The sequence below is a fragment of the Salvelinus sp. IW2-2015 genome, linkage group LG16, assembly GCF_002910315.2.
Source record: "Salvelinus sp. IW2-2015 linkage group LG16, ASM291031v2, whole genome shotgun sequence".
In the NCBI taxonomy this organism is placed as follows: domain Eukaryota; kingdom Metazoa; phylum Chordata; class Actinopteri; order Salmoniformes; family Salmonidae; genus Salvelinus; species Salvelinus sp. IW2-2015.
Window position 1 is genome coordinate 11,934,276 of NC_036856.1, and position 72,089 is coordinate 12,006,364.

At 42.6% G+C, this 72,089-nt stretch overlaps 3 protein-coding genes across 4 annotated transcripts; 2 read left to right on the forward strand and 1 right to left on the reverse strand.

Moving 5' to 3' along the window:
- The first annotated feature begins 1,884 nt into the window (after window positions 1-1,884).
- Window positions 1,885-3,449, forward strand: LOC111976070 (vimentin-type intermediate filament-associated coiled-coil protein). Its single transcript, XM_024004804.2, has 2 exons — window positions 1,885-2,357; window positions 2,522-3,449. The coding sequence occupies exons 1-2, from the start codon at window positions 2,167-2,169 to the stop codon at window positions 2,865-2,867; spliced, it is 537 nt and encodes a 178-aa protein (XP_023860572.1). The 5' UTR covers window positions 1,885-2,166; the 3' UTR covers window positions 2,868-3,449.
- Window positions 3,450-4,963: 1,514 nt separating this feature from the next.
- Window positions 4,964-7,199, forward strand: LOC111976051 (mitochondrial import inner membrane translocase subunit Tim13). 2 transcript variants are annotated; one of them, XM_070447525.1, is made up of 4 exons: window positions 4,964-5,288; window positions 5,668-5,756; window positions 6,041-6,109; window positions 6,256-7,199. In XM_070447525.1, the coding sequence occupies exons 1-4, from the start codon at window positions 5,282-5,284 to the stop codon at window positions 6,352-6,354; spliced, it is 264 nt and encodes an 87-aa protein (XP_070303626.1). In that variant the 5' UTR covers window positions 4,964-5,281; the 3' UTR covers window positions 6,355-7,199. The 2 variants fall into 2 exon arrangements, with proteins under 2 accessions (XP_070303626.1, XP_023860540.1); XM_024004772.2 differs by lacking the exon at window positions 4,964-5,288 and having other exon boundaries at window positions 5,502-5,756.
- A 10,264-nt stretch (window positions 7,200-17,463) lies between these two features.
- On the reverse strand, window positions 17,464-48,460 carry cers4a (ceramide synthase 4a). Its single transcript, XM_024003695.2, has 11 exons — window positions 48,302-48,460; window positions 40,181-40,351; window positions 35,960-36,077; window positions 32,829-32,947; window positions 32,658-32,715; window positions 32,483-32,533; window positions 30,722-30,814; window positions 29,894-30,022; window positions 28,746-28,852; window positions 28,267-28,423; window positions 17,464-24,231 (listed from the first exon to the last, which is right to left on the reverse strand). Exons 2-11 carry the CDS (start codon window positions 40,348-40,350, stop codon window positions 24,037-24,039), a joined length of 1,197 nt encoding a protein of 398 aa, XP_023859463.1. The 5' UTR covers window position 40,351; window positions 48,302-48,460; the 3' UTR covers window positions 17,464-24,036.
- Between the last annotated feature and the right edge of the window lie 23,629 nt (window positions 48,461-72,089).

Consider the following 72,089-nt stretch of genomic DNA (forward strand, 5'->3'; position numbering starts at 1 on the left):
ATGGATGTGTTGGATGAGGTGGCGTCGATGAGAATAACAAAAAGGTGGCCTTATTTCGTTTTTTTGTGTGTTGGAACAGAAGGAGTGTGCTCTGTGCCTCAAGAAGATGGTGAGTTGAAATGTGTCCTGTGTGGATCTTCAAAGCAGGGCGCCTATCAAGGGTGTTATCTCTGGGGTTGCGCTAGAAGTAAATGTGCAAAGGATATTTGTATAGAATTGTATCAAGTGGTTGGTGCACAATGACTGCCCCGCATGATAGATGGAGTGCAGAAGCCCATTCCATCCATTCTCTTCCTTCTCACGTGTATGCCCAAACCCATACAGTGTGAGAAATGTAAATTATTTGGTCATGTCAGGTGTATGTAGATGGGAGGAGTATTATATGCTCCTCCAGGCACTTGTCCTCTCCCGTCTGGACTACTGCAACTCACTGTTGGCTAAGCTTCTCGTTTGTTTCACAAAACCCCGGCAACTTATCCAGAACGCAGTAGCCCGCCTGGTTTTCAACCTTCCCAAATTCTCTCATGTCACCCCGCTTTTCCCCACATTCCACTGGCTTCCAGTTGAAGCTCGTATCCACTACAAGGCCATGATGCTTACCTACGGAACAGCAAGAGGAACTGTCCCTCCCTACCTTCAGGCTATGCTCAAAACCTACACCCCAACCCGAGCACTCCGTTCTGCTACCTCAGGTCTCTTGGCCCTCCCACCCCTACGGGAGGGCAGCTCCCACTCAGCCCAGTACAAGCTCTTCTCTGTCCTGGCACCCCAAATGTGGAACCAGCTTTCCCCTGAAGCTAGGACAGCAGAGTCCCTGTCCATCTTCCGAAAACATCTGAAACCCTACCTCTTCAAACAGTATCTTAAATAATCCTACCCATCACCCCCCCCCCCCCCCCCCCCCCCCAAAATATAAATAAAACAGCATTTGCACTTTGCCCCCCCCCCCTTCTAGCTCTAACTTTCCTGATAGCTACGTTATTGAGGAAAAATGTACTTTCTATGCCTGTGATATGTGGTTGTCCCACCTAGCTATCTTAAGATGAATGCACTAACTGTACGTCGCTTTGGATAAGAGCGTATGCTAAATGACAAAAATTTCAAATGTAAAAATATGCCAGCTGAGCTTAAATGCTGCAATTGTGGTTGCGAACATGCACCCGTTTCGGAAGTGTGCTGTTAAGGTGAAGGAGACAAAGGTGGCAAGAATAATCCAGAGGTGTTGAGAACAGTGGAAGGAAGGTGTGAAGTTGAAGAAGTAATGGTTGTAGGAGTAGAGGCAGAAAATGATATTCATTGTCAACAGAGGGATCCTGACATGTTGCATGTTAAGAAGGTGGGCATTGTAGCATTTATTTACTCTGGTTATCAACTGCACAGTGCAAACGGAGAGGAAATATGAGAAAATAGGCATCATTGTGAGTGTGGTTTTAGCGTTTTAAGGGGGGCTCAAGGATTTTTCTGCAGAGGCATTACAGGGAATCCTGTCAATGAATGCTCTGTCCTTACAGGTACCTGAGCCTGTGTAGGGATGTGACTGCGATGGCTGTTAGATTTTTTTTGTTGTTGTATTTTTTGTTTCAATACCCCATACAGTAGATGGCGGCAATACACCAAGATATGTAGTCTGCCATAAAACTTAAAAGAAGAAGAAAAAATAACTAGTGACTCTTTCCGGGGCGAAGTTTAAGCCACAGGTTACAAAACTGTTGCGAAGTTCATTGAAATTATCCAGCCTTTTATATCAAAACAGTGCAGACAACGAACTATTAGATTGCACGAGTCATGTTGTTCGTAATTATTACATGGAATTATATGTATTGTTACGTTTCTCATGGGTTTCAGATATTAGATATATCGTAGGATGACGTATCGGTACTGTAGCTGGTTAACTAGTTAGCTTGCTGTTTTGGTTTCTAGCATAGCATCATCAAGCAGTTTTTTCTGGACACGGAACAATGTTTTTTGGTGCAATTGTACAGTTGTTTACCGAACTAGGAGGACCTATACCAAACGCTGAAGAAAGTGCAGCCATGGCAGGAAGAGTAAACACCAGCCCTCCGGTGAAATGCTTGTTCACGAGCAATGAGTCAATAGTCACGATCAGTCTTCTACGGTGAGCTAGTGTAAATTTACTTTTAGGTCGTGTCATATTCCTCATGTGACATGTCCTCGCCGTCACCGGTACAAATTCGGGAGGCGAACGCACACCTGGCCGCGGTGCACAGGCGGGTAGCAGAACTGGAGCAGCGGCTCGAGGCAGCAGAGAACACCGTGAGGGAGCAAGCGGAGAGTCTCATCAGGAAGGACGAGCAACTGAGGGCTGCTACCCAGGAGATCACCGAGGCCAAGAATAAGTAAGTGATGGAGGTGTTGTCTCTTCAGGCATTGCCAAAGCTCCCCTTTCATTTACCAACTATTGTTGTTTCATATTTGGATTGTGTGGCCGAGACTGCAGAAAGATTTGCTGATAGTTTATCATCGAATCATCGATTTCCCTTTTTATCTAACTTTTCTCTAGAGAGATTTACTACCTCCACGAGAAGCTGTGCAAGTCAGAGGACACCATCCAGAGGTTTCAGAACATGGTCAAGGAGAAGGATGCTATGATAGGCCAGTTGCAACATCGCTGCCAGCTCCTGGACAACATCTGTAAGAGCAGGCCTTTACTAGACAGTATGCTGTTCCATATGGCTGAGGCAGAAAGACTTGGGCCAGTGATGGGGATGGGTGAACCCACTGTCAAAACATCCCTCACAGACGGGGAGTCAAACTGCAGTCCCAACCGCATCTCTAACCACAAAGACTTCTCTCTCAGTGAGGATGACCAGGAGCTGGATGATATAGTGTTTGGAACAACTGTATAGTACAAGGCCCCTGAGAAGAGTTGGGTTAGTGAAGAGGTTCTAGAAGAGGGTGGTACTTGAAGTAGAGGCATGAGTCATTTCAAAACATCTGCATGTTGTTATTGAATTTAAAAAAAATCTCAAATAGAACATTTGTGCTCTAAGTAGTTCTTTATACTCTGCAGATAACTTACAAGTTAATATGATGTCACATGGGGGAACTGCTTGACACGTTATGAAGCCTTTGGTTTAACCAAATAAAGGGAAACTAATCTGCCTTGATTACACATCTTAACCAGACAATAACCAGGTGTCCATTTGACATCAGTTTCTGTTGTTTTAACTGCTGTATTTTTGTACTGTAATATTTGGAAWTGGTGTAAAAATGACCTCATGTTCAGCTCAAAGTGTTCAAATGTCAAAAAGTGTTGAGAAGGTCAGAGTTCAGAAAGTACATCTGTCGCACATGCAAGGCTAGGTTCTACTGCATCCCATGCATTTGACTATATAGTATACACGTTTCAGTCATTCTGCACTAACAAAGTTTTTTTTTAAGTGACAATTAAATTTAAAGTGCTTGAGGTTATTTTCGGGGAGTGTACTTACTCTACACGTATCCCATGTAAGCATGACATTTTAATGGTTAATCTAAGACYTACATTAGCCTCTTGTTGGCGTCAATATTTGCTTCAGAGAAGCAAAGTCTATGCAACATTGAAGTTTGCGTCACTCTTACAGTACACTCACTCTTGCATTATAGAAGATGSTACATAGATGTGACATTCCAGTAGGGTCAAAAGCAGGGGAAATCATGCCTTGTGCTCTCATAATAATAGTGTACTGTTTTGCTTAGTCATTATATATTGTGTTGGCTTAAATCATCAGGTGGCTAAAAGTATTGTGTTATGTCTGCTGTGTCTTTCAGTACAACTGCATGATTGTGCAGCTTAAACTGTTCCTCTTGTGATCATTGTACCTGTGCTTTAACACGGGAACAGTTGTGCCTCTGAACTGTCACGTGTGTTGCTCTGTTCATTTAAGAAAATATTTTCTGAGAAGTGGTATTTTGATTCAATGAGGGAAGTTTTTTTTTTTAGCAACAGACCAGTCTGTCTGCTACATTAATAAATTATTTATTTATACAATATTTACTTCATTTATTTGGAAAAAGACAAAGTTAATAGCTTGGCAGTGTCACTAGCTACTTTTCCTACTTCAGGGATAATGTGACTGAAAAACAATACTTAAATCTTTGTAAAACATTCCCRGTGCCTGTGTCTTCACTAGAGGGGWATGGTGCTTGACACAAAGGCTATGGTGGCAATGTTATTTTGACAACGCTATCCCTATGGAGATGCATACGTTAGAAGTTATGCGAGGAAAGTTCAGATAACTGCTCAAGACACCTATAGGCAGGAATGCAACCCAATTGTTTTTACCCCAGAATATTAATGTACTGAGATTTCATTGTATATTCTGGGAAGGATTTTAGAAAAGTTCATAGTGGGCATATCAAGGGAAAGAAGAACAACATTTAACACTATTGAAAGTACATAGTAATATTTATTAATTTCAATATAAAACATTTTCATAGCAGGATTGACCAATGTGACTTGTTTCCCCCCCCATTCATTTAGATAAACATTGAGACAATAAAAAGTCARTTTGCACAATATATGGTTTGTTATTTAAGATTCCAATCACTCTGCTTTGGGCAATAGTGATAATTTTGGCCAGGCTTTATCATTGCTGCAGTACCAGCTTCCACCTGCCAATGCAGTTGTAGAAGCCTTAAGCACAATCAGGGCCAAGTGGCTGGCGCAGCACCTCCACCCTGCCCAGTGGCCTCTTAAGCAGGCCAGGCAAGAAGGGCCCACCTCTGTCAGGAAAGAAGGAATGGGCAGCAGTCTTCCGGCGGTGGACCCTGGAGCTCCCCATTAATCCCACACTATTCTGGGAYTAGTCCCCAGAGCACGTGCTCCTGACAAAGGACCTGTTGCCACTGGTCAAGGAACACTGGAACAGCCAGCGGGGAGAGGGTGTGGCTACTGGGGACCAGTTTTGTGAGGCAGGAMGGGGCTCCCCACAGGGCTACTCACTGGGTTCCTGTAATGATCTGAGCGGAAGGAAGACACCCAGGGGAAGGCCAGGTGGCTGCCGTACAGATCCTGAATCCGGGTGACTGCTGTTGGTGCTTTACTCAAAATGCCYCTTACAATCTGCTGCCTAGTGAACAGGCTACACCTGAACAAGAAAAGAAAAAAAAAACAGTAAATAATGACCTAACTGGCCCTAGCCAGAATAGATTTTGACCCAACGCTTGKTTACAACTGCCTAGGCTTTGCTTACAGTAGCACTGGAGTCAGACACGCTTGACACTACGGAGCCGGTGCAAAATATGGCTCGGAAACCTTACCTCAATCCCATGATGAGAAATGCGTGGTACGTATCGTCCCATTATCCCAATTGTGTTGGAATATAACACACCCATGTGTCTCAAACTTTTAGATGGGCCAAAACACATTTCAGACATATTAAATTTATGTTTTTATTTAAATAAGTGAATCAAGATAAAATGATCACGCTTCGTGTAGACTACAATTTTGTATGGACTGAACTGTCCAGGGAACTGAAAACTACATTCCCCACGTTGGAATCACAATTACAGGAAGTCACGTGGTTGAACAATATCGTTTCAAGGGCAATTTTTCCGAAGTGTTTACATTAGCTAACACGTGTAATTACTAGCTACAGTGTAATTTCTTAAAGATAATATTATAGCAATTAGATATGGACGGATTTGGTTCCGATTTTTCATCAGGTGCTGGGTCCGGTAAAATGGATACCGGCACAATCATGGAGCAAGTAAAGGTACAGATTGCGGTGGCTAATGCGCAAGAGCTCTTGCAGGTAACGTTTAATTGTTTTAAGCTAGCTAGGTAGTAGAAATATTAACATTGTTTGTATCCAGGTATATAGCTAACTAATGCAAAAGCAACAGTTAGTTAGCTAGCTAGTTGGCTCAATAGACCATATCCAAACTGGGCATATCCAGATTGTAATTGTCGGCCTTCAACTTGCTATCTTCTTAAACTCCCTGTCAGAGGTCGTTGAGCCTGAACTATGAGGTGAGAATTACTTTCTAGCTCACTGAAATGAAGGTGGGTTTAACTTTTCATTTTTCTTTGTTCTAGAGAATGACAGACAAATGTTTCAAGAAATGCATAGGCAAACCTGGAGGCACGTTGGACAACTCTGAACAGGTATGCCAGTGGATTTTATTTGCAGATTGATGGGATGGTATATGAAGTGTAATTTCAAACCTCAGATAAGGTGCATTTTTGAAAATGCTAATATTATGCTGTGGGACTGGGTAATGCTCACTGATATATTTGTCTGTTTATTGCAGAAATGCATCGCTATGTGCATGGATCGATATATGGATGCATGGAATACTGTGTCCCGTGCCTACAACTCCAGACTACAGAGGGAAAGAGCTCGTATATGAACATTGTCCTATTCTGCCAGCCACACCTTTGCAAAGCCAAAACATATGTCAGGGAAGGTGTTAGTGGCTGAGGCTGCAAGAGCGTATGTGGCATGATGACACACAAACTTCTGTGAGAACACCTAACGGACAGGTTTGGAGACCCTGTGAATGGCAGCAATAATGATAGTGGACATTTTCCTTTCACTAAAAGGATATTTTAACAAATGGATATCTTCTATTGTTTTTTATTATTATTATTATTAAAAGTGTCATGAATTAATAATGTTAAAAAGGAAATATTATCTGCAATTATAATGTAAAACTCTCTGTAACTGTCCCCTAAAAGTTCAGTGTCAGGTACCTATTCTTCAGTTGGCTACTGCCTGTGAGTGTGGGTGAAACACCAGTTCCCTGATGGGATTAGGCAAGGCTTCTTTTACGACCTTGCTAAACCTGGTTTCTTCCCTGTGGAAGAACTGAGGAACAATTGTTTGTTTGTTTTCATAATTGTGAACCAGGCACTCGGACCAGCTAAACAATCCTATATCATAATACGTGTCGAGAACAAAACAGTATTGTCAGACTTGCGTTCCAGTTGTCACTATCTGCCTTAGTGGATCTGTTTAACAGGGTCTGCTGTGGTGCAGACTTTGTATTGAACCTGTTTTGAACCTGGCTGGCTTTGTTTGTCAGATTACTGGGAACAGCCCTCCTTCATTCATCCCTTTGATTTGTGTAAGGAAGTAAAAAATAAATGGCCTGTGAGTGCTTAAAGATGGGTGCCGCTGCTCAGAAGTGTGTTTGTGACTGACTGGAATGGCCTTTTTCACTTGTGAGACGTAAATAAATACATTCCGGTCAAGCATTTGTGCCCTGTTTCTTTATTATTTTTATTTTTAATACTTATTCCTTGCATATTTCATATACATTCTCCCATGCTGGGGGAAACAGTGTCGTTGGTTCATATTTCTTGTAGCACCTGAACTGCTTCCAGAAGTGTAGATCTAGCTACACTACATAAAGATGCTTTCATGCAAGGCTCAGTTCCTGAGCATCTGCTATAAAAATGTATKTTTTCCAACTTTTAGATGGTTGGCCCACAGAATTTACATTAAAAAGCTGGTTGGCCACATATGAAAAATTACAGTAATGTAAATGTCAATAAATAAACATTTTGAACCCACAGAAATCAAAATGCTTACACCATATAGATATTTTCTCAAATARGATAAAATAAATACACAACTTCTACATGTTTATATGCATATTTTAGTAAAATGTCCACAGACCCCCATTTTACTAGTACAAAAGTTCACCTGGATCTCCTGATATCTCCAGGTAGTTTCATGATGTTGATGGTGGAGTGCATACATCATCCTTGGCCAGTAGCGCACAAGAAATACCAGTGGTGGCTGCAAAGTAGAAAACCCATTGTGTCCTCAAGTATTGTATGATGTCTCAATTCCTCCTTTTTTCCATAGCCTCAAAAGGGCAGATAGTTAGATATCCATTCCCTGATGGCAGTGACCTGCATGTAGACTCCTGGGAAACCAGTCCATCCACAGTCATGTCCCCACCTGGTCACCCCGGCAACAAACCACTGGCCAGAGGATTCACAACGCGTGAGGGGGCCACCAAAATCTCCCTGAATCTCCCAAAATGTGCATTGGTCCTGGGAAGGTCGATAAGAGCATAWGAACAAAAATAAATCACCTGATTTTAAATGTTTGTCACCATACAGACTGTAAATGTACATTTGGGAACAGTAGCTAGGTTTCCATCGAATTGACGTGTAAAAACAAAATCTGCATAAGAACGATGTGTGCATTTTCCCACCAGAGGTGTATTCCCATCAAACATACTCGTTGCAGATTTWAAAAAACTGTGTGATGACTGCACATTTTTCGTTGTTGTTGCAGTTAAGTTATCATGTACCGAAAAGGGAAAAAAAACTAGTTAAATGGGTTTCCATCACATTTTTAACTCTTATGGATGTTTTTGTTACAAAAACTGTTGCGATTAATGGCAAACTTGACCAATCTGGTTTTGGCGCATGCTTTCTAGACAACAGTTAGCTGATAAAGTGGACAGGGGGTTAATGATGAGATATGGATAAGATCATTTTATTTAATAATTAGCAGCCAATTACCACTCATCATGTCACCGGCATTCAAATAATAGCAACAACCATTTCCAGTAGTCATCTGTCATACAGCTTTCACCGATCCTGTCATTTCAGTACAGTGGAAGGGGCTTTAGGAATGGTCTCCAAGCCATCCTGTGGGCAGATGAGCACCACAGAGGTCCCTCTGCACACTGCTAAGCCCAGTTGTCTCTGTCAGCTTGAACTGGTCATCTGAGACTGGGGAGGGAGAAGAAAAGTATAAGTCAGCCACTCTCTTGGAGGAAAATGTAAGTTCGACAGCATGCATTTCCCATAAACTGGTATTTTGTTAGTAGTCCTCGTCAGGGTGCTGAGGGATGTGTTTCATTAGTAAAAATAACATCCCTCAGCATCCTGACAAGGACTATTGTCAGAGGAGTTTGTATCCCTTACCACACATGCATTCAGTTGTTCCATCCAACACCAGGTACACAGATGATCGAAACCTTTCAGGACACCACTGGCTGTGAAAATTGTTAGTGAATAAAATGTGTTTGCAATTGAGGTGCATTGACTGTCAACATGAATGACCAGTCCTAGTTCAAAATAGCTGCTTAGTTGTTAGCTAGACAATTAGGCTACCTTCTCGTCCTCCCTGAAATGTCACTCAGACTGGTTTGTAAATATATTTTGACACATCAAATATACTTTCTTTATCCTGCAGAGGAAATAAATAATGAATCAATGTGTCATGTGGGGATTGGAAAAATGCTAGCTCTCGTCCAGGGCGTTGCGTACGGCTTGAGACTTAACTTCAACACCCTGCGTCTTTCCATTCTTCCCTCAATAGAGGATTTTAATGTTGTTTAGTCACTGGCTTCAGTATACTTTCGTTACGCACCAACGTAAAGGTGTTGCAGGAGTGACAAACTTGTATCTATTTGCGCAAGCTGTCATCATGGCCGTAACTAGGCTGCATATGGCATTGAAATCCAGACCTCGGTAATCCTTTCTAATTTGAAAAAATGAATATATATTTTGTACACAAAAGAAAGTCAATTACGGGTCAACATCTAAATATTTCTTCCAGCGTTGATCAAAGCTCAGACAGATCTAACTGAGTTCTGGGCGGCAGGTAGTGGTTAGAGCGTAGGGCCAGTAACCGAAAGGTTGCTGGATCGAATCCCCGAGCTGACATGGTAAAAATCTGTCGTTCTGCCCCTGAACAAGGCAGTTAACCCACTGTTAACCGGGAGGCCGTCAATAAGAATTTGTTCTTAACTGACTTGCCTAGTTAAATAAAGGTTCCATTTTTTTTAAATCATGCCTGCCTCTTTGCGAACGAATGGCAGATTCATGAACAGTGAAAGTTCTCCTGCGTCCCCCGAAATTTGCCTTCCAGATTTTGAACTTTTTCAGCACATTCACCAGTCTCAAACGGCTAACTCCACCCTCTAGCGGTACAGGCAGAGGGCCGATGTGAAACGAACTACCACAGCTCGCGGTCTGCTCAAGTAGGCAACTAGAAACGCTGCTGACAGTGTTTGAGAGATGCCGGACAAAAGGGTATTTTACAACCGTCCCGTGACGCCTGCCTTGTGCACAGACATCCCCCAAACAAACAAAAACTGACTGTCGGAGAATGAGTCCACAACTAGTAAATAGTCGCTTATAGTTACATTGCCTTCAGAAAGTATTCACACCCCTTGATGTTTTCCACATTTTGTTGTGTTACAGCCTGAATTTAAAATGGATTAAATTGCGATTTTTTTTAAAATCACTGGCCTACACACAATATGTGCTTCTGCGGTGGAGGAGATCTTCATGGGCTATACTCAGCCTTGTCTCAGGGTAGTAAGTTGGTGGTCTGTTGATATCCCTCTAGTGGTGTGGGGGCTGTGCTTTGGCAAAGTGGGTGGGGTTATATCCTGCCTGGTTGGCCCTGTCCGGGAGTATCGTCGGACGGGGCCACAGTGTCCTCCAACCCCCCCTGTCTCAGTCTCCAGTATCTATGCTGCAATAGTCTATGTGCCGGAGGGCTAGGGTCTGTCTGTTATATCTGGTGTAATTCTCCTGTCTTATCTGGTGTCTTGTGTGAATTTAAATATGCTCCCTCTAATTATCTCTCTCTCCCTCATCTCCCAGAGGACCTGAGCCCTAGGATCATGCCTCAGGACTACCTGGCCTGATGACTCCTGGCTGTCCCCAGTCCTCCTGGTTGTGCTCCTGCTCCAGTTTCAACTGTTCTGCCTGCGGCTAGGGAACCCTGACCTGTTCACCAGACATGCTACCTTGTCCCAGACCTGCTGTTTTCAACTCTCTCTCTGTCTCTCTCTGCTGTCTCGACCTCTGAATGCTTAGCTATGAAAAGCCAACTGACATTTACTCCTGAGGTACTGACCTGTTGCACCCTCTACAACCACTGATTATTATTTGACCCTGCTGGTCAACTATTAACGTTTGAACATCTTGAAGAATAATCTGGCCTTAAATGGCCATGTACTCTTATAATCTCCACCCGGCACAGCCAGAAGAGGACTGGCCACCCCTCAGAGCCTGTTTTCCGGAGAGGTTTCTTCCTAGGTTCCTGCCTTTCTAGGGAGTTTTTCCTAGCCACCGTGCTTCTACATCTGCATGGCTTGCTGTTTGGGGATTTAGGCTGGGTTTATGTATAGCACTTTGTGACATCAGCTGATTTTAAAAAGGGCTTTATAAATACATTTGATTGATTGATTGAATACCCCATAATTTCGAAGTGGAATGATGTTTATCGAAATTTTTCAAAATTWATAAAAAATGAAAAGCTAAAATGTCTTGAGTCAATAAGTATTCAACCCCTTTGTTATGGCACGCCTAAATAAGTTCAGGAGTAAAAATTTGCTTAACAAGTCACATAATAAGTTGCATGAACTCTCTCTGTGTGCATTAATAGTGATTAACATTATTTTTGAATGACTACCTCTTCTCTGTACCCCACACATACAATTATCTGTAAGGTTCCTCACTCAACAGTGAATTTCAACCACAGACTCAACCACAAAGACCAGAGAGGTTTTCTAATGTCTCGCAAAGAAGGGCACCTATTGGTAGTTGGGTAAAAAAAAGCATACAATGAATATCCCTTTGACCATGGTGAAGTAATTAATTACACTTTGGATGGTGTACAGAATAAAAACATTCTCAAACATGCATCCTGTTTGCAATAAGGCACTAAAGTAATACTAATACTGCAAAAAATGTGGCAAAGCAATTCACTTTTGTCCTATATTATGATTGGGGAAAATCCTAAACAACACATTACTGAATACCACTCTCCATATTTTCAAGCATAGTGGTGGCTGCATCATGTTATGGGTATATGTTGTAATCATTAAGGACTGGGGAGTATTTCAGTATAAAAAATAAACAGAATGGAGCTAAGCACAAGCAAAATTGTAAAGGAAAACCTGGTTCAGTCTGCTTTCCACCAGACACTGGGAGATTAATTCACCTTTAGGCAGGACAATAACTTAATACACAAGGCCAAATCTACAGTGGAGTTGCTTACCATGAAAACAGTGAATGTTCCTGAGTGGCCTAGTTACAGTTTTGACTTAAATCTGCTTGAAAATCTATGGCAAGACCTGAAAATGTTTGTCTAACAATGATCACCAACCAATTTGACAGAACTTGAAGAATTTTGAAAAGAATAATGGGCAAATGTTGCACAATCCAGGTTTGGAAAGCTCTTAGAGACTTACCCAGAAAGACTCACTGCTATAATCGCTGCCAAAGGTGATTCTAACATGTATTGACTCAGGGGGTTGAATACTTACCTAATCAAGATATATTAGTGTTTTATTTTTCATGAATGTTTTACAGATGTTAGAATTTTTTCTTCCACTTTGACATTACATTTTTGTGTAGATCGTTGACAAAAAAATGACAATTCAATCAAATGTGGAAAAAGTCAAGGGGTGTGAATACTTTCTGAAGGCACTGTACAGTATGTCAGTCAGTCAGGTGGCTAGCTGCCGGCAAGACTTCTATTGCAGTAATGTTAAAGGGCTCTGGCTAGTATTACTTAGCCAGCTAGAAGGATGAAGTAAGAAGCTAATGTTAAACGGAGCCTACCTCTGCAGGAGCAAAATATACCCTACTAAGTTCTTATAATAACTTTGCTTTACAGAGAGTAGGCTACTGAGACAGACAGTGATGTGGCGCTCAGTGGTGAGGCTGAGGCAGGCTGCACTGCATGCAGAAGGAAGCAGAGGAGACAGAGATAGAAAGGAAGCAAGCAGAGAGAGAGTTTAGTACAGTGGTTCCCAAACTTGAGGTCGGGCCCCATGTTGGATCTCTTGAGAAAATCTGTACTAATCTTATCAAACAAGTTAGGAACTTACAAAAAATGAGATATACTCCAATATGAACATCTCCATATCACATGGACTATCTTCCCTATAGGCCTACATTAAAATGGCATCAAAATATAGTTCAAAAAATGTCATAGGTTTTTGTTCCGTTCAACAACGTGTAGCTAATATGCTATGTGTTTGTAGATTGACTGTGGTGGATGAACCTACAGCAGCCAATGTGATAATGGCTGGGGTCATTTTTGAAATTGTTTTTGCTGTTCTCCAAATAGCATTTAAAGTGTCTCATTGTACAGAAAATCACTCCCACCCCTTCCGGACCTCAATAAAACTCAAACACTGTTCAAACCCTGGCTGTGATTTGTAAAATAAACGAAATAAATGACTTTTGAGCACTTCAGTTAGCATCAGACTAGCTGTCGCCCATGCGCATGGACCAGAGATAGCCTGCAGCTTGCGCATAGCAGAGCAAATTTCATCAGCACTCAACGTCTTTACTTTGGTGAGTAACGAAAGTATATTAAAGCCAGTCACAAAATGTAAAGATGTAGGGGAGATTCTCATTTGGACAAAATGAAATTCCCTAAAAACACACCACTTCGATACAGCTACAACTGGAAGTAACTTTTTCGTAGCAGGTTAGGATAATTCACATAATAGGTTAGGAGAAAGATTAAGGTTAGGAAAAGGGTTAGGGTTAGTGAAAATGTTCTCCTAACCTGCTACGAGAAGTCACTTCTGATTGTAGTTATATCCAAGTGGTGTGTTTTTTGGGAGTCCCGAAAAAAACAGCAAGTGGGGTGTCTCGCTTCCTCTTTCTTCTCTGACAAACTCACCGCCATTTTTGCTCTTCCGGTCAGTTCAATAACAGTTAACCTTTGACCTGGGGTGTATTCTGTTGCAAAGCGTTTCGTTTGTTGCAACAGAAACTGCTTACTCCAAACGCTGTTCAAAGTGACGTAAAAGCTGCTGAGGTTCTAAACAGAAGTTGTAGTTAAGTAAAATGTTATGGTTTCATGCATTACCATTCCAATCTGAATAGTCTGCAAAGTATTTGGCACAATCTGCACATCTATAAATTATTGATTCTTCTGTACTCTAAAGTCTGTAAAGTAAAGTCTGCAGAGTTCCTTCCATCTTTTTCCAGTCATTAAAGTCGGGCATTTATGGTGCCTTCAAGACAACTGGGAACTCTGAAAAAAACAAGTTGGAATCATGACATCAGTGATCTTCAGGTCGGAGCTCTAGAAAGAGGCCTGAGTTCCCGACTTGGAATTCTGAGTTGGATGACTTTCCAAACCCCTCATTGTTGAATTTGCGATTTCCAAGTTGTTGTGTAATGTTTATGTGTCACGACTTCTGCCGAAGTCTCTGGACATCGAGGGGGCTCCGGCGTACTCTGTTCGATCCATCCTGGATTCGAGACGTCGGGCGAGGGGCCTTCAGTACCTCGTGGACTGGGAGGGGTACGGTCCGGAGGAAAGATGCTGGGTTCCAGTGGAGGACGTGTTAGATCCTTCCCTGCTGCGAGAATTCCACCGTCTCCATCCGGATCGCCCTGCGCCTCGTCCTCCGGGTCGTCCCCGAGGCCGGTGTCGACGCGCTGCTGGGGCCGACTTCTACCGAAGTCGATGCCTRTCCTTGTTCGGGCAGTGCTCGGCGGTRGACGTCACAGGTCTTCTAGCCATCATTGATCCATTTTTCATTTTCCATTGGTTTTGTCTTGTCTTCCTACACACCTGGTTCCAATCCCATTCATTACCTGTTGTGTATTTAACCCTCTGTTTCCCCTCATGTCCTTGTCAGAGATTGTTTGTTGTGCATTTATTGTGTTGTTTGTATTGGTGTGCGACGGGTCCTTGTACCCACTTTGTTTTGATTATTGTCATGGTTTTGGAGCTATGTTTTTTAAGTTATTATACTATTCCATTTTACCAAGTTCGATTCTCCTGCGCCTGACTTCCCTGCCACCTATACACACGTCTATGACATTATGTCCAACAGCCGATAAGCACCGATACGTTTTATCTATAATTTCTCTTGATATGAAAAGGATTGAAAAGGATTTGCCAGTAGATTGTCAACTTAATTCATGACGATGACTGCTTGTGTAGCTTGCTAGCTATGATTTTGAAAGTATGATGTCAAAGCTATTGTAGATATAACCTGATTTGACTTAATTGTATCTGTGGCCACTGACCTTGAGCCTTCTTGGATGTGCACTTCTAATGTAACTCTATGGCAGCACCCAAGGGTCTTGAATTTTCGAGCTCTCCCTGTAGATTTTGCGGTAACGTAGTGTCCTCATAAGTGACAGAACACTGAGCCAATCACGGCGCAACTAGAGAACATTAAAAAACTCCTACGCACCGTATTTTCCGCTGGCTGACCCACCAACCACAGAAAGCACTGAGCTAGGTTGAAACACCTGCATTTTGGAGCTGCCTTAGTCAAGATATATATATATATATATATGTATTTATTTTATAGCTAAACGGGTGGGGCTCAAAACAGGTGGGGCTCTGCCCTGAATGATGGGTAGCCACTGCTTTAAACATGTTGTCAGGAGTATGTATCAGTGGAAGCTCCTCAGAGGAGGAAGGGGAGGACCATCCTCCTCAGTGAATTTCATAAAAATATCAATTGTAAAACATTGAAAAAGTTATCATTTTTAGACAAAACTACACTAAATATATTCACGTCACCAAATAATTGATTAAAACACACTGTTTTGCAATGAAGGTCAACAGTAGCCTCAACAGCACTCTGTAGGGTAGCACCATGGTGTAGTCAGAGGACACAGTAATTATGACAACTTCCGGAGGATGTCCTCCAACCTATCAGCTCTTGCAGCATGAACTGACATGTTGTCCACCCAATCAAAGGATCAGAGAAGGATCAGAGAATGAATCCAGTACTGAAAGCATAAGCTATAGCTGGATAGCACTGCAGTGCATAAAATGTGGTAGTAGTTGACTCAAAGAGAGAGAAAGACAAATMAATTTCTTAAAAAATGAAGGAGAAGCAAGAGGTTTCATCACTTATTTTTTCACTTTCAGTTTCACTTACTTYACTCGCAAATGCAGCTGGCTAGTACAGTTACTCGAACACCCAGCTCAAACAGAGGGATGCTATGTTAGCTAGCTGGCTATGACTTTCCAAGACAACATTGGAACTCTTCCAAGTCAAGGTAAGCTTTTGGTTTTATTAATTTATTGCCACCGGGACTATACACTGTAACGTTCTGCATGATTGTAGTGGGTTTACTAACGCATTAGTTCTATTAGCTATGTTGACTAGGATGTTACTTTAGCTAATATGGGGACAACGATGTAGGCTGTGTGTAGCGGTTATGATCTGGTTCGGCTTGGAAAGGTTTTTTCGCCTGGTCACATACAGGGGTTAGGGTTAAATGTGTTGGATCCTTGTGTTCAATGTGTTGTTCATTGAAGTCCACAAACAAAGGGAGAAGGTGAGAGGAGGAGAGTGCATAGAGGCGAGAAGGAATACAACATGGCTGCTATGAAAGTGAACTGTGTTCATGCTTGATCAAGGGTGTATTCATTCCTCCGATTCTGTTGAAAAACGATTCTTAAACGGAAGCAAACGAAACAGGGATAAAAATAATACCTGCATTTGTCCAATAGAAACTCTTGTTTGCAACTGTTGGACTAATGATTACACCCTAGATAAGCTAGATGCAGGCAAGAGTGTACAAGGCGGTATTGAATGTGTCAATCTCTGTCATCTCAAGTGTTTCTCTCAACCTGTGTGCACATACGTTGTAACCTTTCATTCATGGGCTAGGTTGTAGAAACCTCATGATGGGTATAGGGCAAATTGTAGCATCATGTTGTAGCCTAAACCTATCGACGTTACATTGAACAAGGGGAATGTAATCTGAATGACAGTCATCCAATATGCTGTAATATAAATAAGTCCAAGCTCACGTGAAGAAGTGGTTGCTGGGAGCAGAGGGCTGGGAGGAGGTCAGCCCCATGGTGCGGGCTGTGGAGAGGGCTGCCACCGTCACTCTGGGTTTGTGTATTTATGTGGCTTGTGGACTGGATGGAAATGGGGAGGTGTACAGCGGCATTCAGAGATACCTGGTGAAGGAGGACCAATGGGACCTGGTCAGGTAAGTGAACTCAGAATTTGCACCAACAAACTTTTGTCTGGGACAGGTTCCTTATAAAATAGATTTGTATGTCCCGTAGGTATGACCTTTTCGCAACAGAGCTCAACGGGGCCCTCTATCTCCTGATAGGCCAGGCGCTAAGGCTGGATGTGGAGACAGACGAATGGACAGTTCTAGAAGAAGAYTGTCTGGACAGAAAGTTCTTTGGTGGATGCACCACAATCAATGGCCAGATCTACCTGCTGAGCGAGCGAAAGATGAACAAAGCATTCCCCAACATGGTACTGATGGATCCTTATATCGACACCTGCATGGGAATAGACAATGCCATACCCTGTCCTGGGCCTCTCCYTGGCTGTGTCACCATGCGCTCGGTCACAAGACACTGGTGAGTTGCCCGTAAACTAGTTTGAAGTTCACATTCTTCTCACCAACTCCCTCTCACCAACATAAGATATATTTATATATTGAAATGGTTAAGCACTTTTCAGCTATTGATTTTTCTTTCGAATGAAAAGGTACAAACAAATGTATCAATAGTTCAATAAAAGTCATTTATTGATTGTGTTGAACTGGCCACAGAGTGAACAAACTTATGGGGTGTGTGCATTCATGATACGCAGAACAAAAAGACCAGTCATATGTTATTGACATGATGACCCTGGCATTTCTCTTGTTGCAATAGTTGAACTTTTAATAAAAGAAACATCCAATAATCATGATTAAAGTGAGTAATTGAGTGTATCAGCCCTTTTGGTGCTCTAGAAACAGACCACAGATAAAAATCCACAGACACTCAGTGTGAACGTGCCATACTGGAGACAATAGTACAGAGAGTGAGGCACACGGACCCTGGTAACAAAGAAGTGTGTTCCTACCGTGGTCCATATGTGCTTTAGTCAACTCATCTGATCCTCATTGTCATTTGCCTGATACACATCAAGCACATACAGATGTGGCACCGTGCTAGTTAGTGTATTTCAGTGTGAGACAGATAGAGATGGTTGTGATTGACATCTCTGGGCGAAAGAAAATTACAGGTAATTTCAAGCCCCCATCTTGCACAGTAATATCATGCTTTCAGTGCAAGAACGATTTGCCATATTTCAAACTAGACATATTTTTTGCAAAAGTGCATGTCAGTTATATGAATAGTAAATTTGTATTGATCCAGACATTATTCCATACGTATAGATTTAGACAGAACCAAAAACATTCTCACATTTTGAGGGTACCCATCAGCATGGTTACATTACATGGCTCTCCTAAAGATGTAAGATCTTAAAGACATGCTCCGCTACTTTGACGACTAAAAAATAATTGTTTAAACCTCCTGCTTTGGGCTGGATGTGTCAATGTGTAGTTCATACATGCATAATGGATGAGCAGAATTACCTCAATTAGCAATGAAATCCCWAAAATGACTGTTTTCTTGAAGCTGTGCTGCGCCCCATTTGAGTGACAGCTAGCAAGAGGCCTGCTCAGCGTTATCCAATGAGTTTGCAGGGCAAGCCCAACAGCTCAGTGGACACAGCGGAGGCCCGAAAAATGTATGAAGACTCTAGCTATAGTCTGTTCACCCTGTTACCGTCCGTCAAACGGTACCGGAGCATCGGCTCTCGGACCAACAGTTTCCGAGACAGACAGACCATAAGACTGCTAAATAGTTAGTCCGGGGAACCCTTAATTATCTGCACTGACCCTATCTTGCACTGACTCTATGCACACTCACAAGACTATGCACTGAGTGTACAAAACATTAGGAACACCTGCTCTTTCCATGACATAGACAGACCAGGTGAATCCAGGTGAAAGCTATGATCCCTTATTGATGTCAACTGTTAATTCCTCTTATCAGTGTAGATCAGTGTAGATGAAGGGGAGGAGACAGGTTAAAGAAGGATGTTTAAGCCTTGAGGCAATTGAGACATGGATTGTGTATGTGTGCCATTCAGAGGGTGAATGGGCAGACAAAATATTTAAGGGCCTTTGAACGGGATATGGTAGTAGGTGCCAAGRGCACCGGTTTGAGTATGTCAAGAACTGCAACGCTGCTGGGTTTTTCACGCTCAACAGTTTTCTATGTGTATCAAGAATTTGATTTGAGAGAGAGAGAGAGAGAGAGAGTGAAAGCGCAATGACATGCAACATTTAAAACTTGTTGTTTATTTTAGGTTTAAAAAGGCTTCTGAAGTTTGTAATTTCCACTTTGAAATTTCAGACTTGATTTTCACTTAACAAAAATGTATCAACCCTTTTAAAAATGTCCATTAATATTATAATTATATAATTATAATCCACATAATAATTTACATTTCCTGTTGCTGCAGGATTATTTTCCTGCTGTAGCAAACTGGCTCAAATTAAGCTGTACCAAAAAAAAATCAAAAATCAAACAGCTGTACCTAGGCACTGGATGGCTGTCCAGATTCTCAATAAAAACCCTTTGAACAAGAGCAGCAAGTGAAGATTTTTCCCAATAGTTTGTAAAGCTATACTAATACATAGAGCTACATAATAAGTGCTTGTMACAGAAAAAGTACAAAAAAAATAGCAGCCAAGGCACAAAATAACAAAGTTCAGTAGCACAGAGTAAAACACCTTGTGGAGAAACATGCTGCAAGATCTTCTCTTTTGTCACATTGATTATAGAAAAACACATCATATTTTTTCCCCAAGGCTTTACTTGTAAAATGTTTTATAAGGGAGCAGGAGTAGTTAGCCCAAGATACTGATCTAAGGTCCGTTTTGTGTTTGTCACCTGCAATCCTATAGCAACTTCTACTTGGGACCCTTTCCTAACAAATCTTCGCTAGAGGGTGCTATCACCATTCCAACAAGAGTAATATGACCAATTCAATCCTCTACAATTTGGAGCACTTTTGGGAAGTTTGTATTAGCTTCCACAGACAAAATTGTCTGATTGAAAACGATCAGCTACAAAGCTATATTATCTGCACATTTCAATCTAGAGGCTGTCATACTGTTGCCTATGATATCCTTAATTTCAATAAAAAGCTACTTGTTCAATAAATAAATAATTTTATCCAAAATCTATTATCTTACATGTGTTATTAGTGCCACAGTGGTTGATATAACGAATAAGAATTCCATAGATTAATCTGGGTTTTGTAAAAATCCAGATTCCACKATTTTTCATTAAAAAGAAAATCCAGGGATAAATTATCCAGGGAAGTATTGACACACTTGTTACAGTCACCAACGCTCTGGATAACATGAAAACAGCCTAACCAGCTCTGCTAGGGGGAGTAAAATGGTCAGAGTGAAGTGTTCTCTCATTTGTGTCTGGAAGTAGCTAGCAAGCTAGCCAACGTTAGTCAGTTAGCTTGGGTGCTTGACTGCCGTTGAGGTCAGAACACTCGGATCAACCCTACTCCTCGGCCAGAGTATCCAGTGTGCGCTCTGAACGCTCCGAGAGCGAAACACTCTGAATTTACGAACTGACAATCTGACAACGCTCTGAATTTACGAACTGACAATCTGACAACGCTCTGAATTTACGAACTGACAATCTGACAACGCTCTGAATTTAAGAACTGACAATCTGACAACGCTCTGAATTTACGTACGACCCAGAGCGCACTCTGACACACTGGAGGKAATATAAGAATGCACCCTTTGACTGTACCAGAGTTAATCGCCATTGCACTGCACACTGCCCTATCCCACCTGGACAAGAAAAATACCTATGTAAGAATGCTGTTAATCGACTACAGCTCAGCCTTCAACACTATAGTGCCCAACACTAAGCTCAGGGCCCTCCCTTTGCAACTGGGTCCTGAAATTCCTGACGGGCCGACCCCAGGTGGTGAGGGTAGGCAACAACACCTCCGTCAAGCTGATCCTCAACACGGGGGCCCCCTCCTGTACTCCCTGTTCACCCATGACTCCGTTGCCACAGACGCCTCCAACTCAATCATCAAGTTTGATGACGACACAACAGTGGTGGGCCTGATTASCAACAATGATGAGACAGCCTACAGGGAGGAGGTGAGAGCCCTGGCGGAGTGGTGCCAGGAYAATAACCTCTCCCTCAACGTCATCAAAACTAAGGAGCTGATCGTGGACTACAGGAGACAGCAGAGAGGGCACGCCCCCATCCACATCGACGGGCCGCAGTGGAGAGGGTCAAAAGCTTCAAATTCCTCGGCGTGCACATCACTGACAGCCTGAAATGGTCTCTTCACACAAACAGCGTCGTGAAGAAGGAGCAATAGCATCTCTTCAACTTCAGGTGGCTGAAGAGATTTGTCTTGGCCCCGAAGACCCTCGCAAACTTCTACAGATGCACCATTGAGAGCATCCTGGGCTCCCGAGTGGTGCAGTGGTCTAAGGCACTGCGTCTCAGTGCGAGAGGTGTCACTACAGACCCTGGTTCGAATCCAGGCTGTATCACAACCAGCCGTGATTGGGAGTCCCATAAGGCGGCACACAATTGGCCCAGCATCGTCCGGGGTACGGTTTGGCTGGGGTAAGCCATCATTGTAAATAAGAATTTGTTTTTAACTGACTTGCCTAGTTAAATAAAGGTTAAATAAATGAACAAAATCTAAATCCTGTCGGTGTGTATCACTGCCTGCTACGGCAATTGCATCGTCCGCAACCTCAGGGCTCTCCAGAGGGTGGTGCGGTTAGCCCAATGCATCACCGGGAGCACACTGRCTGCCCTCCAGGACATATACAGCACCTGGTGTCACAAGAAGGCCTAAAAGATCCTCAAGGACCCAGTAGCCACTGACTGTTCATCCAGCTACGACAGTACAGGTGCATCAAAGCTGGGACCGAGAGACTGAGAAACAGCTTTTATCTCCAGGCCATCAGACTGTTATTAAACAGTCACCACTAGCCGGCCTCCGCCCAGGACCCTGTCCTGAACCTTAATCACTGTTGCAGCCGGCTACCACTCGGTACTCTACCCTGCACCTTAAGAAACTGCTGCCCTATGTACAGAGTCATTGAACGCTGGTCACTTTCATAATGTTTACACACTGTTTCACCCACTTTATACACTGTATCTATATACTGTATTCTACGCATAGCTCATCAATATAACTACTGCTGTACACACCTTTCTATTCATATACCTACTCATTCAAGGGTTTTTCTTTATTTTTAATATTTTCTACATTGTAGAATAATAGGGAAGACATCAAAACTATGAAATAACACATATGGAACCATGTAGTAACCAAAAACAGCATTAAACAAATCAATATATATTTTAGATTTTAGATTCTTCAAAGTAGCCACCCTTTGCCTTGATGACAGCTTTGCACACTCTTGGCATTCTCTCAACCAGCTTCATGAGGTAGTCACCTGAAATGCCTTTCAATTAACAGGTGTGCCTTGTTAAAATTTTATTTGTGGAATTTCTTTCCTTCTTAATGCGTTTGAGCCAATCAGTTGTGTTGTGACAAGATAGGGGTGGTATACAAAAGATAGCCCTATTTGGTAAAGACCAAGTCCATATTATGGCAAGAACAGCTCAAATAAACAAAGAGAAACGACAGTCCATCATTACTTTAAGACATGAAGGTCAGTTAATCCGMAAAATGTGCAGTCGCAAAAACCATCAAGAGCTATGATGAAACTGGCTCTCATGAGGACCGCCACAGGAAAGGAAGACCCAGAATTACCTCTGCTGCAGAGGATAAGTTCATTAGAGTTAACTGCACCTCAGATTGCAGCCCAAATAAATGCTTCACAGAGTTCAAGTAACAGACACATCTCAACATCAACTGTTCAGAGGAGACTATGTGAATCAGGCCTTCATGGTCGAATTGATGCAAAGAAACCACTACTAAAGGACATCAATAATAAGAAGAGACTTGCTTGGGCCAAGAAACACAAACATTGGACATTAGACCAGTGGAAATCTGTCCTTTGGTCTGATGAGTCCAAATTTGCGATTTTTGGTTCCAACCGCCTTGTTTTTGTGAGATGCAGAGTAGGTGAACAGATGATCTCCGCATGTATGGTTCCCACCGTGAAGCAAGGAGGAGGAGGTGTAATGGTGTGGGGGTGTTTTGTTCGTGACACTGTCAGTGAATTATTTAGAATTCAAGGCACACTTAACCAGCACGGCTACCACAACATTCTGCAGCGATACACCATCCCATCTGGGTTGCGCTTAGTGATACTATCATTTGTTTTTCAACCTAAAATACATCTTCAGGCTATTTGACCAAGAAGGAGAGTGATGGTGTGCTGCATCAGATGACCTGGCCTCCACAATCACCCAACCTCAACCCAATTGAGATGGTTCGGGATGAGTTGGACCGCAGAGTGAAGGAAAAGCAGCCAACAAGTGCTCAGCATACGTGGAAAGTCCTTCAAGACTGTTGGAAAAGCATTCCTCATGAAGCTGGTTGAGAGAATGCCAAGAGTGTTCAAAGCTGTCATCAAGTCATCAAGGAATTTTTGGGTTACTACATGATTCCATATGTATTATTTCATAGTTTTGATGTCTTCACTATCATTCTACAATGTAGAAAATAGTAAAAAAAATAATAATAATTGAATAGGTGTGTCCAAACTTTTGACTGGTACTGTTTGTATATATATAACAGTCTTTGACATTGCTCATTCAGATCATTTTTAATTAAAAAAATWWAATTAAATGTTTCTTTTTTTTCTGGATTATGTGTGTATTGCTTTTTGTATTGCTAGGTATTACTGCACTGTTGGAGCTAGAAACACAAGCATTTCGCTGCACCTGCCATAACATCTGCTAATTGGTGTACGCAACCAATAAACTTTGATTTGATTTTAGTTCATGTCTTTAACTATTTCCACACAATCCAAACAAAAACAAATCGATTCTAAATATAAAATCTAGAAAAACATACTTCATCTTAAAGTAAAACCAGTGTTGTTCTTGTTTGACCAGACCATTATTTTGACAGCGCAGTGAACAGTTATGTACTCCAAACGTAGTGAAATATTATCTGAAACCATTCATAAAATCATAAATGGACCCCATTGGTAATATGTAAGCCATATAAATTAATTATATCTTACCAGCACATACTGTGGAAGGAGAGGAAAACATTCTAAGTTTAACCTAGTGCGAAAAGAGAGTGGTACTATCTGGCTTTGGGCAGTCTGCTGTTCATATTTCTCTGGTTGGTCAGGTTGTTCAGGACACAATTGTTGGCAAGCGAAGCCAATTTGGAATTGAGTGCACCCTTTCTTTGCTCCCAGCTAGTCTCCTCTTCCTCCTCTGCCTCCTCTTCCTCCTCTGGCTCGCTTTCTTCATCGCTGCGCTCGTCTTTCTCCACCTACAGCATAAAGATACATGTAAGTGACCGTTTAAGGCTGCAGAAGAAATCAACAAACGCAACATAACCAGATGGTATAGCACAGAATGTATTGATAATGCCAATACATCTTACAAACACTTATGCCTTAAAGGCAGTCCCCTGTGATACTTCCAAGGTGTACAATGAAAGAAATGGACAGTACACCATAATCATCTTCAATGACGAATGTATTCTTTGTACGGATGTGTTTTGGCCGCAGTTGAACGAAAGCATCATTGAAGCATATTTATGGTGCACTGTCCATTTATTTKATTGTGGGCTTTCCTAAGATGATTCATCGCCCAACTACTTCTGACAAATAATACGAGTGAGCATGTGATCTACTTTTCTACTGTATCATGGCATCCGATTAAATCACTATTAGTAAGTGTTACGGATACAGGTATCCTGTGAGTGTATCCTGTGTGTGTGTATTTCTTTTCTCTCCTTCTCCCCTCACAGGTGGCAATAATCATTCCCCAATCAGTCACCAATCAGAAGACACACCTCCTCCAGTTTCCATTACCCAATCACAACCCCTTTCCCTTGGTTTAAAAACCCATTCAGTTGTTATCTCTGGAGCTCAATCTCTCTGTCATGCAATCTCTCTGTAGATCTCTTGTTTATGCAACTACATGTCACTTTGTCCGTTACCCTGTGAGTATAGTGTTTGACTGTTTGTTTGATGGTGGGAAAAGGGGGTACCAAGACAAGTCGCCCATGGGCATACACTACCGTATTCCCGTAGGAATACTTTGTCTAAGAACACTAGTTAGAACTGGGCGGACCACCCCCTGTATTTTTGGTTAGTTAGTTGTATTGATGTAGGCTAGTCTAGCTTAGTGGTGTTTTTGGATATTTGTTTCTTTCCTTGGGTCCAGCTTAGCCCCTTTTCCTGCACCCCTTTTTCTGTGTGTTTACCAAATAAACCATGAGTGTTTGATGGTAATTTAGTTGTCTGTGGTTTTTTGTTCTCACTGTTACGTTTTCACTATTATACTTTGCATGAGTTATGTTACGGGTCTCGTTACCATCCCCCCTAGACTGTCGGGCCAAAGGGATTCGTAACATAAGTGGGGGCTTGTCTGGGATTTTGTCATTACTGACACCCATGCCGCTCGTGTAGATTGTTATAGTGGTGTTCAGTGTTGAGCGTCATAGCTGATGTAGCATTAGTGTTTGCTATTTGTTGGCTCTTGTGTGGTAGTTCAAGATGGCTACTTTTGATTTGAAATCCTTTTTGGATAACCCTTCATGGGAGGTTTTTGACAAATGTCGTAGAGTTGATTTACAGACCTTGGCTGACCATTATTCTGTATCGATTCCGCAGAGTGTAGTTAAGGCGGAGGTTAAACAGCTAGTGTTAAATGTTTTGTTGGAAGAGCAGGTGCTTGTATTACCGCTGCCTGAGRCTACTACCCCTGTAGGGGATGTTGCTGCTCCTCTAAGCCCGTTGGTGTCTGAGGGCGAGGCTAGAACTCCAGCCACATTGCCCCGGTTTGATCCACTCTCCCCACAGTCAACCGGTGATGCCAGGAGGGATGTCCGTTCAATACAGTTCCAACTGGAGGTGGAAGAGAGAGCCCAAATTAGGCGGGAGACTCTTGGAGATGTGTAAAATGGAGGCAGAAAAAGAAAGAGACCAGCGYCAGATGGAGTACAAAATGTGCCAGATGGGACTGGAGGCAGAGACAGCGAGGCTGGCCTTCGTTCCTGCTGTGACTGTTAGTGAGGCGTCCTCACCAACTGGAGCTTCCAACACTTTTGACATTAGTAGGCAGATTMCCTTGGTACCTTTGTTCAGAGAGTCAGAGGTTGACTCCTATTTTTGTGTTTTTGAACGTATAGCCGTAGCATTGAAATGGCCTGAAGAGGTATGGTGCCTATTACTTCAGTGTAAATTAACTGGTAAAGCCCAAGAGGTTTTGTCAGCGCTACCTTTTGAAGACAGTTTGAATTATGAAGTGGTCAAAGCTACTGTTCTTTGCGCCTATGAGCTTGTGCCGGAGGCATACCGACAGAGATTTAGGTCTCATAGAAAGTCTTCTAGTAAGACTTATGTGGAATTTGCTAGAGACAAGGGATATCTGTTTGATAAATGGCATGCTGCTAGCAAGGTAACTGATTTCAACTCTCCGGGAGTTAATCTTGTTGGAAGAYTTTAAAAATTGCTTACCCGAACGGATTGTAGTTTACCTAAACGAACAGAAAGTATCCTCCCTGTCAGAGGCGTCTGTGTTGGCAGACGAGTTTGTGTTGACGCACAAGAGTGTGTTTTCGGCTCATACTGAGAGTAGAGCCACTGAATTGCCTACTTTTAGTCCTAGTCGGCCAGCAGCAGTATATCAAACACGCCAGAAAAATGAGCGTCTCTGTTTCTATTGTCATAAGGTGGGACATATGATTAATGATTGCTTCCTGCTAAAACGCAAACGAGGGTTGCCTCTTCGTGCCAAGCCGCCAACAGGTGTTGGTCTAATTCGTACGGTTGTGAGGTCTGAAACGAAACAGGTGCCTCAGGGTAAATGTAGTTTGAAAGTCTCAGTCCCCGACGGCGGTTATGAACCGTTCATTTTCAAGGGGTTTGTGTCCCTAGCGAATGACGAAGCGTCTCAGCGTCCGGTTAAAATCCTTAGAGATACTGGTGCGGCGCAGTCGTTTATATTGTCTGATGTGTTGCCCTTATCCGACGATACATACTGTGGTTCCAGTGTGTTTGTTCAGGGTATTGAAATGGGTTTTGTGCCGTTGCACTTTGTGAAAGTACACTGAGTTAATCAGTGGAATATTCAGTGTGGGGGTACGTTCTATGTTGCCAGTAAAAGGTGTGACCTTTATAGTGGGTAACGATATTGCKGGAGGAAAGGTAGTACCCGTATTGGAAGTATTGGATAAAAGTGACCACTCTCTCTCCAAAGAGCTGGCACAGAGTTATCCACATGTGTTCCCCGCTTGTGCTGTCACTCGTGCTCAGGCACGACAAGTGGGTGACGTGATAGATTTGTCAAACACTGTTCTGTTCAAAGAGTTTGATCAAGAGGATGGGTTGTGTGCTACCTCTGGGAAGCTGATCACCTCTGACAAACAGCCCGGGGAAGAATCGAAGTATGTTGAACTTATTGCTGATGCAATACAGTTACCAGTCACTCGTGAGCAGCTGATTGCTAACCAAAAGGTTGACAACAAGCTTGCTAAATGTTTTTCTAGTGGTGTCTCATTGGAAGAGGTAAAGAAGAAGAACGTGGCTTACTTCATTGATGGTAATCTCCTCATGCGTAAATGGACATCCCATGTTGACGCGGGCGGAGACTGGAATGTTGTTTACCAAATAGTGATTCCTACAGCCTTTCGACAAAACGTGTTATCCCTTGCTCATGATCACCAGTGGTCTGGTCATTTAGGAATTACCAAAACTTATGATCGGACCCTTCGACATTTCTTTTGGCCAGGTTTAAAACAAGATGTGGCTCAGTTCTGTCAGACATACCACACGTCAGATAACAGGAAAACCAAATCAGGTTATTCCTCCCGCTCCTCTGTCCAATACCTGTCATAGGTGAACCATTTGAACATGTGGTGGTTGATTGTGTTGGCCCGTTACCGAAGACAAAATCGGGTAACCAGTTTCTGTTAACAATTATGTGTATGGCAACAAGATACCCTGAGGCCATTCCTCTGAGAAGTATTACAGCTCCGGTAGTGAGTAAAGCCTTAATTKAATTCTTCACGACATTCGGGTTACCTAAGGTGGTACAAAGTGATCAAGGTACCAATTTCCTATCAAAGCTCTTCAAGCAGGTGTTAAAATCCTTGTCAATTACGCACCGGGTGGCAAGTGCATATCACCCAGAGTCTCAGGGTGCGCTTGAACGATGGCATCAGACACTGAAGTCTATGCTACGTAAATATTGTTTGGAATCTGAGAAAGATTGGGATGAGGGAGTTCCTCTAGTTTTGTTTGCTGCTCGTGAAACTGTAAGGCAGTAAGGCAGATAATGACTTTAGTCTACTGACCTTGCCCATAAAGACAAACTTGTAGACCATGCGAAGGATCAGCCAGGCCCAGAAGATGTGCAGAGCTTGCAGCACCAACAGCAGGGCATTGAAGAAGTAGTAGCCAAAGAAAGGCTGGAAGAAATCCAAGGACACAACCAGGGTGGAGTGGACTATTCTGAAGGGGAAAGAAGGGGCATAGAAAACTGGAAATRAATCCAACCTCAACCCTTGCATTTTTAACATTCTCTAATTGATACTTCTGAACACATTCCCTTAACTGATTTATAGTACACACTATGTGCTATGTTCTGACTTGAGATGTGCGTACATCGGATGTATTGGAATATTTGCATGTAGGCCTACATTTGAGTTACAAGTGTAAACTGTCAGAAAAGGATAGACCCTGAGTAATCTTATTACTACTTTTATTATAATTGACTTTTGTAATACACTCCTAATAAATTGTCAATTGACTGTGAGAAAGCCTCCAGTCTCACCTGCCAGGGAAGACCACTAGTCGTGTTAGCAGGAAGACCAGGGCGAAGATGACAAACAGTGTGTCACATGTCTTCCTCCAGCCAGCGTAGTTGAACATCTTGGCAGACTGTAAGTGAAATATAATAATACTCCTTTCAGTTGGCCTTATTCACGACCCTCATGAGGCACTAGTAATGATACAGTTATGTGTTACCAGCTGGGTTGACCAATATGGCTGCACAAATGATAGCATACAGTAATGCTGTTCTCCAACATATTGTATGATCTCCCAGTCCATACTCGCTGATGGAGTGGTTTTCTCTAGCACACACTGACAACCAATGTCCCCTTCTGACCCAATGTCTCCCATTGACTGCTTCTAAAGGAAGCATTATGTCACGCCTGGATCCTGACATGACAAGCCATACAGATTTCATCAGGTCCAAGATGATGGAGACAATGATTATTGTGAGATAACATCAGGGCAATACTACACTGCTTTACTGAGGTCATTTAAAAACATCTTTAGGAATACATGTGATAATAGGAGTTCTATTTCAGAGCGGAAAGTCTCTTGGGAGAGTTAAGAGAAGTTCACCCCGAAGACATGTTTTCCTTTTACCACATAAAATTGCTAAAAATATAACCATATGTGTTTGATCGCTATGAACCTACAGATGCAGTATCTTCATTTGGAAATGAAAACTTGTAGAGTATTTGAGAGTGTAAAAAAATGATACTTTGAAATTTCAGACTTGATTTGCCCTATGGAAAAATGTATCAACACTTACAAAAAAAGTATATTAATTATAATCCACATCATAATCCACATTTCCTGTTGCTGCAGGATCATTTTCCTACTGTAGCAAATTGGCTCAAATTAAGATCCTACATCTGTATGAACAAAATAGTGTGATTCGCGGTCATAATAAGATTAAGTTATGTTAATAAACAATCCCTGTATTCAAATCAAGCTTACAGTGACCTACATGTAAACAAAGAACCTTGCTTAAATAACCACACAACCCATCAAAACAGTCTGTGGGGAAAATGGTAGTGCCAAATTAGCTTGACCACATGCATTTATGATACGAGATGTCATTCCCCCTTTAGTTCCCTGTGTCTGTATGATTTGTGTGTGACTTGTAAACTGAGACTGAGCTCCTACCTCCAGGAGGAAGTCTGAAGAATCATGGACTAGTATCACCAGTGTGCCAACGCGCACATAATTGGCACAGTACGAGAAACCGATGAGCAAAATGGTAGCGACGTGGTGGATGATCTGTTCCTTGAAATCCTGAAAACACACACAAACCACACAGCTATAGAGGATATACTATAACCTGAGCTTCAGCAGTTCTGCACTTCTGGTGCTGTAAATCACTCATCTTTCTCCTGTATGAGTGATTTATCAATGGTACAAAATAAATAAAAAGTTGCTTAAGAACTGTACAAATCAGATATACGTGACATCTGTGAACCCCTCCTGCTTGTGTCTGCTGGTTATCTGTATAGCAGTTTATCTTTACAGGGTGTTCCTGATGAGTTTCAGAGTAGAGAGGTTGACTGTTTTTCAGATTATGGACAGAGAGCTGAGTCAGACCAAAGCAGGCCAGGAGGGGTTGGTCCCCATGAGGGGAGGGAATAGCAGGAGAGGATGAGGAGAGAAGGGGGGGGGGGCAGGTAATCTGGGTCCTGAGGGGCTGGACTTGTTTCTAATTACTAAACCTCATTGGACATCGTCCAGATACATAGTTATCCTTGAAAACATCAACCACCTCTGTGGGCAGTTCCTGTAGGGAAACATGACTATAAAAATGAGATGAACGTTTCAGTAAAACAAGCTGGGAATCTGCTGTGAACACTAACTGTAATCTGGAAGGGAAAGTAATGATTTTTTTCAGTGAAAGCTGATGCTGTTCTGTGGATTGGACTGGGTCACTGTGAATGGAGACAGGAGCGTGCGTGTGTGCGTGCAGACAGGAGTGACACATACCTTCCGCTTCACATCCACAGTGACACAGAGCAGCAGGGACCAATAGAAACCCAGTTCAGTGATGTAATACCAGTAGTGAGCCTCAGCGACAGGCTGCAGGGACAGAGAGAAACAAAACAAACACCAGGGGGGTTGAAGGTGACCGAGCATGACTCCGGGGGGTGCATCCCAATAGTCTAAAGTGACTTCCTTTAATTCCCTCCTCACCTTTATCTGCACCGATCTGACATAAAAGTAAAGTTGAAGGCTTTATGGGAACGGAAGTCTACATGGGGGGATTTGCTTTCACCTGTGCGGTTCTCACACAAGCGTAGATGACACAGGAGGTTGGTGGCATCTTAATTGGCTAAGCAGTAATGGCTGGACTGGAATGACTGGAATGGTAGCAAAAACATCCAACATGGTTTCCAGGTGTTTGATGCCATTCAATTTGCTCCGTTCCAGGCATTATTATGAGCCTTCCTCCCCTCAGCAGCCTCCACTGGTAGATGACAAAAGAAAGGAAACCAGGGAGAGGAAGGAGGCCTTTTGAGACTAGTGAGACACAGCCCAGGTAGGAAGGAGTTAATGTGTGGACTGACTGACTCCATCCCCCACCTGTGCACTGGGAGAGATCAGTCAGTCAGGGGAGTTTACCAAGGAGGCCTTTTCCCAGCAGCAGCAGATAGACACCCAGCCCACTGCCAGGCCTGAGAGTCCACACAGCTGAGCATTTACAACAGGGAGCTCTTATGTTTGGGGGATAACCCTTCACTGAAATGGAGAAACTCAGGATTCTACACACAGTGAAGCACAGGCTTTGAAACAACGCACCCCTGGGGCGGGCCAGTAATCAAAAGGTCGCTGGTTTGAATCACAGAACCGACTAGGCAAAAAATCTGTCTGTGCCTTTGAGCAAGGAACTTAACCCTAATTGTTCCTGTAAGTCACTCTGGATAAGACTGTCTGCTAAATGACAAAAATGTACATTGCTGATTGCTGCTTTGTTTATTAAACCCCCTCATATTCCCAACCAAAGCTTTAAAGTGGAAGCTTTGAAACCCCCTTTAGCAAGCGTTCCCCCACGCTTCCACAGTCAAAGTTTAACATTAAAATCAGAGCGGATGTGTACATGTATAGAAAGAGGTGATAAATCAAAATGGCCGTGAAGTGACCCAAACACCCACCACCAAACAGTACTCTCCAAGACTCCATAGACAATAGAGGGAAGTTTACTGAGCCATTTAACCCCTAGAAATCCCACCCTCCCTCRCTGCAAGGCACCGAACACAGCCTGGCTTCAACAAAGGGAAGGGCAACAGCATTAGGGAGTTACAGTGTCATGATAGGTTTAAGTGTAGAAAGAGATGCTGTGTCATTTGTACTTGTAGTGTTTTCTGTTTCAGGTCATCCCTTTTAGGGAAGGAGGAGGAGAGGTTAAGTCCCCTGTAGGAATGTCATAACTCTTATCTGGAGGGGCGTTGTTCAGTTCTTCCAGACATAGCTGTCAATAGCGGTGCAGCACAGCAGAAAGAGAATGTTTCCTGAGATTGTCCAAAGCAGTGTTTTCCAGATTCCCAAATCGTGTTTTGGGACTCGAGACTCAATGGTGTGGGATGCGGCTTATTGTGGCTATACAGTAGATTGGGTTGTCACTAGAAACATTGGATGTATTTACTTAGTGGGTGACAGGACAATTCCATAGGCTTTTGATGAGTGACAGGACAAACATGTTTGGAAACCACTGGTCAACTGAAAGTTAAAGTGAACTGTTCTACTCACTTGTTTGGGGTAGCCCTGCCAGCACTCTCTGTGGTCCCAGAACCAGGGGGTCTGAGGGATAGAGGGACAGAACAAATAGTCACAGTGAGGGCCTCTTAGTAGTAGTAGTAGTACAAGAAGCAGTAGCACTGTTTAGGGTAAAGGTAGCCAAAGTGAATGTGCTTAATATACTCACATCAATCAGGGAGGCAAACGCTGCTACAAATGCAATGAGGTAGAAAACGAACCTCCAACTGCCAAAACAAAATATTTGTCATAAGATAACTTAATATGCTTTCTATGAACTATACATTGAAAGGAAATGGATCACATGAATACATAGAACTCTGAATGAGAGCTGACTCACGAGGCTTCACAGAACTTCTTGGTGTTGCTCGGCCTGTCTTGGTTGCGGCGTTGGCGGAACCACGTTTCTATCTGGCGCTGACTGAGACCACAATGCTTCCCCAGGCCCAGGACCTCACTCTGAACACAGACAGGACCAAATCACCTCAGAGAGAGAAGCTCCGCTGTTCCTTTCCTAAGAAGACCCTCAGCATATCTTTCATATACAGATTTGTCAGGGAGATAGCCCATTACCTTCTTCAGCACCTTAAATGATCTCAATAGGTGTTTTATCACAGCTTCATTAGAGCAGAATTCCAATATTTTTTGTATGTAAAAAAAATGATGATTTTTAAAATGACAAATATGTTAAATCCCTCCATTTGGCTTCCCCTGATCCCTGCTCTGTGCAAGCTATACCCTCTACCCTCTGCTCCTCCCTGCCTGTCACGCCCTGACCTTAGAGATCCTTTTTATGTCTCTATTTTGGTTTGGTCAGGGTGTGAGTTGGGGTGGGTATTCTATGTTCTATTATTTGTATTTCTATGTTTTGGTCGGGTATGGTTCTCAATCAGGGACAGCTGTCTATCGTTGTCTCTGATTGAGAACCATACTTAGGTAGCCCTTTTTCCCACCTGTCTTTGTGGGAAGTTTACTTTGTTTATGGCACATAGCCTTTAGCTTCACGGTTTGTTTTGTAGTGTTTATTGTTTTGTTCTGTGTTTTTTCATATAAAAAGAAAATGCTCACCACGCTGCGCCTTGGTCTACTTCAGTCGATGGCCGTGACACTGCCCACATAAAAAAATACTACAGTTTAATATAGAATACTAAAGTACTTACTGTGAAATTCTAAAGTAAACTGTAGTATATTGTAGAATACTATACTACACACTGTGGGGGCAGCAGGTAGCTTAGCAGTTAAGAGCGTTGGGCCAGTAAACTAAAAGTCCCTGGTTCAAATCCCTGAGCTGGCAAGGTGTAAAAATCTGCCGTTTTGCAGTTGAGCAAGGCAGTTAACCCCCAACAACAACTGATCCCCGGGCGCCGATGACTTGGATGTCGATAAGGCAGCACCCCGCACCTCTGATTGGGGTTAAATGAGGAAGACACATTTCGGTTGAATGCATTCAGTTGTGCAACTGACTAGGTATCCCCTTTCCTCTTTCGCTAGTATCCCTCAATCATGTGTAGTGCTTACTATAGAATGTTGTAGTATACTGTAGAATACTACAGTATTATCTGCAAAAAGAACACTGCACTGTCAGTAATGTCCGCAAAAACACTACAGTCTGCAAAAACACTACACTTTCTTTTACTATAGTAAATACTACAGTATTTCATTTGCATATACCCTGCTCATTCCCCATACCACATTTTGTGCCACCCATAAGTGAGAAATCTACATGCCAAGTATAGACCATATTGTGTTCCCTACAGGTCATAGAAAAGCACAGAAGCGCTGAACTATTGGTTCAGATCCCAGTCCTACAGGTTATGCAAAATGTGATCTTTTGTATTTCTCCAGTAGGTTTCCTGAAAGAGAAAGCCTCCATTTCTATGTCAAAGATAATACAAATTTAAAAAACACTCTAGTAAATACTACAGTATACTACAGTTTGCACAAACCCTACATGAATTACTAAAGTATATACTACAGTTTCCTTTTAGTACAGTATTTATACTATAGTTAACTGTAAATACTACAGTAAACACACTTTAGTCTGCAAAAATACTACAGTAAATACTACAGTAAAGTCAGCAAAAACACTAGTGAATATTACAGTATTTATAGTATAGTATTTTTTCATGTGGGTGGCACTTTACACCACCTTAGGCTCATACTTCTACTGTACTGTAGAATGGCTCTTGTGTGGGGAGATACCTAATTACTCTAGAGGGCTCCTAGTATTAGTAGGTGTATGTCACTCCTGAGTAACGGCAGAACACAGAGACAGACAAAATGCTCACCTAAACCTTGTTTGGAACTGATTTGATTTTATCATCGTGACATACCAATGAGGTGGTTACACAATATGGGTGTGGCTAGTGCAGTCCTGGTGATTGTATATGTTGAGAGCATTAACCTTCACTGAAAATCCAGGGAACGTCTATAGGGAGCCCATGCGCTTCATGAAAATGTGAGGTTTACAAATGAGGCAGGAAGACGTTCTAACACAGATACTTCACCAACAACATAACCTGTTTCAACAATAGACAGAAGACAATGTCTAAATGCACAGAGAGAATAGGATTTGTGTATATCCATATACTATGGTATTTCTACTATCAGAGATTTGTACTTGTAAACGAGGAGACACATGCCTCAGCAGATGTACAGTCCAACATGTCAACATTTGCAAATTCTGCCTTGTTACTCCTAACGAGTAAAAAGGTGGAACATTTCCATGTGAACAGAGCCAAGCTATAAAATATGACCTGTACCTACCTGACTGACAAGGAAGGGATGGGCCACTAGAACAGTGCCTTCCAAAGCATTTAAGGGTTTTACCCAAGGAAGTACTCTATTATTTATCCTATTCCACCAAATATACCTGGCTAATAAACAACTATCTTATCATTTCCTGGTGTACTACAACCCACAATAGTAGACCCTAAACCCAACCCTAACCTGATACCCCTAAACGAGTTCCACATAACAGTTCCCTATTATAGCAGAAACGACTTTAACTTCAACCTGATCCCCATTCACCCAGTAAACCATATAATTACAACTCAACCTTTATGCACCAATGCTCTAATTCTACTTGAGGGCTATACTCAAGCAATAGAGTTTCTATTTCTAAACTGGTTACCAATGTAATTAGAGTAGTAAAAATACATGTTTTGTCATACACATGGTAATACAGTCTGATATACCACGGCTTTCAGCCAATCAGCATTCAGGGCTCGAACCACCCAGTTTATAATTCTACTTGAGGGCTATACTCATGAAGCAATATAGATTCTCCAGGGGAGAAATTGTATCTTATCTCATGAGTACTAGCTGCAATATTTGTAATGCTATGTGTAGAGTTTGCTAAAAACATACTCCTTATCAATTTCAGAATCAATCATATATGTTTCTATAAATGAATATTCCATATCCCACTAACAGAGTGACAGAGATGGATGAAGGAGATTTATAACTGACCTGTGAGGGTTGCTGTTTGTTCTGTTTGTAAAATGTCTCCAGCTTTGGGACAGGCAGGGCTCGAACCCGCACCCTGTCTCTCACCCCCAGCTGTCTGCTTAGTGGCATGGCTATGACCCTGTAGAGAAGACAGACAGAAAATAGAGTTCTGCAGTAGTTCAATGCAAAGGCAAATGTCAGTTATGCCCTATTTTCCATATGTCACACTGCTTTTGACCAAAGCTGCAGTATTTTGGTCAAAGGAAGTGCACTGGGCACTATTGGTGAATAGCTTAAGACCGGGTGTTTTGCGTACTACAAAACACTCCAGGTCCTAGTTATATTATAGCCTATAACAGGCCCCAGAGTTTTCATTGCGTATGTCAGGTGGGGTGAAAAACAGTCAGGTGGTTAGGAAAAATTCCTGGAATAGAATATCACTTAAGGCATAACTATTATCTCCTCAACAACAAAGAGCAAAAACACGAGAGCTCCTCATGTCACTCCATGTCAGTCTTCAACATAACATAACAAATGAACTGACAACCGCTGGAGCCTGTCCCATTCCCATACACTTAGTGTCACATTGGGCCAGACAACCTTTGTGCTAAATTGATACTACACCTCCAGGGACACTTGATCTATGTTTGTGTGTCTGAGTGAGAGGGTGTGCTTGTGGGATTGGGTGCATGGGTGGGAAAGGGTACAGGTAAGAGTGTGTGTGTGCGTACCTGTGTGTGTATTTCTACAGTATGTGTGTACAGTTTAAGTGTGTGAACCTCTACCTGAGAGATAATCATAGGTAAGTGGGCAGGCAGGGAGATCAGAAGTGATGGAAGTTCAGAGTAATTTAGCTCGGAGACTCCAGGGCTTTCCGGTTACAGGAACCCCAAAGGAAACACCTGCTGCTAATGAAGTCCCCACTGACGACTACTACTCGCATGTAAACAAACCCCTCCCTGCCCTGGCCCTGCGTATCTCACCTCACCTCATGAAACACGTACGCCTGCACGTGTGTGTTGTGACTGACACACAGCTCAGCCCTGCCCAGGTACAGTACAGTACACCAATAAACCGTGAGGAAATAACTGATAAGGAAAAACATGCAAAAAATGAGTGTCCTATCGATCGCTCCATCAGACTTCTGTTCTTTCTGTCTCCATGCCTGAGCCCTCCACTTTACATTTCTGGCCTCTGCCTCCACATGGCTTCCAGCTCTAATGTAGTGTACAGTACAAAAATCTACAACTAATGTCCACAGGTGCAATGTACAATAAATGCCACGAGGACAAGAAGAAAAACACCTGCACATTGTTAGAATGCTCCCATAGGTTTATTAGCAAATTTGACTGCAACGGATCTGTGTCAGGATTATAGAGCTTTTCTGCGTCAGGAGAAACTCCTGGCCCTATTTTTAATTGCCCATTAAAAAAGCTGGATAAACGCTCCCAAGTACATTTACTATAACAATGTTTTGACCCTATGATCGTCATCAGGTTTTAGAAACCGTTTTCTAAATCGTTGAAACGTTGTTACAATAATGTTGTTATAACACACCTGGGAACAGATCTCTATGTGCAGTGTTTTCCCGTTTTGCTCCCAATTGCTCTTAGCAAATTGTCTGACTTGCTGTCTAACTATGCTAAATCTGAGTTATTCATGTTTGGTGATCTTAACCTGGATTGGTTGATGCCCATATCAGATAAACTGAAAGATATTTGTACTGAGCTACATTTAAATTAACTGATAACAAAACCCACCCCAATTTAAAACCCACATTTTTGGGAGGGATATGATTCCGACAAACGCCCCCTCATAAGTGTACAACCAATGGAATCTTTGCTAATGAGCTCAGTGACCATTGTCTCATTGCCTGCCTTAGAGATAATAAACTACCTAAACTGTATCRGTGCTTTATTACAAAGTGACATTTTAGAACTTCAATGTGCAACATTTCATGTATGACCTTGGGTTAAAGGTTTCCGTTAGCCGGTAATAGCCACTTTTTGCAGATAGAAAAAATGTAAAGCTGATAAATAAAATTGGTGCCGGCCAATTGTCCGGGAGAGAAAAATAATCCCATTGTTAAATAATACATTTTAGCCTATGCATTGACTGAAATAACCGTTGATGTAGCACGAGAGCTGCTGATACAGCTCAAACAGCTGTTTGTTGCTGCTGGAGTAAAACATGTGGTTTAATAAGCCCAATCATTGTGCAACAATTATAAAGGCAATCGCATGTAAAAAAAAAAAACGTAAAAAAAAACAATGGCCACGAGAAATACAAATCGTAGCTCTTTTTAATCAACTGGTAATTMAAACGCGCTTCCCATTCGCCATTCAAGTGCATAGGCAACAAGGTAGGCTTCAGTGCGTCACCCACCACTTTGCAARGAGCTGGATGCAGTATGCATTTTGAAAATATTMACTTAARTGTTTGAAACCTGAACCTMTRACTACATATTATGAGGCATGTCTTACCTTGCTTCAAAACCTAGCCAAAATCCAACCAAACATGCAGGCAATTCTTTTATAAAGACTTCCAWATGCCATTCCATATGCCATTGAAACCAGTAGCCTATTTCTCTACAGGACCTGTTTTTTCTCCTGTAGTAGGTCATGTAGTATTTACTGTAGTATACCGTACTATTTACAGTATACTATAGTATAATAATGTAGTAAAAAAAATGTACGATATATTATAGTATTTACTGTAGTGTTTTTGCAGACTGTAGTATGCTGAAGTATTTACTGTAGTATTTTCTAAAGTGTTTCTGTTTTATTATCTTTGACATAGATGTGTGTGTGTGTGTGTGTGTGTTGGGGGGGATAGGCAGGGTATATGCAAATAAAATACTGTAGTATTTACTAGAGTTGAAATATTTTTTTTTCAGACTAGTGTTTGTGTGAACATTTCTGTAGTATTTACAATAGTGTTTTTTTGGTGGATAATACTGTAGTATTTATTATAGTATTCTATAGTATACTACAACATTCTATACTAAGTACTACACATGATTGAGGATTGGTACAGTGTGTAGTATAGTATTCTACAGTATACTACAGTTTACTACAGAATTCTATCATAAGTACTGTGGATTCGCTTTATCAGAGGTGAGAGGTTTAATACTCATCACCGCATCCTTTATCAGAAGGTCGGCTAGACCGCTCTATATTCCATAATTTCTTCCTTTTTGTGTACAAAGCTCTACTGCACAAGCTTCCAAAATATCTCACTTCTCTGTTAAAGTATAATTATACGAGGCATCAAACCCACTCACAGGGTTGGTTAACTCTTGAGGTCCCTKGTGTCTCTACCAACCTACAGTAGGTAAACCAGCCTTGAGTTTGGAATAATTTACCATTCTCATTACATCTTGAATCCCTGGTGGCAATAGACCAGTTTAGAACGCTGATGAGGAATGAATTCACTGAAGTTTGCAAGTGTTTTGGTTGATTGTAATAATTTATTTGTGTTGGTGAAATGTAGTGTATCTCTTGTATCTTGTAGTTTCTTTGTTTTGCTGTTTTATTGAATGAATATGTTGATTTGGGAACTGTTTGTTTTCAGGGCACCATTGAAAATGAAACCCTGGTCTCAATTGGGCTCCCCTGAATAAATTTAAGTTAAGATGAGGAAGAATCGTATTTTTGATATCCAGCGGCTTCTGGGAAACCATCGAGTGCATATCATCCTCAGCGTCTGCTGTAACCCAACCCATGTCTATCTACTGTCCATCAGCCTGACAGACAGACACACCATCAGCTTTCTGCCACAGCCTGAGTTAATATGAACCTAACAGAAAGACATTTTACAGCCCCAGCAAAAGCTGACTACTCATCAGGCATGAAGTCTACTTGGAATACTTCCAAAGGGCAAAAGCCGACAGCAGACAGGGTCATAGTCACTAAACACAAAGTTAACGGAACAAAACGGGGATGTACTATCCAATAAGAAAGGGGTTCCCAAACTTGTGCAGTTAATGCTCATTTTCTTGCAATTCTATAAATTTAGACATTTCTAATGTGTATTCATGTGATATTTGAATGAACACATTTCTGACAAGTTATAAATAGCTCTAGGTATGAAATGACTAACATGACAAGAGGAAAACTGATGATGCACTACCCAATTTAGAAATCACACCTTGTGTATTCTTCTCTTAAATATTTTAAGAATAAGTTGAAAGCCGGACTGAGTTCCTTTAAAAAAGGGGGGGGGACCCCCGCGCCCCCTCACCTCTCAAAGACGTAGCGCAGGACGATGAAGCCCAGAGCCAGCGGCAGGGTGTAGAAGAGGTCCCGAGGTAGAGGGTAGCGGTCCCCCTCGATCTCTATGTCCTTCCAGGTGACCCCCGGAGGCAGCCAGTACTCCTCCTTCCATAGCCATTGGTCCAGCAGTCCTTCCATCCTACAGAGGAGAGGAGAGGGGAGGGTGAAAGGAGAGGATAATGTTTGAGAGCTCGATCCTCAGAAGTGTCTGTGCCTGCTGAAACATTGATGCTGCTATTATTCATATTTATGGAGAAGACAGCGGCTGGGAACCTCCAAATGAAATATGACAAGCTAAAGAGAGTGAACAAGACGGTATGTGTCCTTGATTCACACTTCACAGACAGAATCATAGTTAGAGCCAACATGAAGTCTGTGTGTGAGGCTTAAAGGGATAATTCATCAAAATTACAAAATTACACATAGGTTTCATTACCCTGTATGACCAGGGCCATAGTCAGGGTCTGAGTTTTAGTGTGGTCTCCCCCCATCCAATACATTTTAAGAAAGTTGAAGCACATTTACCGTAAAACTTTTTTTTTTTTAATTACCCTAGCCATTATCACATTCATTGCTGTAGCTTCATTCACCTTAGCCTATTAGCTATACAATTAGCCGCTACACATTAACTCAGGACCGGGATTAAAAACTATAATTGAAAAAGTATTTTATTAACAAAAAGTAAACAAGAAAGTTTGCTTAAGGTTCGTTTCACTTAAAAAAGTACAGGAAAGGGGAATTCAACACTTATTTCAGATTTGTCTGAAATCGTTTCTGTAGTAAGTAACAGTTACGATTAGCATTCCTGAAAATGTATTTTGTTGAAATATAATTTGATCTCTGAGAAATTAAGCTAATTGATTGCACCCAAAATGCCCATTTTAATTTATAGAATTCAGATAATATTCAATAAATATAGCACCCAACATTCGATTTGGACCAAACMTCTTTCTACCCATGAGTAAGACACGAAGGAATTCCCAAAAGAAATTCAAAAGCCACCCACGGATCCCCCGCACCCCATGCCATCCCACCCCAACAACCAGTATACAGTATCCGATCTCTATGTTTGACAAGTAGTATGACGCTGTGGCTTGTAAGTATTGCTTCTCCATACTATGTAATGTATTCCCTGTGAATCTGGAGATCGTTTTTTTCACCATTCAGAGAAATTTGCCATTGAAGTCGCTTGCATTATTTAACATAAAGTATTGTGAAAGTACCAGGTTTTGACCACTAGATACCACTGTTCCTGCTATAGCGCCACACTCTTTTATTCGATTTGCTGGTCTCTTGTGTTTATTAAATAGATCACAACATTTCCTTTGCAATTTTGGGTAGAAAACCAATAGATTTGGCTCATTATGAAAATAAATTGTGTGGTCATCCTCACAATTCAAGCCAGACCTCCATGAAAGAAATTCAGTTTGTCTCTAATGCTTCAACCCAACTCGCCTTGAATAGTCCAACAAGTGGCAGCTCTCTGAGAGGGTTATCCCTATGGTGCAATTCTCATATGAAGACTTTTCCTACAAATCCAAAACGTTAATGGAGAAATGGGCAAGGGACTAAAATGTTGTGCCGATCCTAATAGAACCCAATACCATTACAAAACACTATACAGTGTTTGTTTGGGACTTTCACTATTGAAGACCATTAGAGACCATAACATTATTTGATTGAAGGTCTGGTTGCCTAGTAATGGACTTTAGTCCCGCTTCACAACGCATCACTGGGAGCCCGCTGCCTGCCCTCCAGGACATCTACAGCACCCAGTGTCAAAGGGTGGCCAAGAAGATCATTAAGGATCTCAGCCACCCAAGCCATGGACTGTTCGCTCAGCTATCGTCCTACCGGCGACAGAAAAACTGCTTCTATTACCAGGCCATCAGACTGTTGAACATCACTAGCTGTCTACAAGGTGATGCACACTAACTCACACAAAACACACACAAGCTAAAGGTTACTATTTACAAGATTCACTCCGTTGATCTACGTGCGTGAGTGGAGTGGGATTTTTGGAGTAGCGGACACCTTTTGGTAACATGATATCTTTGCCGGTCCCACTCCCATTCCCATTGATACAAGCCCTAGTGCTAGGAAGGCAAAGTGTTCTCATTTTGAACCATTTCATGAGTCTCACTCATCGTCAACAAAACAAAGGAGATGATCGTGGACTTCAGGAAACAGCAGAGGAAGCACCCCCCATCCACATCGATGGGACAGCAGTGGAGAAGGTGGAAAGTTTTAAGTTCCTACACATCACGGACAAACTGAAATGGTCCACCCACACAGACAGTGTACACCTACCATCAACAGCGTGAAATTAATTWAAAAAATAGGAACGCAAGGCTTTATTGTTGGGTTTTTTACAGAAATGTTTAGTGATGGACTAGGAATGGCTGATCGACCGGTTGGTGATCACTGCTCTATAGCATGGGATAGCAGCGTTGGATGCGTGTGTGTAAGGATGCTGAAAAAATGTGGCTTGTCACCTAAAACCCTCACAAACTTTTACAGATGCACAATTGAGAGCATCCTGTACGGCAACTGCACCGCCCACAACCACAGTGCTCTCTAGAGGGTGGTGCGGTCTACACAACACATCACCAGGGGCAAACTACTTGCCCTCCAGGACACCTACAGCACTCGATGTCACAGGAAGGCCAAAATGATCATCAAGGACAACAACCACCCGAGCCACTGCCTGTTCACCCTGCTACCATCCAGAAGGCGAGGTCAGTACAGGTGCATCAAAGCTGGGACCGAGAGACTGAAAAACAGCTTCTATCTCAAGGCCATCAGACTGTTAAACAGCATTCCCAAAAAAATTGTTTGATTTGAAGGTATAACTCTGCCCACCCGGCAGGCCCAGAGATCAAATCAAGTGCACCTATAGGCTTACCGTTGGCCAATCAGATAACTCAGATCACTTTGTCTGCATAGTTTCCTTGCACCATAGACTATAAAAAGACGCCTCGAACACACAGCAAAGTTGATAATGCGAGATTTCAAAACTTTTAAAACCATGACTAGAGAGAGACTCAACGAATACAGCAAAGACCTGCTGTTTTTATGAGTAAGTTCATGTTTAAGTTGTTATTCAGCACTGTCAACACTTTGTCCAACAGTTTTAAAAGCCATAAAATTTACATTTAGATAAGCTTGTGTTGTTATTTGCTACCATTTTTTAATATTAAGGAATATTTCACTTTCTCTGGTCATAGTTTCGCCATCAGCTGGAAGACTGAGTCCCCTTTTTTAAGCGTAGGGAGGGGGAGAGGAGGGACTGTGAGTCGGGTGAGAGGCAGCCTCACCGCTGCTCTCTCCTTCCCCTCAGACTGACCAGATGAGGCCATCAGTCCAGTAAAAATATATTATTTCAAAATGGTCTAAGAACAACATTGACAGGGCAATTCAAGCGTAGCCAATATGCAATATGCCAATATGCAATGTATTGGGCTTATAGCCTACTGCAGTATTTTGCAACCGGGGGTACTTGGCCTTTCCACAGGGGGTACTTGAGAAGACTCATGAAACCATAGGCTTAATCAGGGCTGCAACTTTGTTTTTTGAAGTGGGGGGGACCACATTTTTTATCCAGTCGGATAAACACTCAAAACAGCCTACTCGACTGCTCGAAGGCGTCCGGATGGTCCTAAAGCACACCGTTGCCTTGTCTTGTATCACATTCCAATGATAAAACAGGGGGGGACAGAAATGCAATTTCAGAATGTGGGGGGGACATGCCACTCGTCCCCAGTGAAAGTTGCACCACTGGGATTAATGGTAAAATGCACATAAGGGGGTACTTCACGGGTACTCTGGGCAGAGCTAAATGTACTTGGTGGGGCAGTAACCAAAAAAGGTTGGGATCCACTGGCCTACTGCACAAACTTCAATACTACAGAACTGTTTTTAATTGTTTAATGTTGCATAGGCTAATGTTTTTTTAAAGATTTCGGCTTTTGACACAGAAAGTGATCTTGATTCAGAAAAAGTTTTTCACCACTGCTATAGAGACATTGAACCATGGTCACTTCCTGTTTCACACTGTGTATTTAAATACTGTATCCCCGACATAGCTCATCATAATATTTCTACTACTATACATTTTATTTTAGTTAGACTGTTTATATATACCAGACATTTATTTATACACTGGATTCTTGACATAGTTCAATCTAATATACTGTATCTACTGCTGTACATATCATTCTTAGCTGATCTTGTGTAAATTCTACCGTTGTACATATGTAGTGGACATGAGTCAGTCATGGTCACGTGATGAGGTAGCCCACCACGACCTTCGAGGGAATTTCCTCTTGGTCTAACGGTCTAAGACAGAGATCAAATCAAATGTTATTTGTCATATGCTCCGAATACAACAGGTGTAGACCTTACTGTGAAACTCTTACTTACAAGCCCTTAAGCAACATTGAAGTTTTAAGAAAATAGAGTTAAGAAAATATCTCCTAAATAAACTAAACTAAAAATAAGTAACACAATAAAATAACAATAATGAGGCTATATACAGGGGGTACTGGTACCAAGTCAAAGTGTGGGGGTACAAGTCAGTCGAGGTAATTTGTACATGTAGCTAGGGGTAAAGTGACAATGCATAGATAATAAACAGCAAGTAGCAGCAGTGTAAAAACAATGGATGGGAGTGAGGTCAATGAAAATAGTCTGGGTGGCCATTTGATTAATTGTTCAGTAGTCTTATGGCTTGGGGATAGAAGCAGTTAAGGAGCCTTTTGGGCCTAGACTTGGGCTTGCCGTGCGATAGCAGAGAGTACAGTCTATGACTTGGGTGACTAGTCTTTGGCAAATTTTTGGGCCTTCCTCTGACACTGCCTAGTATATAGGTCCTGGATGGCAGGAAGCTTGGCCCCAGTGATGTACTGGGCTGTACGCACTACCCTCTGTAGCGCCTTACGTCGGATGTCGAGCAGTTGTCATACCAGGCGGTGATGCAACCGGTCAGGATACTCTCGATGGTGCAGCTGTAGAACTTTTTGAGGATCTGGGGACCCATGCCAAATCTTATCAGTCTCCTGAGGGGGAAAAGGCATTGTGGTGCATTCTTCACGACTTTATTGGTGTGTTTGGACCGTGATAGTTTGTTGGTGATGTGGACACCAAGGAACTTGAAACGCTCGACCCACTCCACTACAGCCCCATCGATGTGAATGAGGGCGTGTTTGGCCCTCCTTTTCCTGTAGTCCACGATCATCTCCATTGTCTTGCTCACGTTGAGGGAGAGGTTGTTGTCCTGACACCACACTGCCAAATCTCTGATCTCCTCCCTATAGGCTGTCTCGTCATTGTCGGTGTTCAGACCTACTACCGTTGTGTCGTCAGCAAACTTAATGATGGTCTTGAAGTCGTGCTTTACCATGCAGCTGTGGCTGAACAGGGAGTACAGGAGGGGACTAAGCACATACCCCTGAGGGTATGTGTTGAGGATCAGCGTGGCAGATGTGTTGTTGCCTACCCTTAACACCTGGGGGCGGCCTTTCAGGAAGTCCAAGATCCAGTTGCAGAGGGAGGTGTTTAGTCCCAGGGTCCTTAGCTTAGTGATAAGCTTTGTGGGCACTATGGTGTTGAATGCTGAGCAGTAGTCAATTAACAGCATTCTCACATAGGTGTTCCTTTTGTCCAGATGGGAAAGGGTAGTGTGGAGTGCAATTGAGATTGCATCATCTGTGGATCTGCTAGGGGGGTATGCGAATTGGAGTGGGTTTCCGTAAGGATGGTGTTGATGTGAGCCATGACCAGCCTTTCAAGCACTTCATAGCTACAGATGTGAGTGCTATGGGACGGTAGGTAGGCAGGTTACCGTTGCTTTCTTGGGCACAGGGACTATGGTGGTCTGCTTGAAACATGTAGATATTGGAGACTCGAGAGGTTGAAAATGTCAGTGAAGACACTTGCCAGTTGGTCCGCGCATGCTCTGAGTACACGTCCTGGTAATCCATCTGGCCCCGCGGCCTTGTGAATGTTGACCTGTTTAAAGGTCTTGCTCACATCGGCTATGGAGAGCGTGATCACACAGTTGTCCAGAACAGCTCTCATGCATGCTTCAGCGTTGCTTGCCTCAAAGCAGGCTTAAAAAGCATTTAGCTCGTCTGGTAGGCTCGCGTCACTGGGCAGCTCGTGGCTGGGTTTCCCTTTGTAGTCCGTAATAGTTTGCAAGCCCTGCCACATCCGACGAGCGTCAGTGTAGTAGGATTCAATCTTAGTCCTGTATTGATGCTTTGCCTGTTTGATGGTTCGTCTCAGAGTATAATGGGATTTCTTATAAGGGTCTGGATTAGTGTCCCGCTCCTTGAAACCAGCAGCTATAGCCTTTATCTCGGTGAGGATGTTGCCTGTAATCCATGGCTTCTGGTTAGGATATGTACGTACGGTCACTGTGGGGACAACGTCCTCGATGCACTTATTGATGAAGTCGGTGACTGAGGTGGTATACTCCTCAATGCCATTGGATGAATCCCGGAACATATTCCAGTCTGTGCTAGCAAAACAGTCGCATAGCATCCATGTCATCTGACCACGTCCGTATTGAGCGAGTCACTGGTACTTTCTGTTTTAGTTTTTGCTTGCAAGCAGGAATCAGGAGGATATAATTATGGTCAGATTTTCCAAATGGAGGGCGAGGGAGAGCTTTGTGTGTGGAGTAAAGGTGGCCTAGAGTTGTTTTTCCTCTGGTTGCACATGTGACATGATGGTAGAAATGAGGTAAAACAGATTTAAGTTTGCCTGCATCAAAGTCTGCGGCCACTAGGAGCGATGCTTCTGGATGAGCATTTTCTTGTTTGCTCATGGATTTATACAGTTCATTGAGTGCGGTCTTAGTGCCAGCATCGGTTTGTAGTAGTAAATAGACGGCTACAAAAATATAGATGAGAACTCTCTTGGTAGATAGTGTGGTCTACAGATTATCATGAGGTACCTCAGGCGAGCAATACCTCAATACTACCTTAATATTAGAGATCACCTTGAACGAGAAATATTTTCATGGTTATTAAAACATCATGCCAGGGTAAGCCTAAACGAAACAGCCCTTATTTTAAGTGTTTCTAAAATCCCCTATGGGAAAAATGAATGGGGGAAAAACGATTGGAACCATTTCCCGGTTTGACCACTAGGTTATGGGTATTATGATACCTCCACTGTGGGGCTCTATGTAGCTGACATGAGTCTTGTCAAGTGATGAGGTGGCCCCACCTGCAAACTTCAAAACCAGTGTCTGCCGGATCTGGGAATTTCCTCTTGGTCTCATGGTCATATTGGAACTTGCTCCCCATGGGAGACCCCGATTAATATCCCGCATATTACACATTCTTAAAGATTGCATTTAATTCCTGCTACAGCGCTATTTGGGTTGTTAATCATATTCGTCCTGCTGTTCTTGATTTCTTGTATCCCCCCTTTTAATTGTTTTACTGCATTGTTAGGAGCGAGTAAAATAAGCATTTAGCTGCCCGATAAACTGATTTGATTTTGATTTATCAAGTTGATATAATTGTTGTTGTGTGGGTATGGACCTCCCCTCACTGAACAGCAATGCAAACAGTCCCCGTATTCATGAGTGCGCACCTCTCTCCATCAACCTTGCGCGATTGGAGATCACTTGCCTTAATATGCCTTATTCAGGTAATTTCTCTGCATTTATCAGCGTGGTGATAAATACCAATGCATTCTCCTACCATAACGACTCAATTACTAAATTAAACATTTGGCGTGGCCCTTTGATTAATTGATAAATCGCTCCTAATGTAGCCTACTGTCTGAGATAGAGACCAAAACAAGGCCCAGTCAAAGAAAGCAACGTTTTCAGTCAAATGGAAAGTAAGCGCAGGATACGCCTTAAATCGATTACATAATAAAACGATGTATAGCCTATAGGTTCAGCCCCGTAATCTTCAACAAACCTGTCTCAATAACCTACAACAACAAATAGATAATAGATCAACAATAGCAATCTATTGGGTAGCCTACAACATCAATTCGCAAAAAGGCATTATGGAAAACGTTCGGTGTTACTGAAATTGATTTAAATTAACAACAACATTGAGATTACCTGTCCACTCTCGAATAATGGGATGGGGAGCACAGTGTTGTCACAGCGGTTATCCGGCAAGCAGGAGCCGATTGACGCAACCTGCCTCTGTTTGTGGCGGGCGCGCGCCACGTATCCTTCAAACCGAACACGGGGAAAAGCACCGCTCACATCAACACGCTGAACATAAGGCGGTAAATATGGCGCTTTCCCCGTTTTTCCCATCTAGGCAATAGAGAGCAATAGTAATGGCGTCTTTTTGTAGGCACTAACTCCGCCATGGTTCGTTAGAGGGTTTTTGGATAAACGTCGAAAATAGAAGAGTACCTATGTTTTGTTCTATGAGATAATCTTCATCAGCTAACGTCACTTTTTGTGATTTCTGAAGTATTTATGTAATAATAAAAAAGGCTTCATAATTCATAAAGGTCATGTTAACTGACTGATATTATCTTATAGAAAAAATGTATAAAATCTCATAAACCTGTGTTAACCTTATTTTCGGCGTTTATTCCAAAACCGTATTCTTTCCCCATTAATTTTGCCCATAGGAATGGCTGAACGAACCAGAAGTAAATAATTTCTGTTTTGTAGGACTATAATGGCGAGCTCTATAGAACCCTAGTCAAAAAATCCTATAGTATTAGTGATTTTTCCAATAGAATCATTTTTGTCACAAATGTAAATAACCGTGCAGACAATCTCAGTACTTTCACAGCTATTGGTGTTGCAGTTGGCACAATAATTTCAATGTGTGACACATGCACCAGATGCAAATGTTTACTCACATTGTGTCCCATACGAGGTAGCTACTGGGCAGGCGGTTTTACAATCTCAAGTGACAGTTCAATATTGGTTGCTTATGATGTTATTATAGTTCACGTGTTCACTGTCCACCTTCATAGGTAATTGTCTAAGAGGTTTGGAGGGTGGGTGCTCCATATGTTAAGCAGCCAATTTAACTATAGTTTATAGCCAAGTTTTCAGGATAAATCCTTTAGAATTTGATGTAAATATCTATACAATTCCCATTGACAAAATTGATAGAAATCCTATAGGAGAAAAAAAAACATTGAAATCCTATAGAATCCTATATCATTCCAATACAAGGATCCAATTAGAATCCAATAGAAAAATCATATCAGATTTTGGAACCAGTTCTTTTGGATTCCCATAAGATTCTATCCTAAAGGATTTTATATACAATAATCTATTCGAAAACATCATTGTGCTGGAGTCTGGTGTGGAGTCTGTGCCCTTAATCACTTTCTGTATCTAGTTCTGTATCATAGTTCTTTTGTGTTTTCTTTGTTTTAGTGTTGGTCAGGACGTGAGCTGAGTGGGCATTCTATGTTGTGTGTGTAGTTTTCCCGTTTCTATGTTTGGCCTGATATGGTTCTCAATCAGAGGCAGGTGTTGTTAGTCATTGTCTCTGATTTGGAACCATATTTAGGTAGCCTGTTTTGTGGTGGGTTTTGTGGGTGGTTGTCTTCAGTCTTTGTGTGTATGCACCAGACAGAACTGTTTCGTTTCGTGTTATTCTCGTTTGTCGTTATTTTTGTTTGTTTGTTACGTATTCTATTCGTCCACAGAAGAAAGACGTTACACTTCCTATCTGTACTTACATCTGTCCTGTCAGAAAAACAATAAATTAACTCCTACAGGATTCCAATAATACAAAATCCTATTATAATCCAAAAGAAAATCCTATCCAATTTTGGAACCAGTCCTATTGGACTCCTATAGAATTAAATAGGATAGGTTCCAAAATCTGATAGGATTTCTTTTGGGTTCGAATAGCATTTAAAAAAAAATGTTTATCCTAGGCAACTATTTTTACTGGTAGGCATATACACTGAGTATAACAAACATTAGGAAAACCCAGCAGTGTTGCAGTTCTTGACACAAACCGGTGTGCCTGGCAACTACTTTCAAAGGCACTTAAATATTTTGTCTTGTCCATTCTCCCTCTGAATGGCACACATACACAATTCATGTCTCAGTTGTTTCAAGGCTTAAAAACCCTTCTTCAACCTGTCTCCTCCACTTTTAAACCATTATATAACTAATCTACATTGATTGACGTGAATTTAACAAGTGACATCAAAGGGATCATAGCTTTCACCTGGATTTACCTGGTCAGTCTATGTCATAGAAAGAGCAGGTGTTCTTAATGTTTTGTATACTCAGTGTAATTTCCCAATCTGAAGAAACATATGGGCATACAGATGTAGTAGCAGATGTGAATAGTTTCTTTGGAATTGATTAGTTTTTCATTTTGTTATACCTTCAGAGTGCCCATACCATACCCATTACTTACCTAATGAGCTGAGACCTTCTGTAGCCTTGCTTGAGCATGCGCACTAATGAATAAGCACATGGTTGTGCAACTATCATTTCAGCTTATGACCGCATGAAATAAATTGGCACTTGCACAACACAAACCCTGGGAACTCCAAGGACAACCACAATAATTAATAAAAAAGATGACTCAAGTCATACTCACCCAGGAAAGAGTGAGTAATATTACACAATTCCCAGTGAAAGTTCGCAGAACTAGATAGTTTCATCTGTTTGACTAAACCTATCAGGCAGCAGGAAAAAGGGATTTAGAAACACTTTACATATATACTATATAGAAACACTTTATACATACAGTGGGGCAAAAAAGTATTTAGTCAGCCACCAATTGTGCAAGTTCTCCCACTTAAAAAGATGAGAGAGGCCTGTAATTTTCATCATAGGTACACTTCAACTATGACAGACAAAATGAGAAAAAGAAATCCAGAAAATCACATTGTAGGATTTTTAATGAATTTATTAGCAAATTATGGTGGAAAATAAGTATTTGGTCACCTACAAACAAGCAAGATTTCTGGCTCTCACAGACCTGTAACTTCTTCTTTAAGAGGCTCCTCTGTCCTCTACTCGTTACCTGTATTAATGGCACCTGTTTGAACTTGTTATCAGTATAAAAGACACCTGTCCACAACCTCAAACAGTCACACTCCAAACTCCACTATGGCCAAGACCAAAGAGCTGTCAAAGGACACCAGAAACAAAATTGTAGACCTGCACCAGGCTGGGAAGACTGAATCTGCAATAGGTAAGCAGCTTGGTTTGAAGAAATCAACTGTGGGAGCAATTATTAGGAAATGGAAGACATACAAGACCACTGATAATCTCCCTCGATCTGGGGCTCCACGCAAAATCTCACCCCGTGGGGTCAAAATGATCACAAGAACGGTGAGCAAAAATCCCAGAACCACACGGGGGGACCTAGTGAATGACCTGCAGAGAGCTGGGACCAAAGTAACAAAGCCTACCATCAGTAACACACTACGCCGCCAGGGACTCAAATCCTGCAGTGCCAGACGTGTCCCCCTGCTTAAGCCAGTACATGTCCAGGCCCGTCTGAAGTTTGCTAGAGAGCATTTGGATGATCCAGAAGAAGATTGGGAGAATGTCATATGGTCAGATGAAACCAAAATAGAAATTTTTGGTAAAAACTCAACCTTTCGTGTTTGGAGGACAAAGAATGCTGAGTTGCATCCAACGAACACCAAACCTACTATGAAGCATGGGGGTGGAAACATCATGCTTTGGGGCTGTTTTTCTGCAAAGGGACCAGGACGACTGATCCGTGTAAAGGAAAGAATGAATGGGGCCATGTATCGTGAGATTTTGAGTGAAAAACTCCTTCCATCAGCAAGGGCATTGAAGATGAAATGTGGCTGGGTCTTTCAGCATGACAATGATCCCAAACACACCGCCCGGGCAACGAAGGAGTGGCTTCGTAAGAAGCATTTCAAGGTCCTGGAGTGGCCTAGCCAGTCTCCAGATCTCAACCCCATAGAAAATCTTTGGAGGGAGTTGAAAGTCCGTGTTGCCCAGCAACAGCCCCAAAACATCACTGCTCTAGAGGAGATCTGCATGGAGGAATGGGCCAAAATACCAGCAACAGTGTYTGAAAACCTTGTGAAGACTTACAGAAAACGTTTGACCTCTGTCATTGCCAACAAAGGGTATATAACAAAGTATTGAGATACATTTTTGTTATTGACCAAATACTTATTTTCCACCATAATTTGCAAATAAATTCATTAAAAATCCTACAATGTGATTTTCTGGAAAAAAAATTCTCATTTTGTCTGTCATAGTTGAAGTGTACCTATGATGAAAATTACAGGCCTCTCTCATCTTTTTAAGTGGGAGAACTTGCACAATTGGTGGCTGACTAAATACTTTTTTTGCCCCACTGTATACTGAACTGTATATGCACTGTATAAGGAGCTTCCCTTTGCTAATACTGAATAATCGTTTTTCTGTCCTAGAATAAACCTTCAGTTACGCCCTGCCTTCATATTATCTACTACTACCCACTCTAATGACATCAGTACAGCATTATGTACAGTACATAACCTAGCCAATCTGACAACCAGCTTTTTTCCCCATGCTGCTAGACTATAGGTGGCTTCAGGCCAAAACCAACAGTCTTCTGACGGGAGGGGATTCTACAGAGTTTCCTTAGAGGACCACCATGGCTCTACAATGCATGGCTCTGTCTGTTCATATTCCACTGTTAAAGATAGCCCCTCCCCTGTAAAAATGCTCTCCTCAGGAATTCAGAGTATGTATACTGTGAGTCGAGGCACCTGAGATGGGGATACAGCATGTGTGTACTGTCTACTCTCTGAATACTTGACTGTCTAGGGAATATTTATACTCCTATCAGATTCCAAATAATAACCTGGAGACTAGATTAGATGTTATTAGTGTTTGGATTTGTATATTCTTAATATGTCGCCAGCCTAGTGTCATAGACTAGACGAAACATAGTAAACTTAAATCCGAGAAACTCAAATTAGTATGATGTGTTACGTTTGGTATGATTACATAAGACAGAAGGTTACTTAAAACAAAAATGAAAGTAGGGTAGTTGGTTGCGGTGGATGGATGGATAGGCATATAACGTGAAGTCTAGTAACCCAAAGGTTGCACGTTCGAATCTCATCGTGGACAACTTTAGCAACTTTACAACTACTTCCCATTTTTTAGCTACTTTGCAACTACTTAGCATGTTGGCTAACCCTTCCCCTGACCCTAACCTTAACCATTTAAACTAACCCTAACCCTAACCGTTAAAAATATCTAAAGCCTAGCTAACGTAAGCCACCTAGCTAACATTAGCGTTAGCCACCTAGCCTCCTAACTAACGTAAGCAACCACAAATTGGAATTCGTAACTTATCATACGTTTTGCAAATTCATAACCTATTGTATGAATTGCATTTCATAACATATCTTACAAATTGTAATGCATAACATATCATACGAAATGGATGATGTACAGTCGTGGCCAAAAGTTTTGAGAATGACACAAATATGAATTTCCACAAAGTTTGCTGCTTCAGTGTCTTTAGATATTTTTGTCAAATGTTACTATGGAATACTGAAGTATAATTACAAGCATTTCATAAGTGTCAAAGGCTTTTATTGACAATTACATGAAGTTGATGCAAAGAGTTTTTTGTTTGTCCACCCGCCTCTTGAGGATTGACCACAAGTTCTCAATGGGATTAAGGTCTGGGGAGTTTCTTGGCCATGGACCCAAAATATCGATGTTTTGTTCCCCGAGCCACTTAGTTATCACTTTTGCCTTATGTCAAGGTGCTCCATCATGCTGGAAAAGGCATTGGTCATCACCAAACTGTTCTTGGATGGTTGGGAGAAGTTGCTCTCGGAGGATGTGTTGGTACCATTCTTTATTCATGGCTGTGTTTTTAGGCAAAATTGTGAGTGAGCCCACTCCCTTGGCTAAGAAGCAACCCCACACATGAATGGTCTCAGGATGCTTTACTGTTGGCATGACACAGGACTGATGGTAGTGCTCACCTTGTCTTCTCCGGACAAGCTTTTTTCCAGATGCCGCAAACAATCGGAAAGGGGATTCATCAGAGAAAATGACTTTACCCCAGTCCTCAGCAGTCCAATCCCTGTACCTTTTGCAGAATATCAGTCTGTCCCTGATGTTTTTCCTGGAGAGAAGTGGCTTCTTTGCTGACCTTCTTGACACCAGGCCATCCTCCAAAAGTCTTCGCCTCACTGTGCGTGCAGATGCACTCACACCTGCCTGCTGTCATTCCTGAGCAAGCTCTGTACTGGTGGTGCCTCGATCCTGCAGCTGAATCAACTTTAGGAGACGGTCCTGGTGTTTGCTGGACTTTCTTGGGTGCCCTGAAGCCTTCTTCACAACAATTGACCCGCTCTCCTTGAAGTTCTTGATGATCCGATAAATGGTTGATTTAGGTGCAATCTTACTGGCAGCAATATCCTTGCCTGTGAAGCCCTTTTTGTGCAAAGCAATGATGACGGCACGTGTTTCCTTGCAGGTAACCATGATTGACAGAGGAAGAACAATGATTCCAAGCACCACCCTCCTTTAGAAGCTTCCAGTCGGTTATTTGAACTCAATCAGCATGACAGAGTGATCTCCAGCCTTGTCCTCGTCAACACTCACACCTGTGTTAACGAGAGAATCACTGACATGATGTCAGCTGGTCCTTTTGTGGCAGGGCTGAAATGCAGTGGAAATGTTTTTTGGGGATTCAGTTCATTTGCATGGCAAAGAGGGACTTTGTAATTAATTTCAATTAATCTGATTACTCTTCATAACATTCTGGAGTATATGCAAATTGCCATCATACAAACTGAGGCAGCAGACTTTGTGAAAATTAATATTTGTGTCATTCTCAAAACTTTTGGCCACGACTGTACATCCACAAATGAATACATACCATACAAATTGTAACATATCATACTAATTGAAGTGTCTCATTCACCATGATACGTTTACCCCTGAGTCCAGGTTGATGCTGCATAGTGATTAAGTATAATAGCTATATTTTTGGGGAGATATTTTTGGAGAAACTATCAGTTCAAATGGAATCACCACTAAATAAACACAAGCTCATGGACCAAGCTATTAGACTAGATGTACATCAAATCCTTGTGTTTATGTAACATGACACACATGTCATTTAACCAAACATTGAATGCCTTTGTTATCACAACCGCTTTAAATGTGATTTACAGTGATTTGTTTGCAACAGTACGATTTATGTTTCCTTTACTACTGTCCCCAAGTCATCAGCTACACAGGTCACCGTGGGGGCACTGTGACCACAGCAAACATGATAGTGCTGCTTGTTCTTGTTGACAGGTTTACGTTAGTATGAACTGTAGGGCTGAGACCACGATAGCATCTCCACCGGGAGGGAAATTGCCTAGTACATTCATATAATGCTTTTCATGCCCACACATGCACATGCCCATGCACATGCAACATGCACCCGCACACACACACACACACACACACACACACACACACACACACACACACACACACACACCACACACACACACACACACACACACACACACACACACACACACACACACACACACACACACACACACACACACACCTCCTCTGTGTTTCATTTTTCACACTGCTATCGCTCTGGGCCATCAGTCCGATGGTTAAGCTGTCACAGGGCATGTTTGCCATGGAGCCTCGACTGCAGCGATGTGATTTATACCCTCAAAGCAATCAGCGAATCTGTGAGACGTAATGGTGTTATTAGACCCACACTGGAATGTAGTCTGACTTGGACTGGGGTGTTCAGGAAAGCCTCCATTGCCAGCCAGCCAGCCGGCCTGCAGACAGCATCAGGGAAAAAATTATCAAAGCGCCCTTTGAAAGCCTGAGTCATTACACACACAGACAGAGGCAGAGGGGGAAAATAAACAACCTGAGAAGGACAGATGGACATTTCCCCCTGTCGAGCCTGGAGGTTGTAACTTCTTGAAACATTGTAGGGAGAGGAGGGGGAAACAACTCTGCTTGGTGTTGGTCTTGACATGAAGCCAGAGAGCTTTTTATAGTGTGGCTTTCTCATGATCAACATGGCCAATAACCTTTGTGAAAACAATGTGTCATTCGGAGGGGTTGTGTGTGTATGTGCGTGTGTGCGCGGGCGGGTGTGGGTGTATGCCTGTTAGATGGTTTTTACTACCGACAGGGACCAGTGTCCAAGCATATGAGCCCTGAGCTCATGAGCTCATGTCCTGTTACACAGCCAATCACAAAATAGATATAAAAATACAGTTAGGGTTCTAATATGAACCAAAGTGATCAAATTTACAAAATTGCAGCGATGACTAATGTCTGTGTACAAAGTGAACCTGTTTCAGACCGTCTGTCTGATCTTTAGTAGGGAAAAGAAAACAAAGTCACCCAATATGCACAGAAATGCATTTACATTAATTATTAATGCTTTCACGTTCAAAGTCAAAGGCATCAATACCAGCCATTACAAAGCTGAGCTGAAATACAGTACAGAAACAATCGGTAACATTTCAACATAGTTCACTGTTTTCCACATCTTCAGTGTGTTGTCTTGTAGACAGTGATGAGACCTTTCTGAATAAAGTTTTGGACTATTACAAATGATGGTGTGATGTGTGGTGGAAGGTAAAACTGACCATAGTTCTTGTCCTTTCATAGCCTTTGTTAATGGAGGAGACATCTCTAGTCTGCCAGTGATGCAAGCTGTTCTACTCTGGCTGGACTTCACATGGATCCAGCTTCGACTCAGACAGCCCAGCCTCACCCTCAGAGAGGAAACAACAATTAAACAGACGGAGAGGGTGTGAGACAAGTCGAAAGGGGTCAGATAAAATATAGTGGACCTAACTGGCTGCCAAGAGTCTGTGGGTTAAGCAATACCACAGGCAGGCAGTCCTGAGGGGCCGTGGGGAGGTTGGGGAGGCCCCGCTAGGCTGCAGCCTCCCAGCCTGGTACCTCTCTTAGGGCCAACGATAACACAGCCGGGGAGGTAGGGAATGTGGACAGGAAACCAATATTTCACATCGCCGCTGAGCTGCTGAAGACCTGGCCCTAATGGAGTCACATTTTGCACCGAGAGAGAGGTCCTCCAGGAAACACACTGCTTTCCCACAGGATCCTTTTGACCCAGGTTCACACACACGCAAGCAAGCATCTATGCAAGCTAACACACACAAACCCTTCAGGCCTGGTTTCATCTTTCCTCACTGCCAGTCCCCATGCTCCTATGACTGTTCAACCGAAGTATCACAGTCCTGCCCCAAACAAGGCAGAGGCAAGCTGAGCAATGTCTCTGTCTGTGTGTGCCAGGTGTCTGGACTGCTCCCTGGTTGCCTACACAACAGGACCACTGTTTCAAACTGCATATAAAACATTGCTGGGTACTTTTCTCACTCAGAGAGAAAAATCTCCTAAGTTCTAACCCCCACTGTCCCTGACCCCCCTCCTTCCTTGCTCAATCCTTCCACCCAGTGTTGTTTTTCATCCTGTTGTTTTTGGCGTGGACCCTCTCTGACCCCCAGAGGAAGCACTCTAACACTGAGCTAAAAACCCCCAGCTCTAACCCTTAAGACACACACTCTAAGGCAAAGAATAACACAACAACTTGGGAGACATGAATGCTGCTCTGGGGCCAGCTAATTGAAAATCGCACTCACTGACAGAGCTCAGAAATTGACCTCATTCCATTGTGAATAACATTACGGTTTTGCTATACCTCCATCGTCCAGCAGAGAGCACACATGAGTATGAGCCTTGGGCTGATGCATTGTGGCTCTCTGACAGCTCTGAGATTAATGACATGGAAAATGGTTCTTCGACAAAAACAAATGAACACATTATTTAAAACCCCTTGGCTGCTGAAATATATCATTGTTTTATTGTGTTAGATAGGAAAGGAACCCATTTGGCTTTTCTATGTATGACTTTGTGAATGGACTTTGTTGTAATAGCTGTTTCAGATTTAGAATACAATGAGTGGAATAAAAATTATTTCATGTGTCCAAATATATCCTCTACTGCCACACAGTATTTGTCAGAAAATGTTTATCAACTTGGCTCTGCATGCCATTGTTTTGTATTCTAAGGAATGTCTGGTACATTACATGACCAGACATTCCAGACATTGTGGTCCCGTGTGGCTCAGTTGGTAGAGCATGGCGCTTGCAACGCCAGGGTTGTGGGTTCATTCCCCACGGGGGGACCAGGATGAATATGTATGAACTTTCCAATTTGTAAGTCGCTCTGGATAAGAGCGTCTGCTAAATGACGTAAATGTAATGACCAAAAGTATGTGGACACCTGCTGGTCGAACATCTCATTCCAAAATCATGGGCATTAATATGGAGTTGGTCCCCCCCTTTGCTGCTATAACAGCCTCCACTTTTCTGGGAAAGGCTTTCCACTAGATGTTGCCACATTGCTATGGGAACTTGCTTCCATTCAGCCATAAGGCACTGATGTTGGGCAATTAGGCCTGGCTCGCAGTTGGCGTTCCAATTCATCCCGAAGGTATTCGATGTGGTTGAGGTCAGGGCTCTGTACAGGCCATTCAAGTTTTTCCATACCGATCTCGACAAACCATTTCTGTATGGACTTCGCTTTGTGCACGGGGGCATTGTCATGCTGAAACAGGAAAGGGCCTTCCCCAAACTGTTGCCACAAAGTTGGAAGCACAAAATCATCTAGAATTTCATTGTATACTTTAGCGTCAAGATTTCCCTTCACTGGAACTAAGGGGCCTAGCCCAAACCATGAAAAACAGCCCCAGAACATTATTCCTCCTCCACCAAACTTTACAGTTGGCACTATGCATTGGGTCAGGTAGCGTTCTCCTGGCATCTGCCAAATCCAGATTCGTCCGTCGGAATGCCAGATGGTGAAGCGTGATTCATCACTCCAGTGAACGCGTTTCCACTGCTCCAGAGTCCGATGGCGTTCCACATACTTTTGTATATATCGTGTATAAGTAGAAAAGCTGAGCTGGTGTTGATACTGCTGTATTACTGTAATGAACCCTACTTGGACAAACGCCAAAACAGTTCCCATCATGCAATGAATGACCTATCTGTCCTCTAAAACAATCTACTTCCATCGACTTCCACCCTGGTTTCATGTTTCCTCCATCTGAAACAATGCAGAACCTTTCTTCTGGTTATCCTTATCGGTTCTATTAGAGGGGTGGGTGGGTTCGAGGCAGAGGAGAGGCTGAAGAGATGTCTGTGTTCCCTGCCTCAGCAGTTCTTTACCAACCTCTGTCTGTCTGGCTGCTACTTTGAGCTTACAGTGCCTTGCAAAAATATTCACCCACCTTGGTGTTTTTCCTATTTTGTTGCATTACAACCTGTAATTTGAATGGATTTTTATTTGGATTTCATGTAATGGACATACACAAAATAGTCCAAATTGGTGAAGTGAAATGAAAAAAATTACTTGTTTCAAAAAAGTATTATTTTTTTAAACCGGAAAAGTGGTGCGTGCATATGTATTCACCCCTTTGCTATGAAGCCCCTAAATAAGATATGTTGCAACCAATTACCTTCACAAGTCACATAATTAGTTAAATAAAGTTCACCTGTGTGAAATCTAAGTGTCACATGATCTGTCACATGATCTCAGTATATATACACCTGTTCTGAAAGGCCCCAGAGTCTGCAACACCACCAAGCAAGCGGCAATTTGAAGACCAAGGAGCTCTCCAAACAGGTCAGGGACAAAGTTGTGGAGAAGTACAGATCAGGGTTGGGCTATAAAAAAGATATCTGAAACTTTGAACATCCCACGGAGCACAATTAAATCCATTGTAAAAAAAATTGAAAGAATATGGCACCACAGCAAACCTGCCAAGAGAGGGCCGCCCACCAAAACTCACGGACCAGGCAAGGAGGGCATTAACCAGAGAGGCAACAAAGAGACCAAAGATAACCCTGAAGGAGATATAAAGGTCCACAGCGGAGATCGGAGTATCTGTCCATAGGAACACTTTAAGCCGTACACTCCACAGAGCTGGGCTTTATGGAAGAGTGGCAAGAAAAAAGCCATTGCTTAAAGAAAAAAATAAGCAAACACGTTTGGTGTTCGCCAAAAGGCACGTGGGAGACTCCCCAAACATATGGAAGAAGGTACTCTGGTCAGATGAGACTAAAATTGAGCTTTCTGGCCATCAAGGAAAACGCTGTGTCAGGCACAAACCCAACACCTCTCATCACCCCGAGAACAACATCCCCACAGGGAAGCATGGTGGTGGCAGCATCATGCTGTGGGGATGTTTTTCATCGGCAGGGACTGGGAAACTGGTCAGAATTGAAGGAATGATGGATGGAGCTAAATACAGGGAAATTCTTGAGGGAAACCTGTTTCAGTCTTCCAGAGATTTGAGACTGGGACGGATGTTCCCCTTCCAGCAGGACAATGACCCTAAGCATACTACTAAAGCAACACTTGAGTGGTTTAAGGGGAAACATTTAAATGTCTTGGAATGGCCTAGTCAAAGCTCAGACCTCAATCCAATTGAAAATCTGTGACTTAAAGATTGCTGTACACCAGTGGAACCCATCCAACTTGAAGGAGCTGGAGCAGTTTTGCTTTGAAGAATGGGCAAAAAATTATTGTCTGTACATTGCTCGCAGAAAGGTGGCTCTACAAATATTAACTTTGGGGGGGGGGGGTTGGGAAGTTATGCACGCTCAAGGTTTCCTGTTTTTTTTGTCTATTTCTTGTTGTTTTCACTAATAACATTATTGCATCTTCAAAGAGGTAGTCATGTTGTGTAATCAAATGATACAAACCCCCAAAAATCTATTTTAATTCAAGGTTGTATAGGCAACACAAATAGGAAAAATGCCAAGGGGGGTGAATACTTTTTGTAAGCCACTGTAGGTGGTCAGATCATCTTATCGGTTTGTAAGGGCATGGTGTGTGGTGTTGCTCTGTGACCTCTGGATTTGACTTCTTGATTACAGTAGGTTGAATTCAGGCTAGCAACTTGTTTATGTACATCAGTGCCCACACACACACATATACACTCATTCTATTCAGAAACCTGAAGCACATCTGCTAGGAGAAGTGTTGTGTACCTGCTATTTCTGCAATCAAACCAATTTAGAAATTTGTTTTACAAAGGGAGAAAAAGTATGTTTACTCGTTACTTATGTAAACACTGCAATGTGGGTTTGATTGAATTGAGCCAAGAGTCTGTTTGTCTCCACAGTGGAATTCAGTGGAGATAATAGAACACATCTCACTGTGAGGCAGCAAGCACATGGAGACATTGTGTGTCATCTGTTTGGAATGTAAATATAAATGTGAGTTTTATTCTGCGCATTCTTGTGCATTTTCCATAACATTTGTCTCAATGCTTAATAATGGTGATATGTATGGGAAGTGTCTAAAAAGACACTACACGCAGAATGGTAAAGTTAGGTATTATCATGTTTTTTTTTCTAAAAGTTACCTTTATAAAGTGAAACATGTGGTAGGCTATGTTTTTTTGCCAAAGTAATAATAATAAAAACTAACACTGGCACTTGACCCCCCCCCCCCCCCCTTACTAGCTCTGACTCTGCTGAGAGCTTACTTATATTGGAGAACATTTGTACTTACTGTGGCTGTGATATGTGGTTGTCCCACCTAGCTATCTTAAGATGTATTCACTGAATTCAATGAATAAGTCGCTCTGGATAAGAGCGTCTGCTAAATGACTAAAATGTAAATGTAATGTCCAGAATCTGATTGTCTTCACATAAAGTAACCCAAAGTAGTTCAGTTGACTGACTGGCCAGTAGATGGCTCTCCTTTTCTAAAACGTTAGCTAAATCTGAACTGACATGTTTTTCCACCATAAAACCTTTCATTCAACTTAACCTTTAATTCAACTCTAATCTAATTTATCAAATTAAGTGGTTCCAAAAGGAATCCAAAAACGACAACATCCATTTCACAAAGCAGCAATCTTAAAATGGTTAATAGACTCAATTGATGGTAACGTCATGACACAAGTAAATATATACAGTATAACGACATCTTTAGGTAATAACCCTCAATGCTATTTAAATGAATGATATCCCATTCTTTCTCCTCTGTTTTGTTTCTCTATCTCTCCTTTCACTGCTCAGATGGCTTTCCCAGAGAGCTAGTCATCTTTTCCTCTCGTCTGTCTGGCTCCTTGGATCCCCTCTCTCTCTTCTCCCCCCCCCCCCTTCCCCTCTCTCTCTTCCCTCTCTCTCTCTCTTCCCTCTCTTTCAGCTTGCCTGCCAGATCTCTGGCCCCGCCAGGTCCTATATGTCACATGCCTGGTTCTCTATCTCCCCCAGACCAGGACACAGACTGAGAGGGCCGGTATCAGTGTTTCCAGTCAGTCGGGGTTTCCACTTAGGTCAGATATGAATGGGTTTCCACTTAGGTCAGATATGAATGGGTTTACAGGAACTACAGTAGTTGTAAAGTGTCATCTATAGTTTGGAAGAACATCAGATCCTACAATAGTAGCAAGTCTCTTTTTTTATTCAGTAAGTAGCTGTTGGTATTTTCTTGCTAGGGTAATTGAATTTTAGTGCTGTCTTTTACCTAGTAGACTACTTAATCACTGCTGTTTGAACTGTCTGATTGCTCAGTACTTGTGACTCTTAGTTGTACACAGATTAGTTTCAGACATATTTCTGTAGCACTCTTGCTAATTTGTGGTGTTGTTGCCAGGCAAATCAACAATCAGTGCTGGAAGATGTGTCTTTCACCTCTGCTAGGCATTTAAGTGGTGTTGTGTTCGCCAAAACAAAGATGTTCTGTCGAGTTTGGTATTTAGTATTTTATTAGGATCCCCATTAGCTGTTGCGAAAGCCGCAGCTACTCTTCCTGAGGTCCACACAAAACATGAAACATGACATAATACAGAACATTAATAGACAAGAACAACTCAAGGACAGAATTACATACATTTAAAAATGGCACACATTTTGTGTGTATGTATCAATACATACACACAAAATATCTAGGTCAAATAGGGGAGAGGCGTTGTGTCGTGAGGTGTTGCTTTACACATACTTACACTGACATCCCAACACACACCTACACACACACTACATATTCCCACACACACATGCATACTGACCACACACACACACACTGCTGCTATTGTCTATTATCTATTCTGTTGATTAGTCAGTTTACCTACACCTATATTTAACTACCTCAATTACCTCGTACACCTGCACATCGACTCAGTATTGGTACTCCCTGTATACAGCCATGTTACTTTTATTTGTTATTGTTATTCGTTATTCGCTGTGTATTTATTCCTTCTGTCACTATTACATTTTTCTTATTATTTTTAATCTTTATCTTAGCTCTGCATTGTTGGAAAAGGACCCACAAGTAAGAATTTCCCTGTTAGTCGACACCTGTTGTTTATGAAGCATTTGACAAATAAAATGTGATTTGATTTGTCTCACCTAGCTATCTTAAAGGAAACTTTGTGCATCATACCAGCTGTATTTCTGTATTTTGAAACTTATATATCTTGAAAATCTTTTTTTTAACCTTTATTTAACTATGCAAATCAGTTAAGAACAAATTCTTATTTTAAATGATGGCTTAGGAACAGTGGGTTAACTGCCTTGTTCAGGGGTAGAACGACAAATTTTTACCTTATCTGCTCAGGGATTTGATCTTGCAACCTTTCGGTTACTAGTCCAACACTCTAACCACTAGGCTACCTGCCGCCCCACTATATCAACAATGAACTAATGAAACAAATACCAAAAGATAGTTTTAAGGTGGAATTTTCCTAATTGTAAGTTGCTCTGGATATGAATTTCAGGAAGATGACACTTGTCAGTAAAAGTTCTTACTGATTGTCTGAACTGTCAAGAGAGAGTAAAGTGCAGAAAAATATTGTGAACTTCCTAGTTGTCATCTTCACCTTAATGGGGCATTTTGTCACAGATATTCCTTGCCTTAGGTACGAGGAACATAGGTCTGACTCGCCTCCCACTGAAACTTCACCATACGCAACACACACACACACACACACACACACACACACACACCACCCACACACCACACACACACACACACCACACACACAACACACACACACACACACAACACACACTAAATATGTGTACGTGACCAATAAAATTGGATCGATTTGACACATACACTTAGCCCAGCTCTGTCAGTTCACACTCACAGCTGTCTCGCTTGCCTGGGCCTCTAATTGTTGCCGCATGACATCACAGAATCCCTCGGCAAGGACATCTTTCATTATCATTTCGGTAACGATTATCATTATCAACTACTATCAAAAGTCTGCACGGGCTGCATCATATTTGTGAGAACAGGTTGCGCGACGGAGGTGGAAAGAACAAAGGGAGGTAAGTGGAACCACATTGGGGTGATTAGCATCTGGCTGTGTGTTGGCCAAGTGGTGCATAAGCTTGTCAAGGGGTACTATCTGCCACACATCATTTAGACATTTGTTTTCTTATGGTGATCACCTGTCATGCCCTGACCTTAGAGATCCTTTTTATGTCTCTATTTTGGTTTGGTCAGGGCGTGAGTTGGGGTGGGTATTCTATGTTCTATGTTGTGTAGTTCTATGTTTTGGCCAGTTAGGGTTCTCAATCAGGGACAGTTGTCTATCGTTGTCTCTGATTGAGAACCATACTTAGGCTGCCCTTTTTCCACCTGTGTTTGTGGGAGGTTGACTTTGTTTAGGGCACATAGCCTTTAGCTTCACGGTTTGTTTTGTAGTGTTTATTGTTTTGTTCGGCGTCTTTTCTAAATAAAAGAACATGTACGCTTACCACGCTGCACCTTGGTCCTCTTCTTTCAACGGCTGTGACATCACTGTCATTATTGGCGCAATATCGTCCCCGCTAAAATCATTTTCACAGTAGATCATCTCAGACCCCCATTCTACGAACATTTACTACAGTAGTTTGTCAACATTGTTGACATTTAATGGCACATCCTTGACATTATTTCAACATATTTGACACATAGTTGTTTGAGTAAGTAATGGTCCTGCCCACTTACAATGAGTAGCTAAGCCCCGCCATTGAGAAACACACTGGTTAAAATAACCTAAAGCCATTCTTATCCAGCATCACTAATGACAGCTACGAATGTGTGATAGCTGGTTGTCACCCTGGCTCTGGCAGACCAGGCAGGGCCTATTGTTTCCTTACCAGCCTGTGATCTCCTGTAGCGAGGTCAGTAGATAACACATTGGAGGGTAGATAACACATTGGAGGGTAGATAACACATTGGAGGGTAGGACAGTAGAACACCTTGCACCTCTGAGAGCTGTCTCTTATACACATCTAGATGTGTATAAGAGACAGGGATAGGAGAGAGAGAGAGAGAGAGAGAGAGAGAGAGAGAGAGAGAGAGAGAGAGAGAGAGATCATGAGAAAAGAAAAAAAAAAGATAGTTACTTGACACATTGGAAAGAACTAACAAAAAACAGAGCAAACTAGAATGCTATTTTTCCCTAAACAGAAAGTACACAGAGGCAGAATACCTGACCACAGTGACTGACCCAAACGTAAGGAAAACTTTGATTATGTGCAGACTCAGTTAGCATAGCCTTGCTATTGAGAAAGGCCGCTGTATGCAGTGTACACACTGCCCACAAAATGAGGTGGAAACTGAGCTGCACTTCCTAACCTACTGCCAAATGTATGACCATATTAGAGACACATATTTCCCTCGGATTACACAGATCCACAAAGAATTCAAAAACAAACCCAATTTTGATAAACTCCTACAGTATATCTACTGCGTGAAATACCACCGTGTGCCATCACAGCAGCAAAATGTGTGACCTATTGCCACAAGAAAAGGGCAACCAGTGAAGAACAAACACCATTGTAAATACAACCCATATTTATGTTTATTTATTTTCCCTTTTGTATTTTAACTATCTGCACATCGTTACAACACTGTATATAGACATAATATAACATTTGAAATGTCTTTATTATTTTGGAACTTCTGTGAGTAATGTTTACTGTTCATTTTTATTGTTTATTTTACTTATGTTTATTATCTACTTCACTTTCTTTGGCAATGCTAACATATGTTTCCCATGCCAGTAAAGTCCTTAAATTGAAATTGAATTGAGAGAAAGGACTTGAAAGTGGTCTCTATCGTTCTCCCCCTTTCTTGAGCCCTGATGTGAGGCCTCTAATCATTGTTATTGGAATAAACTGCCATCCCACCAGTTGCCAGAGGTGTAAATCAGTTCCTCATTAGGCATGTAGTGTGACACCAGGCCAAACCAGACCCTTCAGGACTGTACCTGCAGCAGGACAACAAAGGGGATTTTGGTACCTCCCTGATTCCTTGTCCCGCAGGTACAGGTTACCTTTCATCTCAATAGTCTGAAGAGGCTTCCTCTCCTCATCTCCTTCTGTTCAATTTACTGATATGAAATGATGAATGCAGCTTCCCAGCAGGCACCCACCATGTTGTTTTCAGCTAGCCTGTGGTCTTCGGACCACATCAGAGATGTACCCGATTACCCGTACAGTACTGACTAGGGGATCAATGAGGGGCCCATCCTGTATCCTCTCCAGCTTGACCCATAGATTTATTAGGATCCCTATTAGCCGACGCCAATGGCGACAGCTCGTCTTACTGGGGTCCGACACATAACCAAAAAGACATTACAGACAAAATACTTTACAATTTACATACATTTAAAAACATTAACGTGTGTGTGTGTGTGTGTGTGTGTGTGTGTGTGTGTGTGGTGTGTGTGTGTGTGGTGTGTGTGTGTGTTGTGGTGTGTGGGTGTGTGTGTGTGTTGTGTGTGTGTGGTGTGTGTGTGTGTGTGTGTGTGTGTGTGTGTGTGTGTGTGTGTGTGAATTACACATACATGTCAGGACATACACTCAACAAGTAGATCACATGGGGAGAGGCGTTGTGCCATGAGGTGTTGCTTTATTTGTTTTTTGAAACCAGGTTTGCTGTTCACTTGCTCTATCTAAGGTAACACCAAGTAATTTAGACTCCTCTTGTTCAACAGCTACACCATTCATTACCAGATTCAGCTGAGGTATAGAATTTAGGGAATGATTTGTACCAAATACAATGCTCTTAGTTTTAGAGATGTTCAGGAGAAGTTTATTACTGGCCACCCATTCCAAAACTGACTGAAACTCTTTGTTAAGGGTTTAAGTGACTTCATTAGCTGTGGGCCCATTAGCTCCCGATGTGTGTGGAACTTGACTGATCCCGGTAGGGAATTTGCTCTAAATCTCTGTGGAGAGCAGGAGCTGTAAATCACATGACAAGTATGTGGGAACGGCTGTTACATGTAATGAAGATGGACAGGCTGAGGAGGAGAAGGGTGGCAGTGGAGACTACATTCCTCTAGTCTAACTTTTCTACAGCTCACGCACACACGCACACACCCACACACAATGTAGAAAACTGTTAGTGTGTATGCGTATATAGCATTGTATGTTAACTGTTTGTGTGTATATAAACTGTTTATACTGTGTTTGTGTGTGTGCGTGCGTAGAGGAGTAGGTCTGTGCAGTATAATTGAAGTTGAATGTCACCTAGTGTCACGCTCGTGATTAAAGACGGACCAAGGCGCAGCGTGTGTAGTTCCACATCTTTATTTCGGTGAAACTTCAAAACAAAACAATAAACCAACAACAAAATGTGAAAGTTGTGGTGCACATGCACAAACACAAAGCAATATCCCACAAACACAGGTGGGAAAAATGGCTACCTAAATATGATCCCCAATTAGAGGGAACGTTTACCAGCTGCCTCTAATTGGGAAACATACAAAACACCAACATAGAAATATTGAGCTAGAACACCCCCTAGTCATGCTCTGACTTACTACACCATAGAGAACCAAGGGGCTCTCTATGGTCAGGGCGTGACAGTACCCCCCCCAAAGGTGCGGACCCTGACCGCAAAACCTGAAACCAAATGGGAGGGTTAGGGGGGGTGACTAGTGTCGGTGGCGGCTCCGGTGTGGGTCGTGTGGGTCCCCCAGACCCCGGATCCGACCATGGAGCCGGGCTGAACGCCGTGCCTGGACTGGGCACCGGCACAGAGGAGGGCTTCGGCCCTGGAGCTGGGTTGGACGCCGTGCCTGGACTGGGCACCGGCGCAGAGGGCTCCGGCCCTGGAGCTGGGTTGGACGCCGTGCCTGGACTGGGCACCGGCGCAGAGGAAGGCTCCGGCCATGAAGCTGGGCTGGCCGCCGTGCCTGGACTGGGCACCAGCGCAGAGGAAGGCTTCGGCCTTGGAGCTGGCATCGGAAGTACCGGGCTGGGGAGACGCACTGGAGGCCTGGTGCGTGGAGCTGGCACAGGTGGCACCGGATTGGTGACACGCACTTCAGGTAGAATGCGGGGAGCTGGCACAGGACGTACCGGACTGGGGAGACACACTGGAGGCCTGGTGCGTGGAGCCGGCACAGGTGGCACCGGACTGGTAACACGCACTTTAGGGAGAGTGCGGGGTGCTGGCACAGGACGTACCGGACTGGGGAGACGCACTGGAGGCCTGATGCGTGGAGCCGGCACAGGTGGCACCGGACTGGTGACACACACTTCAGGGAGAGTGCGGGAGCTGGCACAGGATGTACCGGACTGGGGAGGCACACTGGAGGTCTGGTGCGTGGAGCCGGAAAAGGTGGCAACGGATTGGTGACACGCACTTCAGGGCGAGTGCGGGGAGCTGGCACAGGATGTACCGGACTGGGGAGGCAAACTGGAGGCCTGGTGCGTGGAGCCGGCACAGGTGGCACTGGACTGGTGACACGCACTTCAGGGATAGTGCGGGGAGCTGGCACAGGACGTACTGGACTGGGGAGGCGCACTGGAGGCCTGGTGCGTGGAGCCGGCACAGGTGGCACTGGACTGGTGACACGCACTTCAGGGCTAGTGCGGGGAGCTGGCACAGGACGTACTGGACTGGGGAGGCGCACTGGAGGCCAGGTGCGTGGAGCCGGCACAGGTGGCACCGGACTGGTGACACGCACTTCAGGAAGGGTGCGTAGAGCTGGCACAGGACTCACCAGACTGCTGACAGGCTCTTCAGGCCGGATGCCGTGCAGAACACACCTACATAACATTTCTCTCTTCTCTCTCTCTCCCAACTTCTCCATCACCTTCCTGACGGTCTCTGGCTCTTCAGAGTGAGTACGGGGAGCTGGCACAGATGGCGCCCCCCCTAACCCCCCCATTTGGTTTCAGGTTTTGCGGCCAGGGTCCGCACCTTTGGGGGGGGGGGATACTGTCACGCCCTGACCATAGAGAGCTCTTGGTTCTCTATGGTGTAATAGGTCAGAGCATGACTAGGGGGTGTTCTAGCTCAATATTTCTATGTTGGTGTTTTGTATGTTTCCCAATTAGAGGCAGCTGGTAATCGTTGCCTCTAATTGGGGATCATATTTAGGTAGCCATTTTTCCCGCCGGACTGATGACCCGCTCTTCCACTCTCCGCTGCTCCGCCGACCAGAGAATCAAGGGCTTTCTATGGTCAGGGCGTGACACCTAGTGTAAGAAAGAGACCTAGGGCCTCAGTCTTGAAAGGATGGCACAACAGGGGGCTAGAAGGTGGACTGGAAGGAGGGAGGGAGTCTTGGCACCAGGATTCCAAGCATAGGGTTTTTATTTTCTTCTTGTAGGGCTCCAAAAGACAAAAATCTTGCAGGAACTTTGTTTGAAACAACTTCAAAAAGTAAGGAAGGTTGATTCAATAAAAGCAAAGCTAAACTGACATCTGCTTTAAATAATGACAATTAACCCTGCAAAACCCTGCAGTACAAAAGCCAAAAAAAGCCACCTCACCAGATAGTGAGACGCAGATGGTAAATGCTACATGAAGCCACAATGCACCAATCTCATTCTGAGATGCCATAAACTTGCCAGATAGCCGCTTATACAGTCCCGCCCATACCTGGAAGATACCAAGGCAGGTAAGTAGTCACATGATTAGGCTACATATTTTAAACATGAACATTTCCACCGCATAGAATGAATTTTAAATTATTAAATTAAAACATACCACCCCCAAGAACAGAGTAGAGCCTGCACAGTGAAAAACCACACAATCAAGCGTTCAAATTTCGTATTGGAGCTCTTGACTCCAACATTCTGTCCTGGAGAGAGAAACGATGATTGAAATATGAATATGTTGTAAAAAAGTAAATTAAACAAATGCTAAAATAAGTAAAATAAAATATTACCCCAAAAAAAGAAATAGTAATATGTAAGTTGATCAGGCTTCATGTATATCAATAACTGATGTGTTCGAAAGTTTTGACCAAACAAACAAAACAATGGTGCTAACCAGACTTTTCCACAGCTACCGCTAAATGGACCAACCACATGTTTAGAGTGAAATGTGTAGAGTCAGTGGAGGAGCTCTATCTGCTTCTCCACAACTGGCTGTACTGACAAGAGGGGAAATCATGTTCTTTACAAACGTATAAAAATGGTCACCACCTTTTGTAGCTGTTCAGAGGCCACGGGTGTAATGAGGTCTGTGTGTAGCTTGTGTAGAGGAGTCAGGCGCAGGACAGCAGATATGAGTAAATAAATGTAATTTACTCAAAAATAGACAAATACAATACAATAAAGTGAGCCCACATAACGGACCGTATTACATACAAACAATTACTCACAAACAAACATGGGGGAACAGAGGGTTAAATAATGAACAAGTAATTGGGGGATTGAAACCAGGTGTGTAAGACAAAGACAAAACAAATGGAAAATGAAAAGTGGATCGGCGATGGCTAGAAGGCTGGTGACGTCGACCGCCGAACGCCGCCCGAACAAGGAGAGGGACCGACTTCGGCGGAAGTCGTGACAACGGGCCAGACTGGGAGAGGAGAAATTGGCTATAACTTCCTTCCTAATCAAGTCGCATGCTTCCTTGACATTGTTGTGGCTCACAGACTATGCAGAGCGAAATCAAACAGCCAAGCCTCAACAAGTAACAGATGCTGGAAACAATGTTCAAGAGAGGCTTATAGCCTATGTTCTTCACCCGCTTTGAGGAAAACATCTTCTTCGCTCACTTCAAGGATAACACAGTGCCGCCGACGTGGGCTGCTCACGAGGACTGTGAGCTCTCATTCTCTGTGACTGACTTGAGTAAGACATTTAAGCTTGTTAACCCTCGCAAAGCTGCCGGCCCAGACGGCATCTCAAGCCGTGTCTCAGAGCATGTGCAGACCAGCTTGCTGGAGTGTTTACAGACATATTCAATCTCTCCCTATCCCAGTATGTTGTCCCACCTTGCGTCAAGATATCCACCAACATTCCTGTCCCAAAAAAGTGAAGGTAACTGAACTGAACTGAATTACTATCCAACTTGATCTCATAGTTTCACTTTGAGATTTGACGTTATTGGATGAACGTAAATTTTTTACCCATAATTCTGAGTGGTTGCAAGGTTCATGTCGCGTGGCTACAGGGTTGAAACAGAAACAACTCAAGGGGTTAAGTTTAGGTATTAATTCAGAGTGGTTAAGGTTAGGGCTATGGTTTGGTGAAAGCATAAAAATAAATACTATAAAAAAAAGTGATGTTTCCATTTAGTATCATCAAGTACTCTCTCTGCTTGCAAGACAATTGTGAACTGCTGTGACACACTGGTCTAAGCAGTGTACTCTGGCTCTGAGTGATTTCATGCCCAGTGCTGTGCCATTGTTTTTTGTAGTTTTCTTGGTGGGCCCTGAGGACGGCATACACGACATCCTCAGGACCTTTTCAAACGTCCAAAATCGAAGTCTGTTTCTGGTGACCAGCCTGGATTATTGTCACATAGGACTCACTTCTGTCATCATAAAGTGCTTTGAGAGGCTAGTTAAGGAACATATCACATCAACCTTACCCGACACCCTAGACCCACTACAATT

Bases quoted from the DNA above. Each gene is read 5' to 3' on its own strand.
- LOC111976070 (XM_024004804.2), top strand. From the start codon at position 2,167: ATGTCCTCGCCGTCACCGGTACAAATTCGGGAGGCGAACGCACACCTG. The intron at 2,358-2,521 runs GTAAGTGATGGA...ACTTTTCTCTAG, and splicing joins ATCACCGAGGCCAAGAATAA to AGAGATTTACTACCTCCACG.
- LOC111976051 (XM_024004772.2), top strand. From the start codon at position 5,637: ATGGACGGATTTGGTTCCGATTTTTCATCAGGTGCTGGGTCCGGTAAA. The intron at 5,757-6,040 runs GTAACGTTTAAT...TCTTTGTTCTAG, and splicing joins ATGCGCAAGAGCTCTTGCAG to AGAATGACAGACAAATGTTT. The intron at 6,110-6,255 runs GTATGCCAGTGG...TGTTTATTGCAG, and splicing joins CGTTGGACAACTCTGAACAG to AAATGCATCGCTATGTGCAT.
- cers4a (XM_024003695.2), bottom strand. From the start codon at position 40,350: ATGGAAGGACTGCTGGACCAATGGCTATGGAAGGAGGAGTACTGGCTG. The intron at 32,716-32,828 runs GTGAGTCAGCTC...TTGTTTTGGCAG, and splicing joins AAGAAGTTCTGTGAAGCCTC to TTGGAGGTTCGTTTTCTACC. The intron at 24,232-28,266 runs GTCAGTAGACTA...TTTATGCTGTAG, and splicing joins AGTTTGTCTTTATGGGCAAG to GTGGAGAAAGACGAGCGCAG.